This window comes from Schistocerca gregaria, chromosome 8 (assembly GCF_023897955.1).
Source record: "Schistocerca gregaria isolate iqSchGreg1 chromosome 8, iqSchGreg1.2, whole genome shotgun sequence".
In the NCBI taxonomy this organism is placed as follows: Eukaryota; Metazoa; Arthropoda; class Insecta; order Orthoptera; family Acrididae; genus Schistocerca; species Schistocerca gregaria.
This window is the reverse complement of record NC_064927.1, coordinates 17,105,207-17,177,295: the sequence shown is the minus strand read 5'-3', so window position 1 is coordinate 17,177,295 and position 72,089 is coordinate 17,105,207. Positions and strand designations below refer to the sequence as shown.

At 44.8% G+C, this 72,089-nt stretch overlaps 4 non-coding genes across 4 annotated transcripts; all 4 read left to right on the top strand.

Annotated features, from left to right (window-relative positions):
* The first annotated feature begins 52,360 nt into the window (after positions 1 to 52,360).
* On the top strand, positions 52,361 to 52,433 carry Trnak-cuu (transfer RNA lysine (anticodon CUU)). The gene has a single exon. It is a non-coding gene; the product is annotated as a tRNA-Lys (tRNA).
* Positions 52,434 to 59,097: 6,664 nt separating this feature from the next.
* Trnak-cuu (transfer RNA lysine (anticodon CUU)) lies at positions 59,098 to 59,170 on the top strand. The gene has a single exon. It is a non-coding gene; the product is annotated as a tRNA-Lys (tRNA).
* Positions 59,171 to 66,181: 7,011 nt separating this feature from the next.
* Positions 66,182 to 66,254, top strand: Trnak-cuu (transfer RNA lysine (anticodon CUU)). The gene has a single exon. It is a non-coding gene; the product is annotated as a tRNA-Lys (tRNA).
* Positions 66,255 to 67,952: 1,698 nt separating this feature from the next.
* Trnam-cau (transfer RNA methionine (anticodon CAU)) lies at positions 67,953 to 68,025 on the top strand. Its single transcript has one exon. It is a non-coding gene; the product is annotated as a tRNA-Met (tRNA).
* The last annotated feature ends 4,064 nt before the right edge of the window (positions 68,026 to 72,089 follow it).

Here is a 72,089-nt window from a genome sequence, read left to right as displayed (position 1 = left end):
CAAACAGTTTACGCTTTTATCGTTCCCTGGAAGACCAGTATAGTTTCCGATGCACATATGGGAGCATTCTGTTATCTGTGGACTATCAGAGTGTTGATGAAACTCATAAATTGCATCGAGATTGAATACAACAGTCACCATGCGCACTTTCCTCCATGGGAGTAATGTCTCAAACAGTCTACGCTTTGATCGTTCCCTGCAAGACCAGTAGTAGTTTCCGATGCACATCTGGAGGCATTCTGTAATCTGTGGACCTTTAAAGTGTTGATGAAACACAGAAATTGCATCGGGATTGAATACAACAGTCACCATGCGCACTTTCCGCCATGGGAGTAATGTCTCAAACCGTTTACGTTTTGATCGTTCCCTGGAAGACATGTAGTAGTTTCCGATGCACATCTGGTGTCATTCTGTAATCTGTGGACCTTGAAAGTGTTGATGAAACACAGAAATTGAATCGGGATTGAATACAACAGTCACTATGCGCACTTTAATCCATGGGAGTAATGTCTCAAACAGTCTACGCTTTGATCGTTCCCTGGAAGACAAGTAGTAGTTCAGACTCACATCTGGTGTCATTCAGTAATCTGTGGACTATCAGAGTGTTGATGAAACACAGAAATTGCATCGGGATTGAATACAACAGTCACCATTCGCACTTTCCTCCATGGGAGTAATGTCTCAAACAGTCTACGATGTGATCTTTCAATCCAAGACCAGTAGTAGTTTCCGATGCACATCTGGAGGCATTCTGCAAACTGTTTACCTTCAAAGTGTTGATGAAACACAGAAATTGCCTCGGGATTGAATACAACAGTTACCATGCGCACTTTCCTCCATGGGAGTAATGTCTTAAACAGTTTACACTGTGATCGTTCCCTGGAAAACCAGTTATAGTTTCCGATGCACATCTGGGGGCATTCTGTAATGTGTGGACTATCAGAGTGTTGACGAAACACAGAAATTGCATTGGGATAGAATACAACAGACCCCATGCGCACTTTCCTCCATGGGACTAACGTCTCAAACAGTCTACGCTTTGATCGTTCGCTGCAAGACCAGTAGTAGTTTCCGATGCACATCTGGATGCATTCTGTAATCTGTAGACCTTCAAAGTGTTGATGAAACACAGAGATTGCATCGGGATTGAATACAACAGTCATCATGCGCATTTTCATCCATGGGAGTAATGTCTCAAACAGTCTACGCTTTGATCGTTCCCTTTAAGACCAGTGGTAGTTTCCGATGCACATCTGGGTGCATTCTGTAATGTGTGGACTATCAGAGTGTTGATAAAAAAAAAAGTGCATCGGGATTGAATACAACAGTCACCATGCGCACTTTCCTCCATGGGAGTAATGTCTCAAACAGTTTACGCTTTGATCGTACCCTGGAAGACCAGTATAGTTTCCGATGCACATATGGGGGCTTTCTGTAATCTGGGGACTATCAGAGTGTTGATGAAACACAGAAATTGCATCGGGATTGAATACAACAGTCACCATGTTCACTTTCCTCCATGGGAGTAATGTCTCAAACAGTCTACGCTTTGATCGTTCCCTGCAAGACCAGTTGTAGTTTCCGATGCACATCTGGAGGCATTCTGTAATCTGTGGACCATTAAAGTGTTGAAGAAACACATAAATTGTCTCGGGATTGAATACAACAGTCACCATGCGCACTTTCCTCCAAGGGAGTAATGTCTCAAACCGTCTACGATTTGATCGTTTCCTGGAAGACCAGTGGTAGTTTCCGATGCACATCTGGAGGCATTCTGTAATCTGTGGTCCTTCAAAGTGTTGATGAAACACAGAAATTGCATCGGGAGTGAATACAACAGTCACCATGCGCACTTTACTCCATATGATTAATGTCTCAAACAGTTTACGCTTTTTTCGTTCCCTGGAAGACCAGTGTAGTTTCCGATGCACATCTGGGGGCATTCTGTAATCTGTGGACTATCAGAATGTTGATGAAACATAGATATTGCAACGGGATTGAATACAACAGTCACCATGCGCACTTTCCTCAATGGGAGTAATGTCTCATACAGTATACGCTTTGACAGTTCAATGCAAGACCAATAGTAGTTCCCGATGCACATCTGGAGGCATTCTGTAATCTGTTTACCTTCAAAGTGTTGATGAAACACAGAAATTGCCTCGGGATTGAATACAACAGTCATCATGCGCATTTTCCTCCATATGAGTAATGTCTCAATCAGTCTACGCTTTGGTCGTGCCCTGGAAGACCAGTAGTCGTTTCCGATGCACATCTGGAGACATTCTGTAATCTGTAAACTATCAGAGTGTCGTTCAAACACAGAAATTGCATCGGGATTGAATACAACAGTCACCATGCGCACTTTCCTCCATGGGAGTAATGTCTCAAACAGTCTACGATTTGATCGTTCCCTGGAAGACCAGTAGTAGTTTCTGATGCACATCTGGAGGCATTCTGTAATCTGTGGACCTTCAAAGTGTTGATGAAACACGGAAAATGCATCGGGAGTGAATACAACAGTCACCATGCGCACTTTCCTCCATGGGAGTAATGTCTCAAACAGTCTACGCTTTTATCGTTCCCTGGAAGACCAGTGTATTTTCCGATGCACATCTGGGGACATTCTGTAATCTGTGGACTATCAGAGTGTTGATGAAACACAGAAATTGCATTGGGATTGAAATCAACAGTCACCATGCGCACTTTCCTCCATGGGAGTAATGTCTGAAAGAGTCTACGCTTTGGTCGTTCCCTGGAAGACCAGTAGTAGTTTCTGATGCACATCTGGTATCATTCTGTAATCTGTGGACTATCAGAGTGTTGATGAAACACAGAAATTGCATCGGGATTGAATACAACAGTCTCCAAGTGCACTTTCCTCCATGGGAGTAATGTTCCAAACAGTTTACGCTTCGATCGTTCCCCGGAAGACCAATTGTTGTTTCCGATGAACATCTGGGGGCATTCAGTAATCTGTGGACTATCAGAGTGTTGATAAAACACAGAAATTGCATTGAGGTTGAAATCAACAGTTACCATGCGCACTTTCCTTCATGGGAATAATGTCTCAAAGAGTCTACGCTTTGACATTCTCTTTAAGACCAGTAGTAGTTTCTGATGCACATCAGGAGGCATTCTGATATCTGTAAACTATTAGAGTGTTGTTCAAACACAGAAATTGCATCGGGATTGAATACAACAGTCACCATGTGCACTTTCCTCCATGGGAGTAATGCCTCAAACAGTTTACGCTTTGATTGTTCCCTGGAGAAAAAGTAGTAGTTTCCGATGCACATCTGGGTGCATTCTGTAATGTGTGGACTATCAGAGTGTTGGTGAAACACAGAAAGTGCATCGGGAATGAATACAACAGTCACCATGCGCACTTTCCTCCATGGGAGTAATGTCTCAAACAGTTTACATTTTTATCGTTCCCTGGAGGACCAGTATAGTTTCCGATGCACATATGGGGGCATTCTGTAATCTGTGGACTATCAGAGTGTTGATGAATCACAGAAATAGCATCGGGATTGAATACAACAGTCCCCATGCCCAGTTTCCTCAATGGGAGTAAGGTCTCAAACAGTCTACGATTTGATCGTTCCCTGCAAGACCAGTAGTAGTTTCCGATGCACATCTGGAGTCATTCTGGAAACTTTAAACTGTCAGAGTGTTGTTCAAACACAGAAATTGCCTCGGCATTAAATACAATAGTCACCATGCGCACTTTCCTCCATGGGAGTAATGTCTCTAACAGTCTACGCTTTGATCGTTCCCTGCAAGACCAGTAGTAGTTTCCGATGCACATCTGGAGGCATTCTGTAATCTGTGGATTTTTAAAGTGTTGATGAACACAGAAATTGCCTCGGGATTGAATACAACATTCACCAACCGCACCTCCTCCATGGGAGAAATGTCCCAAACAGTTTACGCTTTTATCGTTCCCTGGAAGACCAGTAGTAGTTTCCGATGCACATCTGGTGTCATTCAGTAATCTGTGGACTATCAGAGTGTTGATCAAATACAGAAATTGCATCAGTATTGAATACAACGGTCACCATGCGCACTTCCCTCCATGGGAGTAATGTCTCATACAGTCTACGCTTTGATCGTTCCCTGCAAGACCAGTAGTAGTTTCCGATGCACATCTGGAGGCATTCTGGAATCTGTAAACTATCAGAGTGTTATTCAAACACAGAAATTGCCTCGGGATTGAATACAACATTCACCATACGCACTTTCCTCCATGGGAGTAATGTCTCATACAGTCTACGCTTTGATCGTTCCCTGGAAGACCAGTGAATTTTCCGATGCACATCTGGGGACATTCTGTAATCTGTGGACTATCAGAGTGTTGATGAAACACAGAAATTGAATTGGGATTGAAATCAACAGTCACCATGCGCACTTTCCTCCATGGGAGTAATGTCTGAAAGAGTCTACGCTTTGATCGTTCCCTGGAAGACCAGTGTATTTTCCGATGGACATCTGGGGACATTCTGTAATCTGTGGACTATCAGAGTGTTGATGAAACACAGAAATTGAATTGGGATTGTAATCAACAGTCACCATGCGCAATTTACTCCATGGGATTAATGTCTCAAACAGTTTACGCTTTTTTCGTTCCCTGGAAGACCAGTGTAGTTTCCGATGCAAATCTGGGGGCATTCTGTAATCTGTGGACTATCAGAATGTTGATGAAACATAGATATTGCATCGGGATTGAATACAACAGTCACCTTGCGCACTTTCCTCCATGGGAGTAATGTCTCATACAGTCTACGCTTTGACAGTTCAATGCAAGACCAGTAGTAGTTCCCGATGCACATCTGGAGGCATTCTGTAATCTGTTTACCTTCAAAGTGTTGATGAAACACAGAAATTGCCTCGGGATTGTATACAACAGTCATCATGCGCATTTTCCTCCATACGAGTAATGTCTCAATCAGTCTACGCTTTGATCGTGCCCTGGAAGACCAGTAGTCGTTTCCGATGCACATCTGGAGGCATTCGGTAATCTGTAAACTATCAGAGTGTCTTTCAAACACAGAAATTGCATCGGGATTGAATACAACAGTCACCATGCGCACTTTCCTCCATGGGAGTAATGTCTCAAACAGTCTACGATTTGATCGTTCCCTGGAAGACCAGTATTAGTTTCTGATGCACATCTGGAGGCATTCTGTAATCTGTGGACCTTCAAAGTGTTGATGAAACACGGAAATTGCATCGGGAGTGAATACAACAGTCATCATGCGCACTTTCCTCAATGGGAGTAATGTCTCAAACAGTTTACGCTTTTATTGTTCCCTGGAAGACCAGTGTATTTTCCGATGCACATCTATGGACATTCTGTAATCTGTGGACTATCAGAGTGTTGATGAAACACAGATATTGCATTGGGATTGAAATCAACAGTCACCATGCGCACTTTCCTCCATGGGAGTAATGTCTGAAAGAGTCTACGCTTTAATCGTTCCCTGGAAGACCAGTAGTAGTTTCTGATGCACATCTGGTGTCATTCTGTAATCTGTGGACTATCAGAGTGTTGATGAAACACAGAAATTGCATCGGGATTGAATACAACAGTCTCCAAGTGCACTTTCCTCCATGGGAGTAATGTCCCAAACAGTTTACGCTTCGATCGTTCCCTGGAAGACCAGTAGTTGTTTCCGATGAACATCTGGGGGCATTCAGTAATCTGTCGACTATCAGAGTGTTGATAAAACACAGAAATTGCATTGAGATAGAAATCAACAGTCACCATGCGCACTTTCCTTCATGGGAGTAATGTCTCAATCAGTCTACGTTTTGACATTCTCTTTAAGACCAGTAGTAGTTTCCGATGCACATCTGGAGGCATTCTGATATCTGTAAACTTTAGAGTGTTGTTCAAACACAGAAATTGCATCGGTATTGAATGCAACAGTCACCATGCGCACTTTCCTCCCTGGGAGTAATGCCTCAAACAGTTTACGCTTTGATTGTTCCCTGGAGGAAAAGTAGTAGTCTCCGATGCACATCTGGGTGCATTCTGTAATGTGTGGACTACCAGAGTGTTGATGGAACACAGAAATTGCATCGGGATTGAATACAACAGTCTCCAAGTGCACTTTCCTCCATGGGAGTAATGTCCCAAACAGTTTACGCTTCGATCGTTCCCTGGAAGACCAGTAGATGTTTCCGATGAACATCTGGGGGCATTCAGTAATCTGTGGACTATCAGAGTGTTGATAAAACACAGAAATTGCATTGAGATAGAAATCAACAGTCACCATGCGCACTTTCCTTCTTGGGAGTAATGTCTCAAAGAGTCTACGCTTTGACATTCTCTTTAAGACCAGTAGTCGTTTCCGATGCACATCTGGAGGCATTCTGTAATCTGTAAACTATCAGAGTGTCTTTCAAACACAGAAATTGCATCGGGATTGAATACAACAGTCACCATGCGCACTTTCCTCCATGGGAGTAATGTCTCTAACAGTCTACGCTTTGATCGTTGCCTGCAAGACCAGTAGTAGTTTCCGATGCACATCTGGAGGCATTCTGTAATCTGTGGACCTTTAAAGTGTTGATGAACACAGAAATTGCCTCGGGATTGAATACAACAGTCACCATGCGCACATCCTCCATGGGAGTAATGTCTCATACAGTCTACGCTTTGACAGTTCAATGCAAGACCAATAGTAGTTCCCGATGCACATCTGGAGGCATTCTGTAATCTGTTTACCTTCAAAGTGTTGATGAAACACAGAAATTGCCTCGGGATTGAATACAACAGTCATCATGCGCATTTTCCTCCATACGAGTAATGTCTCAATCAGTCTACGCTTTGATCGTGCCCTGGAAGACCAGTAGTCGTTTCCGATGCACATCTGGAGGCATTCTGTAATCTGTAAACTATCAGAGTGTCTTTAAAACACAGAAATTGCATCGGGATTGAATACAACAGTCACCATGCGCACTTTCCTCCATGGGAGTAATGTCTCAAACAGTCTACGATTTGATCGTTCCCTGGAAGACCAGTGTATTTTCCGATGCACATCTATGGACATTCTGTAATCTGTGGACTATCAGAGTGTTGATGAAACACAGAAATTGCATTGGGATTGAAATCAACAGTCACCATGCGCACTTTCCTATATGGGAGTAATGTCTGAAAGAGTCTACGCTTTGATCGTTCCCTGGAAGACCAGTAGTAGTTTCTGATGCACATCTGGTGTCATTCTGTAATCTGTGGACTATCAGAGTGTTGATGAAACACAGAAATTGCATCGGGATTGAATACAACAGTCTCCAAGTGCACTTTCCTCCATGGGAGTAATGTCCCAAACAGTTTACGCTTCGATCGTTCCCTGGAAGACCAGTAGTTGTTTCCGATGAACATCTGGGGGCATTCAGTAATCTGTGGACTATCAGAGTGTTGATAAAACACAGAAATTGCATTGAGATTGAAATCAACAGTCACCATGCGCACTTTCCTTCATGGGAGTAATGTCTCAAAGAGTCTACGTTTTGACATTCTCTTTAAGACCAGTAGTAGTTTCCGATGCACATCTGGAGGTATTCTGATATCTGTAAACTATTAGAGTGTTGTTCAAACACAGAAATTGCATCGGGATTGAATACAACAGTCACCATGCGCACTTTCCTCCATGGGAGTAATGCCTCAAACCGTTTACGCTTTGATTGTTCCCTGGGGGAAAAGTAGTAGTCTCCGATGCACATCTGGGTGCATTCTGTAATGTGTGGACTATCAGAGTGTTGATGAAACACAGAAATTGCATCGGGATTGAATACAACAGTCTCCAAGTGCACTTTCCTCCATGGGAGTAATGTCCCAAACAGTTTACGCTTCGATCGTTCCCTGGAAGACCAGTAATAGTTTCCGATGCACATCTGGTGTCATTCAGTAATCTGTGGACTATCAGAGTGTTGATCAAATACAGAAATTGCATCAGGATTGAATACAACGGTCACCATGCGCACTTTCCTCCATGGGAGTAATGTCTCATACAGTCTACGCTTTGATCGTTCCCTGCAAGACCAGTAGTAGTTTCCGATGCACATCTGAAGGCATTCTGGAATCTGTAAACTATCAGAGTGTTATTCAAACACAGAAATTGCCTCGGGATTGAATACAACATTCACCATGCGCACTTTCCTCCATGGGAGTAATGTCTCATACAGTCTACGCTTTGATCGTTCCCTGGAAGACCAGTGTATATTCCGATGCACATCTGGGGACATTATGTAATCTGTGGACTATCAGAGTGTCGATGAAACACAGAAATTGAATTGGGATTGAAATCAACAGTCACCATGGGCACTTTCCTCCATGGGAGTAATGTCTGAAAGAGTCTACGCTTTGATCGTTCCCTGGAAGACCAGTAGTAGTTTCCGATGCACATCTGGTGTCATTCTGTAATCTGTGGACTATCAGAGTGTTGATGAAACACAGAAATTGCATCGGGATTGAATACAACAGTCACCAAGTGCACTTTCCTCCATGGGAGTAATGTCCCAAACAGTTTACACTTCGATCAATCCCTGGAAGACCAGTAGTTGTTTCCGATGAACATCTGGGGCATTCAGTAATCTGTGGACTATCAGAGTGTTGATGAAACACAGAAATTGCATTCAGATTGAAATCAACAGTCACCATGCGCACTTTCCTCCATGGGAGTAATGTCTCAAAGAGTCTACGCTTTGACGTTCTCTTTAAGACCAGTAGTAGTTGCCGATGCACATCTGGAGGCATTCTGATATCTGTAAACTATTAGAGTGTTGTTCAAACACAGATATTGCATCGGGATTGAATACAACAGTCACCATGAACACTTTCCTCCATGGGAGTAATGCCTCAAACAGTTTACGCTTTGATTGTTTCCTGGAGGAAAAGTAGTAGTTTCCGATGCACATCTGGGTGCATTCTGTAATGTGTGGACTATCAGAGTGTTGATGAAACACAGAAAGTGCATTGGGAATGAATACAACAGTCACCATGCGCACTTTCCTCCATGGGAGTAATGTCTCAAACAGTTTACATTTTTATCGTTCCCTGGAGGACCAGTATAGTTTCCGATGCACATATGGGGGCATTCTGTAATCTGTGGACTATCAGAGTGTTGATGAAACACAGAAATAGCATCCGGATTGAATACAACAGTCATCATGCGCACTTTCCTCCATGGGAGTAATGTCTTAAACAGTCTACGCTTTGATCGTTCCCTTCAAGACCAGTAGTAGTTTCCGATGCACATCTGGAGGCATTCTGGAAACTGTAAACTACCAGAGTGTTGTTCAAACACAGAAATTGCCTAGGGATAAAATACAATAGTCACCATGCGCACTTTCCTCCATGGGAGTAATGTCTCTAACAGTCTACGATTTGATCGTTCCCTGCAAGACCAGAATAGTTTCCGATACACATCTGGAGGCATTCTGTAATCTGTGGACCTTTAAAGTGTTGATGAAACACAGAAATTGCATCGGGATTGAATACAACAGTCACCATGCGCACTTTCCTCCATGGGAGTAATGTCTCAAACAGTTTACGCTTTAATCGTTCCCTGGAAGACCAGTATAGTTTCCGATGCACATATGGGTGCATTCTGTTATCTGTGGACTATCAGAGTGTTGATGAAACTCAGAAATTGCATCGGGATTGAATACAACAGTCACCATGCGCACTTTCCTCCATGGGAGTAATGTCACAAACAGTGTAGGCTTTGATCGTTCCCTGCAAGACCAGTAGTAGTTTCCGATGCACATCTGGAGTCATTCTGTAATCTGTGGACCTTTAAAGTGTTGATGAAACACAGAAATTGCAACGGGATTGAATACAACAGTCACCATGTGCACTTTCATCCATGGGAGTAATGTCTCAATCAGTCTACGTTTTGACATTCTCTTTAAGACCAGTAGTAGTTTCCGATGCACATCTGGAGGCATTCTGTAATCTGTGGACCTTTAAAGTGTTGATGAACACAGAAATTGCCTCGGGATTGAATACAACAGTCACCATGCGCACATCCTCCATGGGAGTAATGTCTCATACAGTCTACGCTTTGACAGTTCAATGCAAGACCAATAGTAGTTCCCGATGCACATCTGGAGGCATTCTGTAATCTGTTTACCTTCAAAGTGTTGATGAAACACAGAAATTGCCTCGGGATTGAATACAACAGTCATCATGCGCATTTTCCTCCATTCGAGTAATGTTTCAATCAGTGTACGCTTTGATCGTGCCCTGGAAGACCAGTAGTCGTTTCCGATGCACATCTGGAGGCATTCTGTAATCTGTAAACTATCAGAGTGTCTTTCAAACACAGAAATTGCATCGGGATTGAATACAACAGTCACCATGCGCACTTTCCTCCATGGGAGTAATGTCTCAAACAGTCTACGATTTGATCGTTCCCTGGAAGACCAGTGTATTTTCCGATGCACATCTATGGACATTCTGTAATCTGTGGACTATCAGAGTGTTGATGAAACACAGAAATTGCATTGGGATTGAAATCAACAGTCACCATGCGCACTTTCCTCCATGGGAGTAATGTCTGAAAGAGTCTACGCTTTGATCGTTCCCTGGAAGACCAGTAGTAGTTTCTGATGCACATCTGGTGTCATTCTGTAATCTGTGGACTATCAGAGTGTTGATGAAACACAGAAATTGCATAGGGATTGAATACAACAGTCTCCAAGTGCACTTTCCTCCATGGGAGTAATGTCCCAAACAGTTTACGCTTCGATCGTTCCCTGGAAGACCAGTAGTTGTTTCCGATGAACATCTGGGGGCAATCAGTAATCTGTGGACTATCAGAGTGTTGATAAAACACAGAAATTGCATTGAGATTGAAATCAACAGTCACCATGCGCACTTTCCTTCATGGGAGTAATGTCTCAAAGAGTCTACGTTTTGACATTCTCTTTAAGACCAGTAGTAGTTTCCGATGCACATCTGGAGGCATTCTGATATCTGTAAACTATTAGAGTGTTGTTCAAACACAGAAATTGCATCGGGATTGAATACAACAGTCACCATGCGCACTTTCCTCCATTGGTGTAATGCCTCAAACCGTTTACGCTGATTGTTCCCTGGAGGAAAAGTAGTAGTCTCCGATGCACATCTGGGTGCATTCTGTAATGTGTGGACTATCAGAGTGTTGATGAAACACAGAAATTGCATCGGGATTGAATACAACAGTCTCCAAGTGCACTTTCCTCCATGGGAGTAATGTCCCAAATTGTTTACGCTTCGATCGTTCCCTGGAAGACCAGTAGTAGTTTCCGATGCACATCTGGTGTCATTCAGTAATCTGTGGACTATCAGAGTGTTGATCAAATACAGAAATTGCATCAGGATTGAATACAACGGTCACCATGCGCACTTTCCTCCATGGGAGTAATGTCTCATACAGTCTACGCTTTGATCGTTCCCTGCAAGACCAGTAGTAGTTTCCGATGCACATCTGAAGGCATTCTGGAATCTGTAACCTATCAGAGTGTTATTCAAACACAGAAATTGCCTCGGGATTGAATACAACATTCACCATGCGCACTTTCCTCCATGGGAGTAATGTCTCATACAGTCTACGCTTTGATCGTTCCCTGGAAGACCAGTTTATTTTCCGATGCACATCTGGGGACATTATGTAATCTGTGGACTATCAGAGTGTCGATGAAACACAGAAATTGTGTTGGGATTGAAATCAACAGTCACCAAGCGCACTTTCCTCCATGGGAGTAATGTCTGAAAGAGTCTACGCTTTGATCGTTCCCTGGAAGACCAGTAGTAGTTTCTGATGCACATCTGGAGGCATTCTGTAATCTGTGGACCTTCAAAGTGTTGATGAAACACGGAAATTGCATCGGGAGTGAATACAACAGTCATCATGCGCACTTTCCTCAATGGGAGTAATGTCTCAAACAGTTTACGCTTTTATCGTTCCCTGGAAGACCAGTGTATTTTCCGATGCACATCTATGGACATTCTGTAATCTGTGGACTATCAGAGTGTTGATGAAACACAGAAATTGCATTGGGATTGAAATCAACAGTCTCCAAGTGCACTTTCCTCCATGGGAGTAATGTCCCAAACAGTGTACGCTTCGATCGTTCCCTGGAAGACCAGTAGTTGTTTCCGATGAACATCTGGGGGCATTCAGTAATCTGTGGACTGTCAGAGTGTTGATGAAACACAGAAATTGCATCGGGATTGAATACAACAGTCTCCAAGTGCACTTTCCTCCATGGGAGTAATGTCCCAAACAGTGTACGCTTCGATCGTTCCCTGGAAGACCAGTAGTTGTTTCCGATGAACATCTGGGGGCATTCAGTAATCTGTGGACTATCAGAGTGTTGATAAAGCACAGAAATTGCATTGTGATTGAAATCAACAGTCACCATGCACAACTTTCCTTCATGGGAGTAATGTCTCAAAGAGTCTACGTTTTCACATTCTCTTTAAGACCAGTAGTAGTTTCCGATGCACATCTGGAGGCATTCTGATATCTGTAAACTATTAGAGTGTTGTTCAAACACAGAAATTGCATCGGGATTGAATACAACAGTCACCATGCGCACTTTCCTCAATGGGAGTAATGCCTCAAACAGTTTACGCTTTGATTGTTCCCTGGAGGAAAAGTAGTAGTCTCCGATGCACATCTGGGTGCATTCTGTAATGTGTGGACTATCAGAGTGTTGATGAAACACAGAAATTGCATCGGGATTGAATACAACAGTCTCCAAGTGCACTTTCCTCCATGGGAGTAATGTCCCAAACAGTTTACGCTTCGATCGTTCCCTGGAAGACCAGTAGTAGTTTCCGATGCACATCTGGTGTCATTCAGTAATCTGTGGACTATCAGAGTGTTGATCAAATACAGAAATTGCATCAGGATTAAATACAACGGTCACCATGCGCACTTTCCTCCATGGGAGTAATGTCTCATACAGTATACGCTTTGATCGTTCCCTGCAAGACCAGTAGTAGTTTCCGATGCACATCTGAAGGCATTCTGGAATCTGTAAACTATCAGAGTGTTATTCAAACACAGAAATTGTCTCGGGATTGAATACAACATTCACCATGCGCACTTTCCTCCATGGGAGTAATGTCTCAAACAGTCTACGCTTTGATCGTTCCCTGGAAGACCAGTGTATTTTCCGATGCACATCTGGGGACATTATGTAATCTGTGGACTATCAGAGTGTCGATGAAACACAGAAATTGAATTGGGATTGAAATCAACAGTCACCATGCGCACTTTCCTCCATGGGAGTAATGTCTGAAAGAGTCTACGCTTTGATCGTTCCCTGGAAGACCAGTAGTAGTTTCCGATGCACATCTGATGTCATTCTGTAATCTGTGGACTATCAGAGTGTTGATGAAACACAGAAATTGCATCGGGATTGAATACAACAGTCACCAAGTGCACTTTCCTCCATGGGAGTAATGTCCCAAACAGTTTACACTTCGATCAATCCCTGGAAGACCAGTAGTTGTTTCCGATGAACATCTGGGGCATTCAGTAATCTGTGGACTATCAGAGTGTTGATGAAACACAGAAATTGCATTGAGATTGAAATCAACAGTCACCATGCGCACTTTCCTCCATGGGAGTAATGTCTCAAAGAGTCTACGCTTTGACGATCTCTTTAAGACCAGTAGTAGTTGCCGATGCACATCTGGAGGCATTCTGATATCTGTAAACTATTAGAGTGTTGTTCAAACACAGAAATTGCATCGGGATTGAATACAACAGTCACCATGAACACTTTCCTCCATGGGAGTAATGCCTCAAACAGTTTACGCTTTGATTGTTCCCTGGAGGAAAAGTAGTAGTTTCCGATGCACATCTGGGTGCATTCTGTAATGTGTGGACTATCAGAGTGTTGATGAAACACAGAAAGTGCATTGGGAATGAATACAACAGTCACCATGCGCACTTTCCTCCATGGGAGTAATGTCTCAAACAGTTTACATTTTTATCGTTCCCTGGAGGACCAGTATAGTTTCCGATGCACATATGGGGGCATTCTGTAATCTGTGGACTATCAGAGTGTTGATGAAACACAGAAATAGCATCCGGATTGAATACAACAGTCATCATGCGCACTTTCCTCCATGGGAGTAATGTCTTAAACAGTCTACGCTTTGATCGTTCCCTTCAAGACCAGTAGTAGTTTCCGATGCACATCTGGAGGCATTCTGGAAACTGTAAACTATCAGAGTGTTGTTCAAACACAGAAATTGCCTCGGGATAAAATACAATAGTCACCATGCGCACTTTCCTCCATGGGAGTAATGTCTCTAACAGTCTACGATTTGATCGTTCCCTGCAAGACTAGTAGTAGTTTCCGAGGCACATCTGGAGGCATTCTGTAATCTGTGGACCTTTAAAGTGTTGATGAACACAGAAATTGCCTCGGGATTGAATACAACAGTCACCATGCGCACATCCTCCATGGGAGTAATGTCCCAAACAGTTTACGCTTTTATCGTTCCCTGGAAGACCAGTAGTAGTTTCCGATGCACATCTGGTGTCATTCAGTAATCTGTGGACTATCAGAGTGTTGATCAAATACAGAAATTGCATCAGGATTGAATACAACGGTCACCATGCGCACTCTCCTCCATGGGAGTAATGTCTCATACAGTCTACGCTTTGATCGTTCCCTGCAAGACCAGTAGTAGTTTCCGATGCACATCTGGAGGCATTCTGGAATCTGTAGACTATCAGAGTGTTATTCAAACACAGAAATTGCCTCGGGATTGAATACAACATTCACCATGCGCACTTTCCTCCATGGGAGTAATGTCTCATACAGTCTACGCTTCGATCGTTCCCTGGAAAACCAGTGTATTTTCCGATGCACATCTGGGGACATTCTGTAATCTGTGGACTATCAGAGTGTTGATGAAAAATAGAAATTGAATTGGGATTGAAATCAACAGTCACCATGCGCACTTTCCTCCATGGGAGTAATGTCTGAAAGAGTCTACGCTTTGATCGCTCCCTGGAAGGCCAGTAGTAGTTTCCGATGCACATCTGGTGTCATTCTGTAATCTGTGGACTATCAGAGTGTTGATGAAACACAGAAATTGCATCGGGATTGAATACAACACACCCCGTGCGCACTTTCCTCCATGGGAGTAATGTCTCAAACAGTCTACGCTTTGATCGTTCCCTGCAATACCAGTAGTAGTTTCCGATGCACATCTGGAGGCATTCTGTAATCTGTGGACCTTCAAACTGTTGATGAAACACACAATTGGCATCGGGATTCAATACAACAGTCACCATGCGCACTTTCCTCCATTGGAGTAATGTCCCAAACAGTTTACGCTTTTATCGTTCCCTGGAAGACCAGTAGTAGTTTCCGATGCACATCTGGTGTCATTCTGTAATCTGTGGACTATCAGAGTGTTGATCAAATACAGAAATTGCATCAGGATTGAATACAACGGTCACCATGCGCACTTTCCTCCATGGGAGTAATGTCTCATACAGTCTACGCTTTGATCGTTCCCTGCAAGACCAGTAGTAGTTTCCGATGCACATCTGAAGGCATTCTGGAATCTGTAAACTATCAGAGTGTTATTCAAACACAGAAATTGCCTCGGGATTGAATACAACATTCACCATGCGCACTTTCCTCCATGGGAGTAATGTCTCATACAGTCTACGCTTTGATCGTTCCCTGGAAGACCAGTTTATTTTCCGATGCACATCTGGGGACATTATGTAATCTGTGGACTATCAGAGTGTCGATGAAACACAGAAATTGTGTTGGGATTGAAATCAACAGTCACCAAGCGCACTTTCCTCCATGGGAGTAATGTCTGAAAGAGTCTACGCTTTGATCGTTCCCTGGAAGACCAGTAGTAGTTTCTGATGCACATCTGGAGGCATTCTGTAATATGTGGACCTTCAAAGTGTTGATGAAACACGGAAATTGCATCGGGAGTGAATACAACAGTCATCATGCGCACTTTCCTCAATGGGAGTAATGTCACAAACAGTTTACGCTTTTATCGTTCCCTGGAAGACCAGTGTATTTTCCGATGCACATCTATGGACATTCTGTAATCTGTGGACTATCAGAGTGTTGATGAAACACAGAAATTGCATTGGGATTGAAATCAACAGTCACCATGCGCACTTTCCTCCATGGGAGTAATGTCTGAAAGAGTCTACGCTTTGATCGTTCCCTGGAAGACCAGTAGTAGTTTCTGATGCACATCTGGTGTCATTCTGTAATCTGTGGACTGTCAGAGTGTTGATGAAACACAGAAATTGCATCGGGATTGAATACAACAGTCTCCAAGTGCACTTTCCTCCATGGGAGTAATGTCCCAAACAGTGTACGCTTCGATCGTTCCCTGGAAGACCAGTAGTTGTTTCCGATGAACATCTGGGGGCATTCAGTAATCTGTGGACTATCAGAGTGTTGATAAAGCACAGAAATTGCATTGTGATTGAAATCAACAGTCACCATGCACAACTTTCCTTCATGGGAGTAATGTCTCAAAGAGTCTACGTTTTCACATTCTCTTTAAGACCAGTAGTAGTTTCCGATGCACATCTGGAGGCATTCTGATATCTGTAAACTATTAGAGTGTTGTTCAAACACAGAAATTGCATCGGGATTGAATACAACAGTCACCATGCGCACTTTCCTCAATGGGAGTAATGCCTCAAACAGTTTACGCTTTGATTGTTCCCTGGAGGAAAAGTAGTAGTCTCCGATGCACATCTGGGTGCATTCTGTAATGTGTGGACTATCAGAGTGTTGATGAAACACAGAAATTGCATCGGGATTGAATACAACAGTCTCCAAGTGCACTTTCCTCCATGGGAGTAATGTCCCAAACAGTTTACGCTTCGATCGTTCCCTGGAAGACCAGTAGTAGTTTCCGATGCACATCTGGTGTCATTCAGTAATCTGTGGACTATCAGAGTGTTGATCAAATACAGAAATTGCATCAGGATTAAATACAACGGTCACCATGCGCACTTTCCTCCATGGGAGTAATGTCACATACAGTATACGCTTTGATCGTTCCCTGCAAGACCAGTAGTAGTTTCCGATGCACATCTGAAGGCATTCTGGAATCTGTAAACTATCAGAGTGTTATTCAAACACAGAAATTGTCTCGGGATTGAATACAACATTCACCATGCGCACTTTCCTCCATGGGAGTAATGTCTCATACAGTCTACGCTTTGATCGTTCCCTGGAAGACCAGTGTATTTTCCGATGCACATCTGGGGACATTATGTAATCTGTGGACTATCAGAGTGTCGATGAAACACAGAAATTGAATTGGGATTGAAATCAACAGTCACCATGCGCACTTTCCTCCATGGGAGTAATGTCTGAAAGAGTCTACGCTTTGATCGTTCCCTGGAAGACCAGTAGTAGTTTCCGATGCACATCTGATGTCATTCTGTAATCTGTGGACTATCAGAGTGTTGATGAAACACAGAAATTGCATCGGGATTGAATACAACAGTCACCAAGTGCACTTTCCTCCATGGGAGTAATGTCCCAAACAGTTTACACTTCGATCAATCCCTGGAAGACCAGTTGTTGTTTCCGATGAACATCTGGGGCATTCAGTAATCTGTGGACTATCAGAGTGTTGATGAAACACAGAAATTGCATTGAGATTGAAATCAACAGTCACCATGCGCACTTTCCTCCATGGGAGTAATGTCTCAAAGACTCTACGCTTTGACGATCTCTTTAAGACCAGTAGTAGTTGCCGATGCACATCTGGAGGCATTCTGATATCTGTAAACTATTAGAGTGTTGTTCAAACACAGAAATTGCATCGGGATTGAATACAACAGTCACCATGAACACTTTCCTCCATGGGAGTAATGCCTCAAACAGTTTACGCTTTGATTGTTCCCTGGAGGAAAAGTAGTAGTTTCCGATGCACATCTGGGTGCACTCTGTAATGTGTGGACTATCAGAGTGTTGATGAAACACAGAAAGTGCATTGGGAATGAATACAACAGTCACCATGCGCACTTTCCTCCATGGGAGTAATGTCTCAAACAGTTTACATTTTTATCGTTCCCTGGAGGACCAGTATAGTTTCCGATGCACATATGGGGGCATTCTGTAATGTGTGGACTATCAGAGTGTTGATGAAACACAGAAATAGCATCCGGATTGAATACAACAGTCATCATGCGCACTTTCCTCCATGGGAGTAATGTCTTAAACAGTCTACGCTTTGATCGTTCCCTTCAAGACCAGTAGTAGTTTCCGATGCACATCTGGAGGCATTCTGGAAACTGTAAACTATCAGAGTGTTGTTCAAACACAGAAATTGCCTCGGGATAAAATACAATAGTCACCATGCGCACTTTCCTCCATGGGAGTAATGTCTCTAACAGTCTACGATTTGATCGTTCCCTGCAAGACCAGTAGTAGTTTCCGAGGCACATCTGGAGGCATTCTGTAATCTGTGGACCTTTAAAGTGTTGATGAACACAGAAATTGCCTCGGGATTGAATACAACAGTCACCATGCGCACATCCTCCATGGGAGTAATGTCCCAAACAGTTTACGCTTTTATCGTTCCCTGGAAGACCAGTAGTAGTTTCCGATGCACATCTGGTGTCATTCAGTAATCTGTGGACTATCAGAGTGTTGATCAAATACAGAAATTGCATCAGGATTGAATACAACGGTCACCATGCGCACTCTCCTCCATGGGAGTAATGTCTCATACAGTCTACGCTTTGATCGTTCCCTGCAAGACCAGTAGTAGTTTCCGATGCACATCTGGAGGCATTCTGGAATCTGTAGACTATCAGAGTGTTATTCAAACACAGAAATTGCCTCGGGATTGAATACAACATTCACCATGCGCACTTTCCTCCATGGGAGTAATGTCTCATACAGTCTACGCTTCGATCGTTCCCTGGAAAACCAGTGTATTTTCCGATGCACATCTGGGGACATTCTGTAATCTGTGGACTATCAGAGTGTTGATGAAAAATAGAAATTGAATTGGGATTGAAATCAACAGTCACCATGCGCACTTTCCTCCATGGGAGTAATGTCTGAAAGAGTCTACGCTTTGATCGCTCCCTGGAAGGCCAGTAGTAGTTTCCGATGCACATCTGGTGTCATTCTGTAATCTGTGGACTATCAGAGTGTTGATGAAACACAGAAATTGCATCGGGATTGAATACAACACACCCCGTGCGCACTTTCCTCCATGGGAGTAATGTCTCAAACAGCCTACGCTTTGATCGTTCAATGCAAGACCAGTAGTAGTTTCCGATGCACATCTGGAGGCATTCTGTAATCTGTAGACCTTCAAGGTCTTGACGAAACACAGATATTGCATCGGGATTGAATACAACAGTCACCATGTGCACTTTCCTCCATGGGAGTAATGTCTCAAACAGTCTACGCTTTGATCGTATCCTGGAAGACCAGTAGGAGTTTCCGATGCACATCTGAAGGCATTATGTAATCTGTGGACCTTCAAAGTTTTGATTAAACACAGAAATTGCATCGGGAGTGAATACAACAGTCACTATGCGCACTTTCATACATGGGATTAATGTCTCAAACAGTCTACGCTTTGATCGCTCCCTTTAAGACCAGTAGTAGTTTCCGATGCACATCTGGAGGCATTCTGTAATCTGTAAAGTATCAGAGTGTTGTTAAATCACAGAAATTGCTTCGGGATTGAATTCAACAGTCACCATGTGCACTTTCCTCCATGGGAGTAATGTCTCAAACGGTCTACGCTTTCATCGTTCCCTGCAAAACAAGTAGTAGTTTCCGATGCACATCTGGAGGCATTCTGTAATCTGTGGACCTTCAAAGTGTTGATGAAACACAGAAATTGCCGTGGGATTGAATACAACAATCACCTTGCGCACTTTCCTCCATGGGAGTAATGTCTCAAACAGTCTACGTTTTGATCGTTCCCTGGAAGACATGTAGTAGTTTCCGATGCACATCTGGTGTCATTCTGTAATCTGTGGACCTTCAAAGTGTAGATGAAACACAGAAATTGAATCGGGATTAATTACAACAATCACCATGCGCACTTTCCTCCATGGGAGTAATGTCTCAAACAGTCTACGTTTTGATCGTTCCCTGGAAGACATGTAGTAGTTTCCGATGCACATCTGGTGTCATTCTGTAATCTGTGGACCTTCAAAGTGTTGATGAAACACAGAAATTGAATCATGATTAATTACAACAATCACCATGCGCACTTTCCTCCATGGGAGTAATGTCTCAAACAGTCTACGTTTTGATCGTTCCCTGGAAGACATGTAGTAGTTTCCGATGCACATCTGGTGTCATTCTGTAATCTGTGGACCTTCAAAGTGTTGATGAAACACAGAAATAGAATCATGATTAATTACAACAATCACCATGCGCACTTTCCTCCATGGGAGTAATGTCTCAAACAGTCTACGCTTTGATCGTTCCCTGGAAGACAAGTAGTAGTTTCCGACTCACATCTGGTGTCATTCTGTAATCTGTGGACTATCAGAGTGTTGATGAAACACAGAAATTGCATCGGGATTGAATACAACAGTCACCATTCGCACTTTCCTCCATGGGAGTAATGTCTCAAACGGTCTACGCTTTCATCGTTCCCTGCAAAACAAGTAGTAGTTTCCGATGCACATCTGGGGTCATTCTGTAATGTGTGGACTATCAGAGTGTTGACGAAACACAGAAATTGCATCGGGATTGAATACAACAGACCCCATGCGCACTTTCCTCCATGGGAGTAACGTCTCAAACAATCTACGCTTTGATCGCTCCCTGCAAGACCAGTAGTAGTTTCCGATGCACATCTGGAGGCATTCTGTAATCTGTAGACCTTCAAAGTGTTGATGAAACACAGAAATTGCATCGGGATTGAATACAACAGTCATCATGAGCATTTTCATCCATGGGAGTAATGTCTCAAATAGTCTACGCTTTGATCGTGCCCTGGAAGACCAGTAGTCGTTTCCGATGCACATCTGGAGGCATTCTGTAATCTGTAAACTATCAGAGTGTTGTTCAAACACAGAAATTGTATCGGGATTGAACACAACAGTCACCATGCGCACTTTCCTCCATGGGAGTAATGTCTCAAACAGTCTACGCTTTGATCGTTTCCTGGAAGACCAGTAGTAGCTTCTGATGCACATCTGGAGGCATTCTGTAATCTGTGGACCTTCAAAGTGTTGATGAAAAACGGAAGTTGCATCGGGAGTGAATACAAATGTCACCATGCGCACTTTCCTCAATGGGAGTAATGTCTCAAACAGTTTACGCTTTTTTCGTTCCCTGGAAGACTAGTGTATTTTCCGATGCACATCTGGGGACATTCTGTAGTCTGTGGACTATCAGAGTGTTGATGAAACACAGAAATTGCATTGGGATTGAAATCAACAGTCACCATGCGCACTTTCCTCCATGGGAGTAATGTCTGAAAGAGTCTACGCTTTGATCGTTCTCTGGAAGACCAGTAGTAGTTTCCGATGCACATCTGGTGTCATTCTGTAATCTGTGGTCTATCAGAGTGTTGATGAAACACAGAAATTGCATCGGGATTGAATACAACAGTCACCAAGTGCACTTTCCTCCATGGGAGTAAAGTCCCAAACAGTTTACGCTTCGATCGTTCCCTGGAAGACCAGTAGTTGTTTCCGATGAACATCTGGGGGCATTCAGTAATCTGTGGACTATCAGAGTGTTGATGAAACACAGAAATTGCATTGAGATTGAAATCAACAGTCGCCACGCGCACTTTCCTCCATGGGAGTAATGTCTCAAACAGTCTACGCTTTGATCGTTTCCTGGAATACCAGTAGTAGTTTCCGATGCACATCTGGAGGAATTCTGTAATCTGTGGACCTTCAAAGTGTTGATGAAACACAGGAATTGCCGCGGGATTGAATGCAACTGTCACCATGCTCACTTTCCTCCATGGGAGTAATGTCTCAATCAGTCTACGCTTTGATCGTTTCCTGGAAGACCAGTATAGTTTCCGATACACATCTGGAGGCATTCTGTTTGTGTGGACTATCAGAGTGTTGATGAAACACAGAAATTGCATCGGGATTGAATACAACAGACCCCATGCGCACTTTCCTCCATGGGAGTAATGTCTCACACAGTTTACGATTTGATTGTTCCCTGGAAGACCAGTAGTATTTTCGATGCACATCTGGGGGCATTCTGTTTGTGTGGACTATCAGAGTGTTGATGAAACACAGAAATTGCATCGGGATTGAATACAACAGACCCCATGCGCACTTTCCTCCATGGGAGTAATGTCTCAAACAGTCTACGCTTTGATAGATCCCTGCAATACCAGTAGTAGTGTCCGATGCTCATCTGGAGGCATTCTGTAATCTGTAGACCTTCCAAGTGTTGATGAAACACAGAAATTGCATCGGGATTCAATACAACAGTCACCATGCGCACTTTCCTCCATGCGAGTAATGTCTCTAACAGTCTACGCTTGGATCGTTCCCTGGAAGACCACTAGTAGTTTCCGATGCACATCTGGAGCCATTCAGTAATCTGTAAACTATCAGAGTGTTGTTCAAACGCAGAAATTGCATCGGGACTGAATACAACAGTCACCATGCGCACTTTCCTCCATGGGAGTAATGCCTCAAACAGTTTACGCTTTGATTGTTCCCTGGAGGAAAAGTAGTAGTTTCCGATGCAGATCTGGGTGCATTCTGTAATGTGTGGACTATCAGAGTGTTGATGAAACACAGATATTGCATCGGGATTGAATACAACAGTCACCATGTTCACTTTCCTCCATGGGAGTAATGTCTCAAACAGTCTACGCTTTGATCGTTCCCTGCAAGACCAGTAGTAGTTTCCGATGCACATCTGGAGGCATTCTGTAATCTGTGGACCTTCAAAGTGTTGATGAAACACAGAAATTGCATCGGGAGTGAATACAACAGTCACCATGCGCACTTTACTCCATGGGATTAATGTCTCAAACAGTTTACGCCTTTTTCGTTCCCTGGAAGGCCAGTGTAGTTTCCGATGGCCATCTGGGGGCATTCTGTAATCTGTGGACTATCAGAATGTTGATGAAACATAGATATTGCATCGGGATTGAATACAACAGTCACCATGCGCACTTTCCTCAATGGGAGTAATGTCTCATACAGTCTACGCTTTGACAGTTCAATGAAAGACCAATAGTAGTTTCCGATGCACATTTGGAGGCATTCTGTAATCTGTTTACCTTCAAAGTGTTTAAGAAACACAGAAATTGACTCGGGATTGAATACAACAGTCATCACGCGCAATTTCCTCCATGGGAGCAATGTCTCAATCAGTCTACGCTTTGATCGTGCCCTGCAAGACCAGTAGTCGTTTCCGATGCACATCTGGAGGCATTCTGTAATCTGTGGACCTTCAAAGTGTTGATGAAAAACGGAAGTTGCATCGGGAGTGAATACAAATGTCACCATGCGCACTTTCCTCAATGGGAGTAATGTCTCTAACAGTTTACGCTTTTATCGTTCCCTGGAAGACCAGTGTATTTTCCGATGCACATCTGGGGACATTCTGTAATCTGTGGACTATCAGAGTGTTGATGAAACACAGAAATTGCATTGGGATTGAAATCAACAGTCACCATGCGCACTTTCCTCCATGGGAGTAATGTCTAAAAGAGTCTACGCTTTGATCGTTCCCTGGAAGACCAGTAGTAGTTTCCGATGCACATCTGGTGTCATTCTGTAATCTGTGGTCTATCAGAGTGTTGATGAAACACAGAAATTGCATCGGGATTGAATACAACAGTCACCAAGTGCACTTTCCTCCATGGGAGTAATGTCCCAAACAGTTTACGCTTCGATCGTTCCCTGGAAGACAGGAGTTGTTTCCGATGAACATCTGGGGGCATTCAGTAATCTGTGGACTATCAGAGTGTTGATGAAACACAGAAATTGCATTGAGATTGAAATCAACAGTCACCATGCGCACTTTCCTCCATAGGAGTAATGTCTCAAACAGTCTACGCTTTGATCGTTTCCTGGAAGACCAGTAGTAGTTTCTGATGCACATCTGGAGGCATTCTGTATTCTGTGGACCTTCAAAGTGTTGATGAAAAACGGAAGTTGCATCGGGAGAGAATACAACAGTCTCCATGCGCACTTTCCTCAATGGGAGTAATGTCTCAAACAGTCTACGCTTTGATCGTTCCCTGCAAGACCAGTAGTAGTTTCCGATGCACATATGGAGGAATTCTGTAATCTGTGGACCTTCAAAGTGTTGATGAAAAACGGAAGTTGCATCGGGATTGAATACAACAGTCACCATGCGCACTTTCCTCCATGGGAGTAATGTCTCAAACAGTTTACGATTTGATTGTTCCCTGGAAGACCAGTAGTATTTTTCGATTCACATCTGGGGGCATTCTGTAATGTGTGGACTATCAGAGTGTTGATGAAACACAGAAATTGCATCGGGATTGAATACAACAGACCCCATGCGCACTCTCCTCCATGGGAGTAATGTCTCAAACAGTCTACGCTTTGATCGTTCCCGGCAATACCAGTAGTAGTGTCCGATGCTCATCTGGAGGCATTCTGTAATCTGTGGACCTTCAAAGTGTGGATGAAACACAGAAATTGCATCGGGATTCAATACAACAGTCACCATGCACACTTTCCTCCATGCGAGTAATGTCTCTAACAGTCTACCATTTGATCGTTCCCTGGAAGACCACTAATAGTTTCCGATGCACATCTGGAGCCATTCTGTAATCTGTAAACTATCAGAGTGTTGTTCAAACACAGAAATTGCATCGGGATTGAATACAACAGTCACCATGCGCACTTTCCTCCATGGGAGTAATGCCTCAAACTGTTATGCTTTGATTGTTCCCTGGAGGAAAAGTAGTAGTTTCCGATGCACATCTGGGTGCATTCTGTAATGTGTGGACTATCAGAGTGTTGATGAAACACAGAAAGTGCATCGGGAATGAATACAACAGTCACCATGCGCACTTTCCTCCGTGGGAGTAATGTCTCAAACAGTTTACATTTTTATCGTTCCCTGGATGACCAGTATAGTTTCCGATGCACATAAGGGGGCATTGTGTAATCTGTGCACTATCAGAGTGTTGATGTAACACAGAAATAGCATCGGGATTGAATACAACAGTCACCATGCGCACATTCCTCAATGGGAGTAATGTCTCAATCAGTCTACGCTTTGATCGTTCCCTGCAAGACCAGTAGTAGTTTCCGATGCACATCTGGAGGCATTCTGGAATCTGTAAACTATCAGAGTGTTGTTCAAACACAGTAATTGCTTCGGGATTGAATACAATAGTCACCATGCGCACTTTCCTCCATGTGAGTAATGTCTCAAACAGTCTACGTCTTTATCGTCCCCTGGAAGACCAGTAGGATTTTTCGATGCACATCTGGGGGCATTCTGTATTGTGTGGACTATCAGAGTGTTGATGAAACACAGAAATTGCATCGGGATTGAATACAACAGATCCCACGCGCACTTTCCTCCATGGGAGTAATGTCTCAAACAGTCTACGCTTTGATCTTTCCCTGCAATACCAGTAGTAGTTTCCGATGCACATCTGGAGGCATTCTGTAATCTGTGGACCTTCAAACTGTTCATGAAACACAGAAATGGCATCGGGATTCAATACAACAGTCACCATGCGCACTTTCATCCATGGGAGTAATGTCTCTAACAGTCTACGTTTGATCGTTCCCTGCAAGACCAGTAGTAGTTTCCGATGCACATCTGGAGGCATTCTGTAATCTGTGGACCTTTAAAGTGTCATGAAACACAGAAATTGCCTCGGGATTGAATACAAAAGTCACCATGCGCACATCCTCCATGGGAGTAATGTCCCAAACAGTTTACGCTTTTATCGTTCCCTAGAAGACCAGTAGTAGTTTCCGATGCACATCTGGTGTCATTCTGTAATCTGTGGACTATCAGAGTGTTGATCAAATACAGAAATTGCATCAGGATTGAATACAACGGTCACCATGCGCACTTTCCTCCATGCGTGTAATGTCTCTAACAGTCTACGCTTGGATCGTTCCCTGGAAGACCACTAGTAGTTTCCGATGCACATCTGGAGCCATTCTGTAATCTCTGGACCTTCAAAGTGTTGATGAAACACAGAAATTGCCTCGGGATGTAAGACAACATTCATCATGCGCATTTTCCTCCATGGGAGTAATGTCGCAAACAGTTTACGCTTTTATCGTTCCCTGAAAGACCAGTATAGTTTCCGATGCACATCTGGGGGTATTCTGTAATCTGTGGACTATCAGAGTGTTGATGAAACACAGAAATTGCATCAGGATTGAATACAACAGTCACCATGCGCACTTTCCTCCTTGGGAGTAATGTCTGAGACAGTCTACGCTTTCATCGTTCCCTGCAAGACCATTAGTAGATTCCGATGCACATCTGGTGGCATTCTGTAATCTGTGGACCTTTAAAGTGCTGATGAAACACAGAAATTGCCTCGGGATTGAATATAAAAGTCACCATGCGCGCTTTCCTCCATGGGAGTAATGTCTCAAACAGTCTACGCTTTGATCGTCTCCTGGAAGACCAGTACTAGTTTCTGATGCACATCTGGAGGCATTGTGTAATCTGTGGACCTTCAAAGTGTTGATGAAACACGGAAATTGCATCGGGAGTGAATACAAAAGTCACCATGCGCACTTTCCTCAATGGGAGTAATGTCTCAAACAGTTTACGCTTTTATCGTTCCCTGGAAGACCAGTAGATGTTTCCGATGAACATCTGGGGGCATTCAGTAATCTGTGGACTATCAGAGTGTTGATGAAACACAGAAATTGCATCGGGATTGAATACAACAGTCACCATGTGCACTTTCCTCCATGGGAAAATGCCTCAAACAGTTTACGCTTTGATCGTTCCCTGGAAGACCAGTAGTTGTTTCCGATGAATATCTGGGGGCATTCTGTAACGTGTGGTCTATCAGAGTGTTGATGAAACACAGAAATTGCATCGGAATTGAATACAACAGTCACCATGTGCACTTTCCTCCATGGGAGTAATGTCTCAAACAGTCTGCGCTTTGACGTTCCCTTTAAGACCAGTAGTAGTTTCCGATGCACATCTGGAGGCATTCTGGAATCTGTAAACTATCAGAGTGTTGTTCAAACACAGAAATTGCCTCGGGATTGAATACAACAGTCACCATGCGCACTTTCCTCCATGGGAGTAATGTCTCTATCAGTCTACGCTTTGATCGTTTCCTGGAAGACCAGTAGTAGTTTCTGATGCATCTGGAGGCATTCTGTAATCTGTGGACCTTCAAAGTGTTGATGAAACACAGGAAATGCCACGGGATTGAATACAACAGTCACAATGCGCACTTTCCTCCATGGGAGTAATGTCTCAAACAGTTTACGCTTTTATCGTTCCCTGGAAGACCAGTGTAGTTTCCGATGCACATCTGGGTACATTCTGTAATCTGTGACAATCAGAGTGTTGATGAAACATAGAAATTGCATCGGGATTGAATACAACACTCACGATGCTCACTTTCCTCCATGGGAGTAATGTCTCAAAGAGTGTACGCTTTGATCGTTCCCTGGAAGACCAGTAGTAGTTTCCGATGCACATCTGGTGTTATTCTGTAATCTGTGGACTATCAGAGTGTTGATGACACACAGAAATTGCATTAGGTTTGAATACAACAGTCACCATGTACACTTTCCTCCTTGGGAGTAATGTCTCAAACAGTTTACGCATTGATCGTTCCCTGGAAGACCAGTAGTTGTTTCCCCATGAACATCTGGGAGCATTCTGTAATGTGTGGTCTAGCGGAGTGTTGATGAAACACAGATATAGCATCGGGATTGAATGCAACAGTCACCATGCGCACTTTCCTCCATGGGAGTAATGTCTCAAACAGTTTACGCTTTGATCGTTCCCAGGAAGACCAGTAGTACTTTCCGATGCACATCTGGTGTCATTCTATAATCTGTGGACTATCAGAGTGTTGATGAAACACAGAAATTGCCTCGGGATTGAATACAACATTCATCATGCGCATTTTCCTCCATGGGAGTAATGTCCCAATCAGTTTACGCTTTTATCGTTCGCTGGAAGACCAGTGTATTTTCCGATGCACATCTGGGGACATTCTGCAATCTGTGGACTATCGGAGTGTTGATGAATCACAGAAATTGCATTGGGATTGAAATCAACAGTCACCATGCGCACTTTCCTCCATGGGAGTAATGTCTCTAAGAGTCTACGCTTTGATCGTTCCCTGGAAGACCAGTAGTAGTTTCCGATGCACATCTGGTGTCATTCTGTAATCTGTGGACTTTCAAAGTGTTGATGAAAAACGGAAATTGCATCGTGATTGAATACAACAGTCACCAAGTGCACTTTCCTCCATAAGAGTAATGTCTCAAACAGTTTACGCTTTGATCGTTCCCTGGAAGACCAGTAGATGTTTCCGATGAACATCTGGGGGCATTCAGTAATCTGTGGACTATCAGAGTGTTGATGAAACACAGAAATTGCATCGGGATTGAATACAACAGTCACCATGTGCACTTTCCTCCATGGGAGCAATGCCTCAAACAGTTTACGTTTTGATCGTTCCCTGGAAGACCAGTAGTAGTTTCCGATGCACATCTGGAGGCATTCTGTAATATGTGGAGTATCTGAGTGTTGATGAAACACAGAAATTGCATCGGGATTGAATACAACAGTCACCATGCGCACTTTCCTCCACGAGAGTAATGTCTCAAACAGTCTACGCTTTGATCGTTCCCTGGAAGAGCAGTAGTAGTTTCCGATGCACATGTGGAGGCATTCTGTAATCTGTGGACTATCAGAGTGTTGATGAAACACAGAAATTGCATCGGGATTGAATACAACAGTCACCATGCGCACTTTCCTCCATGGGAGTAATTCTCAAACAGTCTACGTTTGGTCGTTCCCTGGAAGACCAGTAGTAGCTTCCGATGCACATGTGGTGGTATTCTGTAGTCTGTGGACTATCAGAGTGTTGATGAAACACAGAAATTGCATCCTGATTGAATACAAAAGTCACCATGCGCACTTTCTTAAACGGGAGTATGTCTCAAACAGTCTACGCTTTGATCGTCCCCTGGAAGACCGCTAGTAGTTTCCGATGGACATCTGGTGGCATTCTGTAATCTGTGGACTATCAGAGTGTTGACGAAACACAGAAATTGCATCGGGATTGAATACAACAGTCACCATGCGCACTTTCCTCCATGGGAGTAATGTCTCAAACAGTCTACGCTTTGATCGTTCCCTGGAAGACCAGTAGTAGTTTCCGATTAACATCTGGAGGCATTCTGTAATCTGTGGACTATCAGAGTGTTGATGAAACACAGAAATTGCATCGGGATTGAATACAAGAGTCACCATGCGCATTTTCCTCCATGGGAGTAATGTCCCAAACAGTCTACGCTTTGATCGTTCCCTGGAAGGCCAGTAGTAGTTTCCGATCAACATCTGGAGGCTTTCTGTAATCTGTGGACAATGAGAATGTTGATGAAACATAGAAATTGCATCGGGATTGAATTCAACAGTCACATTGCGCACTTTCCTCCATGGGAGTAATGTCTCAAAGGGTTTACGCTTTGATCGTTCCCTGGAAGACCAGTGGTAGTTTCCGATGAACATCTGGAGGCATTTTGTAATCTGTGGACTATCAGAGAGTTGATTGTGCTGATGAAACACAGAATTTGCATCGAGATTGAATACAACAGTGACCATGCCCACATTCCTCCATAAAAGTAATGTCTCAAACAGTCTACGCTTTGATCGTTCCCTGGAAGACCAGTAGTAGTTTCCGACGCACATCTGGAGGCATACTGTAATCTGTGGAGTATCAGAGTGTTGATGAAACACAGAAATTGCATCGGGATTGAATACAACAGTCACCATGCGCACTTTCCTCCATTGGAGTAATGTCTCAAACAGTCTACGCTTTGATCGTTTCCTGGATGACCAGTAGTAGTTTCCGATGCACATCTGGTGGCATTCTGTAATCAGTAGACTATCAGAGTGTTGATGAAATACAGAAATTGCATCGGGATTGAATACAAGAGTTACCATGCCACTTTCCTCCATGGGAGTAATGTCTCTAACAGTCTACGCTTTGATCGCTCCCTGGAAGACAATAGTAGTTTCCGATGCACATCTGGAGGCATTCTGTAATCTGTGGAATATCAGAGTGTTGATGAAACACAGAAATTGCATCGGGATTGAATACAACAGTCACCATGCGCACATTCCTCTATAAAAGTAATGTCTCGAACAGTCTACGCTTTGATCGTTCCCTGGAAGACTAGTAAGAGTTTCCGATGCACATCTGGAGGCATTCTGTAATCTGTGGACTATCAGAGTGTTGATGAAACACAGAAATTGCATCGGGATTGAATGCAACAGTCACCATGCGCACATTCCTCCATAAAAGTAACGTCTCAAAGAGGCTACGCTTTGATCGTTCACTGGAAGAACTGTAGTAGTTTCCGATGAACATCTGGAGGCATTCTGTAATCTGTGGACTATCAGAGTGTTGATAAAACACAGATATTGCGTCGCGATTGAATACAACAGTCACCATGAGCACTTTCCTCCATGGGAGTAATGTCTCAAACAGTCTACGCTTCGATCGTTCCCTGGAAGACCAGTAGTAGTTTCCGAAGCACATCTGGAGGCATTCTTTAATCTGTGGACTATCAGAGTGTTGATGAAACATAGAAATTGCATCGCGATGAACACAACAGTCACCATGAGCACTTTCCTAAATGGGAGTAATGTCTCAAACAGTCTACGCTTTGATCGTTCTCTGGAAGACCAGTAGTAGTTTCCGATTAACATCTGGAGGCATTCTGTAATCTGTGGACTATCAGAGTGTTGATGAAACACAGAAATTGCATCGGGATTGAATACAACAGTCACCATGCACGCTTTCCTCCATGGGAGTAATGTCTCAAACAGTCTACGCTTTTTGATCGTTCCCTGCAATTCCAGTAGTAGTTTCCGATGCACATCTGGAGGCATTCTGTAATCTGTAAACCTTCAAAGTGTTGATGAAACACAGAAATTGCATCGGGATTCAATACAACAGTCACCATGCGCACTTTCCTCCATGCGAGTAATGTCTCTAACAGTCTACGCTTGGATCGTTCCCTGGAAGACCATTAGTAGTTTCCGATGCACATCTGGAGCCATTCTGTAATCTGTGGACCTTCAAAGTGTTGATGAAACACAGAAATTGCCTCGGGATTGAATACAACATTCATCATGCGCATTTTCCTCCATGGGAGTAATGTCCCAAACAGTTTACGCTTTTATCGTTCCCTGAATGACCAGTATAGTTTCCGTTGCACATCTGGGGGTATTCTGTAATCTGTGGACTATCAGAGTGTTGATGAAACACAGAAATTGCATCAGGATTGAATACAACAGTCACCATGCGCACTTTCCTCCTTGGGAGCATTGTCTGAAACAGTCTACGCTTAAATCGTTCCCTGCAAGACCAGTAGTAGATTCCGATGCACATCTGGTGGCATTCTGTAATCTGTGGACCTTTAAAGTGTTGATGAAACACAGAAATTGCCTCGGGATTGAATATAAAAGTCACCATGCGCACTTTCCTCCATGGGAGTAATGTCTCAAACAGTCTACGCTTTGATCGTTTCCTGGAAGACCAGTAGTAGTATCTGATGCATATCTGGAGGCATTCTGTAGTCTGTGGACCTTCAAAGTGTTGATGAAACACGGAAATTGCATCGGGAGTGAATACAACAGTCACCATGCGCACTTTCCTCAATGGGAGAAATGTCTCAAACAGTTTACGCTTTTATCGTTCCCTGGAAGACCAGTGTATTTTCCGATGCACATCTGGGGACATTCTGTAATCTGTGGACTATCAGAGTGTTGATGAAACACAGAAATTGCATTGGGATTGAATACAACAGTCACCATGCGCACATTCCTCTATAAAAGTAATGTCTCGAACAGTCTACGCTTTGATCGTTCCCTGGAAGACTAGTAAGAGTTTCCGATGCACATCTGGAGGCATTCTGTAATCTGTGGACTATCAGAGTGTTGATGAAACACAGAAATTGCATCGGGATTGAATGCAACAGTCACCATGCGCACATTCCTCCATAAAAGTAACGTCTCAAAGAGGCTACGCTTTGATCGTTCACTGGAAGAACTGTAGTAGTTTCCGATGAACATCTGGAGGCATTCTGTAATCTGTGGACTATCAGAGTGTTGATAAAACACAGATATTGCGTCGCGATTGAATACAACAGTCACCATGAGCACTTTCCTCCATGGGAGTAATGTCTCAAACAGTCTACGCTTCGATCGTTCCCTGGAAGACCAGTAGTAGTTTCCGAAGCACATCTGGAGGCATTCTTTAATCTGTGGACTATCAGAGTGTTGATGAAACACAGAAATTGCATCGCGATGAACACAACAGTCACCAAGAGCACTTTCCTAAATGGGAGTAATGTCTCAAACAGTCTACGCTTTGATCGTTCTCTGGAAGACCAGTAGTAGTGTCCGATTAACATCTGGACGCATTCTGTAATCTGTGGACTATCAGAGTGTTGATGAAACACAGAAATTGCATCGGGATTGAATACAACAGTCACCATGCGCACTTTCCTCCATGGGAGTAATTCTCAAACAGTCTACGTTTGGTCGTTCCCTGGAAGACCAGTAGTAGCTTCCGATGCACATGTGGTGGTATTCTGTAGTCTGTGGACTATCAGAGTGTTGATGAAACACAGAAATTGCATCCTGATTGAATACAACAGGCACCATGCGCACTTTCTTAAACGGGAGTATGTCTCAAACAGTCTACGCTTTGATCGTCCCCTGGAAGACCACTAGTAGTTTCCGATGGACATCTGGTGGCATTCTGTAATCTGTGGACTATCAGAGTGTTGACGAAACACAGAAATTGCATCGGGATTGAATACAACAGTCACCATGCGCACTTTCCTCCATGGGAGTAATGTCTCAAACAGTCTACGCTTTGATCGTTCCCTGGAAGACCAGTAGTAGTTTCCGATTAACAACTGGAGGCATTCTGTAATCTGTGGACTATCAGAGTGTTGATGAAACACAGAAATTGCATCGGGATTGAATACAAGAGTCACCATGCGCATTTTCCTCCATGGGAGTAATGTCCCAAACAGTCTACGCTTTGATCGTTCCCTGGAAGGCCAGTAGTAGTTTCCGATCAACATCTGGAGGCTTTCTGTAATCTGTGGACAATGAGAATGTTGATGAAACACAGAAATTGCATCGGGATTGAATACAACAGTCACATTGCGCACTTTCCTCCATGGGAATAATGTCTCAAAGGGTTTACGCTTTGATCGTTCCCTGGAAGACCAGTGGTAGTTTCCGATGAACAGCTGGAGGCATTCTGTAATCTGTGGACTATCAGAGAGTTGATTGTGCTGATGAAACACAGAATTTGCATCGAGATTGAATACAACAGTGACCATGCCCACATTCCTCCATAAAAGCAATGTCTCAAACAGTCTACGCTTTGATCGTTCCCTGGAAGACCAGTAGTAGTTTCCGACGCACATCTGGAGGCATACTGTAATCTGTGGAGTATCAGAGTGTTGATGAAACACAGAAATTGCATCGGGATTGAATACAAGAGTTACCATGCCACTTTCCTCCATGGGAGTAATGTCTCTAACAGTCTACGCTTTGATCGTTCACTGGAAGACAATAGTAGTTTCCGATGCACATCTGGAGGCATTCTGTAATCTGTGGAATATCAGAGTGTTGATGAAACACAGAAATTGCATCGGGATTGAATACAACAGTCACCATGCGCACATTCCTCTATAAAAGTAATGTCTCGAACAGTCTACGCTTTGATCGTTCCCTCTAAGACTAGTAAGAGTTTCCGATGCACATCTGGAGGCATTCTGTAATCTGTGGACTATCAGAGTGTTGATGAAACACAGAAATTGCATCGGGATTGAATGCAACAGTCACCATGCGCACATTCCTCCATAAAAGTAACGTCTCAAAGAGGCTACGCTTTGATCGTTCACTGGAAGAACTGTAGTAGTTTCCGATGAACATCTGGAGGCATTCTGTAATCTGTGGACTATCAGAGTGTTTATAAAACACAGATATTGCGTCGCGATTGAATACAACAGTCACCATGAGCACTTTCCTCCATGGGAGTAATGTCTCAAACAGTCTACGCTTCGATCGTTCCCTGGAAGACCAGTAGTAGTTTCCGAAGCACGTCTGGAGGCATTCTTTAATCTGTGGACTTTCAGAGTGTTGATGAAACACAGAAATTGCATCGCGATGAACACAACAGTCACCATGAGCACTTTCCTAAATGGGAGTAATGTCTCAAACAGTCTACGCTTTGATCGTTCTCTGGAAGACCAGCAGTAGTATCCGATTAACATCTGGAGGCATTCTGTAATCTGTGGACTATCAGAGTGTTGATGAAACACAGAAATTGCATCGGGATTGAATACAACAGTCACCATGCACGCTTTCCTCCATGGGAGTAATGTCTCAAACAGTCTACGCTTTTTGATCGTTCCCTGCAATACCAGTAGTAGTTTCCGATGCACATCTGGAGGCATTCTGTAATCTGTAGACCTTCAAAGTGTTGATGAAACACAGAAATTGCATCGGGATTCAATACAACAGTCACCATGCGCACTTTCCTCCATGCGAGTAATGTCTCTAACAGTCTACGCTTGGATCGTTCCCTGGAAGACCATTAGTAGTTTCCGATGCACATCTGGAGCCATTCTGTAATCTGTGGACCTTCAAAGTGTTGATGAAACACAGAAATTGCCTCGGGATTGAATACAACATTCATCATGCGCATTTTCCTCCATGGGGGTAATGTCCCAAACAGTTTACGCTTTTATCGTTCCCTGAATGACCAGTATAGTTTCCGTTGCACATCTGGGGGTATTCTGTAATCTGTGGACTATCAGTGTGTTGATGAAACACAGAAATTGCATCAGGATTGAATACAACAGTCACCATGCGCACTTTCCTCCTTGGGAGCAATGTCTGAAACAGTCTACGCTTAAATCGTTCCCTGCAAGACAAGTAGTAGATTCCGATACACATCTGGTGGCATTCTGTAATCTGTGGACCTTTAAAGTGTTGATGAAACACAGAAATTGCATCGGGATTGAATATAAAAGTCACCATTCGCACTTTCCTCCATGGGAGTAATGTCTCAAACAGTCTACGCTTTGATCGTTTCCTGGAAGACCAGTAGTAGTTTCTGATGCACATCTGGAGGCATTCTGTAATCTGAGGACCTTCAAAGTGTTGATTAAACACGGAAATTGCATCGGGAGTGAATAGAACAGTCACCGTGCGCACTTTCCTCAATGGGAGTAATGTCTCAAACAGTTTACGCTTTTATCGTTCCCTGGAAGACCAGTGTATTTTCCGATGCACATCTGGGGACATTCTGTAATCTGTGGACTATCAGAGTGTTGATGAAACACAGAAATTGCATTGGGATTGAAATCAACAGTAACCATGCGCACTTTCCTCCATGGGAGTAATGTCCCAAAGAGTCTACGCTTTGATCGTTCCCTGGAAGACCAGTAGTAGTTTCCGATGCACATCTGGTGTCATTCTGTAATCTGTGGACTATCAGAGTGTTAATGAAACACAGAAATTGCATCGTGATTGAATACAACAGTCACCAAGTGCACTTTCCTCCATAAGAGTAATGTCTTAAACAGTTTACGCTTTGATCGATCCCTGGAAGACCAGTAGATGTTTCCGATGTACATCTGGGGGCATTCAGTAATCTGTGGACTATCAGAGTGTTGATGAAACACAGAAATTGCATCGGGATTGAATACAACAGTCACCATGTGCATCTTCCTCCATGGGCGTAATGCCTCAAACAGTTTACGCTTAGATCGTTCCCTGGAAGACCAGTAGTAGTTTCCGATGCACATCTGGAGGCATTCTGTAATATGTGGAGTATCAGAGTGTTGATGAAACACAGAAATTGCATCGGAATTGAATACAACGGTCACCACGCTCACTTTCCTCCATGGGAGTAATGTCCCAAACAGTCTACGCTTTGATCGTTCCCTGGAAGACCAGTAGTAGTTTCCGATGCACATCTGGAGGCATTCTATAATCTGTGGACTATGAGAGTGTTGATGAAACACAGAAATTGCATCGGGATTGAATACAACAGTCACCATGCGCACTTTCCTCCATGGGAGTAATTCTCAAACAGTCTACGCTTTGATCGTTCCCTGGAAGACCAGTAGTTGTTTCCGATGCACATGTGGTGGCATACTGTAGTCTGAGGACTATCAGAGTGTTGATGAAACACAGAAAATGCATCGGGATTGAATACAACAGGCACCATGCGCACTTTCTTAAACGGGAGTATGTCTCAAACAGTCTACGCTTTGTTTGTTCCTTGGAAGACCACTAGTAGTTTCCGATGCACATCTGGTGGCATTCTGTAATCTGTGGACTATTAGAGTGTTGATGAAACACAGAAATTGCATCGGGATTGAATACAAGTCACCATGCGCACTTTCCTCCATGGGAGTAATGTCTCAAAGAGTCTACGCTTTGATCGTTACCTGGAAGACCTGTAGTAGTTTCCGATGCACATCTGGAAGCATTCTGTAATCTGTGGAGTATCAGAGTGTTAATGAAACACAGAAATTGCATCGGGATTGAATACAACAGTTACCATGCCACTTTCCTCCATGGGAGTAATGTCTCTAACAGTCGACGCTTTGATCGTTCCCTGGAAGACAATAGTAGTTTCCGATGCACATCTGGAGGCATTCTGTAATCTGTGGAATATCAGAGTGTTGATGAAACACGGAAATTGCATCGGGATTGAATACAACAGTCACCATGCGCACATTCCTCTATAAAAGTAATGTCTCAAACAGTCTACGCTTTGATCGTTCCCTGGAAGACTAGTAAGAGTTTCCGATGCACATCTGGAGGCATTCTGTAATCTGTGGACTATCAGAGTGTTGATGAAACACAGAAATTGCATCGGGATTGAATGCAACAGTCACCATGCGCACATTCCTCCATAAAAGTAATGTCTCAAAGAGTCTACGCTTTGATCGTTCCCTGGAAGACCAGTAGTAGTTTCCGATGAACATCTGGAGGCATTCTGTAATCTGTGGACTATCAGAGTGTTGATGAAACACAGATATTGCGTCGCGATTGAATACAACAGTCACCATGAGCACTTTCCTCCATGGGAGTAATGTCTCAAACAGTCTACGCTTTGATCGTTCCCTGGAAGACCAGTAGTAGTTTCCAAAGCACATCTGGAGGCATTCTTTAATCTGTGGACTATCAGAGTGTTGATGAAACACAGAAATTGCATCGCGATGAACACAACAGTCACCATGAGCACTTTCCTAAATGGGAGTAATGTCTCAAACAGTCTACGCTTTAATCGTTCTCTGGAAGACCAGTAGTAGTTTCCGATTAACATCTGGAGGCATTGTGTAATCTGTGGAGTATCTGAGTGTTGATGAAAGACAGAAATTGCATCGGGATTGAATACAACAGTCACCATGCGCACTTTCCTCTATGGGAGTAATGTCTCAAACAGTCTAATCTTTGATCGTTCCCTGGAAGACAAGTAGTATATTCCGATGCACGTCTGGTGCCATACTGTAATCTGTGGACTATCAGAGTGTTGATGAAACACAGAAATTGCATCGGGATTGAATACAGCAGTCGCCATGCGCACTTTCCTCCGTGGGAATAATATCTCAAACAGTCTACCCTTTGATCGTTCCCAGGAAGACCAGTAGTAGTTTCCGATTAACATCTGGAGGCATTCTGTAATCTGTGGACTATCAGAGTGTTGATAAAACACAGAAATTGCATCAGGATTGAATACAACAGTCACCATGCGCACTTTCCTCCATGGGAGTAATGTCTCAAACAGTCTAATCTTTGAACGTTCCCTGGGAGACCAGTAGTAGTTCCCGATTCACGTCTATTGGCATTCTGTAATCTGTGGACTATCAGAATGTTGATGAAACACAGAATTTGCATCGAGATTGAATACAACAGTGACCATGCCCACATTCCTCCATAAAAGTAATGTCTCAAACAGTCTACGCTTTGATCGTTCCCTGGAAGACCAGTAGTAGTTTCCGAAGCACATCTGGAGGCATACTGTAATCTGTGGAGTATCAGAGTGTTGATGAAACACAGAAATTGCATCGGGATTGAATACAACAGTCACCATGCGCACTTTCCTCCATTGGAGTAATGTCTCAAACAGTCTACGCTTTGATCGTTCCCTGGAAGACCAGTAGTAGTTTCCGATGCACATCTGGTGGCATTCTGTAATCTGTAGACTATCAGAGTGTTGATGAAACACAGAAATTGCATCGGGATTGAATACAAGAGTTACCATGCCACTTTCCTCCATGGGAGTAATGTCTCTAACAGTCTACGCTTTGATCGTTCCCTGGAAGACAATAGTAGTTTCCGATGCATATCTGGAGGCATTCTGTAATCTGTGGAATATCAGAGTGTTGATGAAACACAGAAATTGCATCGGGATTGAATACAACAGTCACCATGCGCACATTCCTCTATAAAAGTAATGTCTCAAACAGTCTACGCTTTGATCGTTCCCTGGAAGACCAGTAGTAGTTTCCGAAGCACATCTGGAGGCATTCTTTAATCTGTGGACTATCAGAGTGTTGATGAAACACAGAAATTGCATCGCGATGAACACAACAGTCACCATGAGCACTTTCCTAAATGGGAGTTATGTCTCAAACAGTCTACGCTTTGATCGTTCTCTGGAAGACCAGTAGTAGTTTCCGATTAACATCTGGAGGCATTCTGTAATCTGTGGACTATCAGAGTGTTGATGAAACTCAGAAATTGCATCGGGATTGAATACAACAGTCACCATGCACGCTTTCCTCCATGGGAGCAATGTCTCAAACAGTCTACGCTTTTTGATCGTTCCCTGCAATACCAGTATTGGTTTCCGATGCACATCTGGGGGCATTCTGTAATCTGTGGACCTTCAAAGTGTTGATGAAACACAGAAATTGCATCGGGATTCAATACAACAGTCAATATGCGCACTTTCCTCCATGCGAGTAATATCTCTAACAGTCTACGCTTGGATCGTTCCCTGGAAGACCATTAGTAGTTTCCGATGCACATCTGGAGCCATTCTGTAATCTGTGGATCTTCAAAGTGTTGATTAAACACAGAAATTGCCTCGGGATTGAATGCAACATTCATCATGCGCATTTTCCTCCATGGGAGTAATGTCCCAAACAGATTACGCTTTTATCGTTCCCTGAATGACCAGTATAGTTTCCGTTGCACATCTGGGGGTATTCTGTAATCTGTGGACTATCAGAGTGTTGATGAAACACAGAAATTGCATCAGGATTGAATACAACAGTCACCATGCGCACTTTCCTTCTTTGTTAGCAATGTCTGAAACAGTCTACGCTTAAATCGTTCCCTGCAAGACCAGTAGTAGATTCCGATGCACATCTGGTGGCATTCTGTAATCTGTGGACTCTTAAAGTGTTGATGAAACACAGAAATTGCCTCGGGATTGAATATAAAAGTCACCATGCGAACTTTCCTCAATGGGAGTAATGTCTCAAACAGTTTACGCTTTTATCGTTCCCTGGAAGACCACTGTATTTTCCGATGCACATCTGGGGACATTCTGTAATCTGTGGACTATCAGAGTGTTGATGAAACACAGAAATTGCATTGGGATTGAAATCAACAGTCACCATGCGCACTTTCCTCCATGGGAGTAATGTCCCAAAGAGTCTACGCTTTGATCGCTCCCTGGATGATCAGTAGTAGTTTCCGATGCACATCTGGTGTCATTCTGTAATCTGTGGACTATCAGAGTGTTGATGAAACACAGAAATTGCATCGGGATTGAATACAACAGTCACCATGTGCACTTTCGTCCATGGGAGTAATGCCTCAAACAGTTTACGCTTTGATCGTTCCCTGGAAGACCAGTAGTAGTTTCCGATGCACATCTGGAAGCATTCTGTAATATGTGGAGTATCAGAGTGTTGATGAAACACAGAAATTGCATCGGGATTGAATACAACGGTCACCACGCGCACTTTCCTCCATGGGAGTAATGTCCCAAACAGTCTACGCTTTGATCGTTCCCTGGAAGACCAGTAGTTGTTTCCGATGCACATGTGGTGGCATTCAATAATCTGTGGACTATGAGAGTGTTGATGAAACACAGAAAATGCATCGGGATTGAATACAACAGGCACCATGCGCACTTTCTTTAACGGGAGTATGTCTCAAACAGTCTACGCTTTGTTTGTTCCTTGGAAGACCTATAGTAGTTTCCGATGCACATCTGTAGGCATTCTGTAATCTGTGGAGTATCAGAGTGTTGATGAAACACAGAAATTGCATCGGGATTGAATACAACAGTCACCATGCGCACTTTCCTACATGGGATTAATGTCTCAAAGAGTCTACGCACTGATCGTTCCCTGGAAGACCTGTAGTAGTTTCCGATGCACATCTGGAGGCATTCTGTAATCTGTGGACTATCAGAGTGTTGATGAAACACAGAAATAGCATCGGGATTGAATACAACAGTCACCATGAGCCCTTTCCTCCATGGGAGTAATGTCTCAAACCGTCTACGCTTTGATCGTTTCCTGGAAGAACAGTAGTAGTTTCCGATGCACATCTGGAGGCATTGTGTAATCTGTGGAGTATCAGACTGTTGATGAAAGACAGAAATTGCATCGGGATTGAATACAACAGTCACCATGCGCACATTCCTCCATGGGAGTAATGTCTCAAACAGTCTAATCTTCGATCGTTCCCTGGAAGACAAGTAGTAGATTCCGATGCACGTCTGGTGGCATACTGTAATCTGTGGACTATCAGAGTGTTGATGAAACACAGAAATTGCATCGGGATTGAATACAGCAGTCACCATGCGCCCTTTCCTCCGTGGGAATAATGTCTCAAACAGTCTACCCTTCGATCGTTCCCAGGAAGACCAGTAGTAGTTTCCGATTAACATCTGGAGGCATTCTGTAATCTGTGGACTATCAGAGTGTTGATGAAACACAGAAATTGCATCGGGATTCAATACAACAGTCAATATGCGCACTTTCCTCCATGCGAGTAATGTCTCTAACAGTCTACGCTTGGATCGTTCCCTGGAAGACCATTAGTAGTTTCCGATGCACATCTGGAGCCATTCTGTAATCTGTGGACCTTCAAAGTGTTAATGAAACACAGAAATTGCCTCGGGATTGAATACAACATTCATCATGCGCATTTTCCTCCATGGGAGTAATGTCCCAAACAGTTTACGCTTTTATCGTTACCTGAATGACCAGTATAGTTTCCGTTGCACATCTGGGGGTATTCTGTAATCTGTGGACTATCAGAGTGTTGATGAAACACAGAAATTGCATCACGATTGAACACAACAGTCACCATGCGCACTTTCCTCCATGGGAGTAATGTCCCAAAGAGTCTACGCTTTGATCGTTCCCTGGAAGACCAGTAGTAGTTTCCGATGCACATCTGGTGTCATTCTGTAATCTGTGGACTATCAGAGTGTTGATGAAACACAGAAATTGCATCGGGATTGAATACAACAGTCACCATGTGCACTTTCGTCCATGGGAGTAATGCCTCAAACAGTTTACGCTTTGATCGTTCCCTGGAAGACCAGTAGTAGTTTCCGATGCACATCTGGAGGCATTCTGTAATATGTGGAGTATCAGAGTGTTGATGAAACACAGAAATTGCATCGGGATTGAATACAACGGTCACCACGCGCACTTTCCTCCATGGGAGTAATGTCCCAAACAGTCTACGCTTTGATCGTTCCCTGGAAGACCAGTAGTAGTTTCCGATGCACATCTAGAGGCATTCTATAATCTGTGGACTATGAGAGTGTTGATGAAACACAGAAATTGCATCGGGATTGAATACAACAGTCACCATGCGCACTTTCCTCCATGGGAGTAATTCTCAAACAGTCTACGCTTTGATCGTTCCCTGGAAGACCGGTAGTTGTTTCCGATGCACATGTGGTGGCATTCTGTAGTCTGAGGACTATCAGAGTGTTGATGAAACACAGAAAATGCATCGGGATTGAATACAACAGGCACCATGCGCACTTTCTTAAACAGGAGTATGTCTCAAACAGTCTACGCTTTGTTTGTTCCTTGGAAGACCTGTAGTAGTTTCCGATGCACATCTGGAGGCATTCTGTAATCTGTGGAGTATCAGAGTGTTGATGAAACACAGAAATTGCATCGGGATTGAATACAACAGTCACCATGCGCACTTACCTCCGTGGGAGTAATGTCTCAAACAGTCTACGGTTTGATCGTTCCCTGGAAGTCCAGTAGTAGTTTCCGATGCACATCTGGAGGCATTCTGCAAACTGTGGACTCTCAGAGTGTTGATGAAACACAGAAATTGCATCGGGATTGAATACAACAGTCACCATGCGCACTTTCCTCCATGGGAGTAATGTCTCGAAGAGTCTACGCATTGATCGTTCCCTGGAAGACCTGTAGTAGTTTCCGATGCACATCTGGAGGCATTCTGTAATCTGTGGACTATCAGAGTGTTGATGAAACACAGAAATAGCATCGGGATTGAATACAACAGTCACCATGAGCCCTTTCCTCCATGGGAGTAATGTCTCAAACCGTCTACGCTTTGATCGTTTCCTGGAAGAACAGTAGTAGTTTCCGATGCACATCTGGAGGCATTCTGTAATCTGTGGACTATCAGAGTGTTGATAAAACACAGAAATTGCGTCAGGATTGAATACAACAGTCACCATGCGCACTTTCCTCCATGGGAGTAATGTCTCAAACAGTCTAATCTTTGAACGTTCCCTGGAAGATCAGTAGTAGTTCCCGATTCACGTCTATTGGCATTCTGTAATCGTGGACTATCAGAATGTTAATGAAACACAGAAATTGCATCGGGATAGAATACAACAGTCAAAATGCGCACTTTCCTCCATGGGAGTAATGTCTCAAAGAGTTTACGTTTTGATCATTCCTTGGAATACCAGTAGTAGTTTCCGATGAACATCAGGAGGCATTCTGTAATCTGTGGACTATCAAAGTGTTGATGAAACACAGAAATTGCATCGGGATTGAATACAACAGTCACCATGCGCACATTCCTCCATAAAAGTAATGTCTAAACAGTCTACGCTTTGATCGTTCCCTGGAAGACCAGTAGTAGTTTCCGAAGCACATCTGGAGGCATTCTGTAATCTGTGGACTATCAGAGTTTTGGTGAAACACAGAAATTGCATCGGGATTCAATACAACAGTCACCATGCGCACTTTCCTCCATGGGAGTAATATCCCAAAAAGTGTACGCTTTGATCGTTCCCTGGATGACCAGTAGTAGTTTCCGATGCACATGTGGTGTCATTCTGTAATCTGTGGACTATCAGAGTGTTGATAGTGTTGATGAAACACAGAATTTGCATCGGGATTGAATACAACTGTCACCATGCGCACTTTCCTCCATGGGAGTAATGCTCAAACAGTCTACGCTTTGATCGTTCCCTGGAAGACAAGTAGTAGTTTCCGATTAACATCTGGAGGCATTCTGTAATCTGTGGACTATCAGAGTGTTGATGAAACACAGAAATTGCATCGGGATTGAATACAAGAGTCACCATGCGCATTTTCCTCCATGGGAGTAATGTCCCAAACAGTCTACGATTTGATCGTTCCCTGGAAGGCCAGTAGTAGTTTCCGATGAACATCTGGAGGGTTTTCGGTAATCTGTGGACTATCAGAATGTTGATGAAACACAGAAATTGCATCGGGATTGAATACAACAGTCACCATGCGCACTTTCCTTCGTGGGAGTAATGTCTCAATGGGTTTACGCTTTGATCGTTCCCTGGAAGACCAGTGGTAGTTTCCGATGAACATCTGGAGGCATTCTGTAATCTGTGGACTATCAGAGAGTTGATAGTGTTGATGAAACACTGAATTTGCATCGAGATTGAATACAACAGTCACCATGCCCACATTCTTCCATAAAAGTAATGTCTCAAACAGTCTACGCATTGATCGTTCCCTGGAAGACCAGTAGTAGTTTCCGACGCACATCTGGAGGCATACTGTAATCTATGGAGTATCAGAGTGTTGATGAAACACAGAAATTGCATCGGGATTGAATACAACAGTCACCATGCGCACTTTCCTCCATTGTAGTAATGTCTCAAACAGTCTACGCTTTGATCGTTCCCTGGAAGACCAGTAGTAGTTTCCGATGCACATCTGGTGGCATTCTGTAATCTGTAAACTATCAGAGTGTTGATGAAACACAGAAGTTGCATCGGGTTTGAATACAAGAGTTACCATGCCACTTTCCTCCATGGGAGTAATGTGTCTAACAGTCTACGCTTTGATCGTTCCAAGGAAGACAATAGTAGTTTCCGATGCACATCTGGAGGCATTCTGTAATCTGTTGAATATCAGAGTGTTGATGAAACACAGAAATTACTTGGGGGTTGAATACAACAGTCACCATGCGCACATTCCTCTATAAAAGTAATGTCTCAAACAGTCTACGCATTGATCGTTCCCTGGAAGACTAGTAAGAGTTTCCGATGCACATCTGGAGGCATTCTGGAATCTGTGGACAATCAGAGTGTTGATGAAACACAGAAATTGCATCGGGATTGAATGCAACAGTCACCATGCGCACATTTCTCCATAAAAGTAATGTCTCAAAGAGTCTACGCTTTGATCGTTCCCTGGAAGACCAGTAGTAGTTTCCGATGAACATTTGGAGGCATTCTGTAATCTGTGGACTATCAGAGTGTTGATGAAACACAGATATTGCGTCGCGATTGAATACAACAGTCACCATAAGCACTTTCCTCCATGGGAGTAATGTCTCAAACAGCCTACGCTTTGATCGTTCCCTGGAAGACCAGTAGTAGTTTGCGAAGCACATCTGGAGGCATTCTTTAATCTGTGGACTATCAGAGTGTTGATGAAACACAGAAATTGCATCGCGATTAACACAACAGTCACCATGAGCACTTTCCTAAATGGGAGTAATGTCTAAAACAGTCTACGCTTTGATCGTTCTCTGGAAGACCAGTAGTAGTTTCCGATTAACATCTCTAGGCATTCTGTAATCTGTGCACAATCAGAGTGTTGATGAAACACAGAAATTGCATCGGGATTGAATACAACAGTCACCATGCACGCTTTCCTCCATGGGAGTAATGTCTCAAACAATCTACGCTTTTCGATCGTTCCCTGCAATACCAGTAGTTGTTTCCGATGCACATCTGGTGGCATTCTGTAATCTGTGGACCTTCAAAGTGTTGATGAAACACAGAAATTGCCTCGGGATTGAATACAACATTCATCATGCGCATTTTCCTCCATGGGAGTAATGTCCCAAACAGTTTACGCTTTAATCGCTCCCTGAAAGACCAGTATAGTTTCCGTTGCACATCTGGGGGTATTCTGTAATCTGTGGACTATCAGAGTGTTGATGAAACACAGAAATTGCATCAGGATTGAATACAACAGTCACCATGCGCACTTTCCTCCTTGGGAGCAATGTCTGAAACAGTCTACGCTTTCATCGTTCCCTGCAAGACCAGTAGTAGATTCCGATGCACATCTGGTGGCATTCTGTAATCTGTGGACCTTTAAAGTGTTGATGAAACACAGAATTTGCCTCGGGATTGAATATAAAAGTCACCATGCGCACTTTCCTCCATGGTAGTAATGTCTCAAACAGTCTACGCTTTGATCGTTTCCTGGAAGACCAGTAGTAGTTTCTGATGCACATCTGGAGGCATTGTGTAATCTGTGGACCTTCAAAGTGTTGATGAAACACGGAAATTGCATCGGGAGTGAATACAACAGTCACTATGCGCACTTTCCTCAATGGGAGTAATGTCTCAAAGAGTCTACGCTTTGATCGTTCCCTGGAAGACCAGTAGTAGTTTCCGATGCACATCTGGTGTCATTCTGTAATCTGTGGACTATCAGAGTGTTGATGAAACACAGAAATTGCATCGTGATTGAATACAACAGTCACCAAGTGCACTTTCCTCCATAAGAGTAATGTCTTAAACAGTTTACGCTTTGATCGTTCCCTGGAAGACCAGTAGATGTTTCCGATGAACATCTGGGGGCATTCAGTAATCTGTGGACTACCAGAGTGTTGATGAAACACAGAAATTGCATCGGGATTGAATACAACAGTCACCATGTGCACTTTCCTCCATCGGAATAATGCCTCAAACAGTTGACGCTTTGATCGTTCCCTGGAAGACCAGTAGTTGTTTCCGATGAACATCTGGGGGCATTCAGTAATCTGTGGACTACCAGAGTGTTGATGAAACACAGAAATTGCATCGGGATTGAATACAACAGTCACCATGTGCACTTTCCTCCATCGGAGTAATGCCTCAAACAGTTGACGCTTTGATCGTTCTCTGGAAGACCAGTAGTAGTTTCCGATGCACATCTGGAGGCATTCTGTAATATGTGGAGTATCAGAGTGTTGATGAAACACAGAAATTGCATCGGGATTGAATACAACGGTCACCACGCGCACTTTCCTCCATGGGAGTAATGTCCCAAACAGTCTACGCTTTGATCGTTCCCTGGAAGACCAGTAGTAGTTTCCGATGCACATCTGGAGGCATTCTATAATCTGTGGACTATCAGAGTGTTGATGAAACACAGAAATTGCATCGGGATTGAATACAACAGTCACCATGCGCACTTTCCTCCATGGGAGTAATGTCTCAAAGAGTCTACGCATTGATCGTTCCCTGGAAGACCTGTAGTAGTTTCCGATGCACATCTGGAGGCATTCTGTAATCTGTGGACTATCAGAGTGTTGATGAAACACAGAAATAGCATCGGGATTGAATACAACAGTCACCATGAGCACATTCCTCAATAAAAGTAATGTCTAAACAGTCTACGCTTTGATCGTTCCCTGGAAGACCAGTAGTAGTTTCCGAAGCACATCTGGAGGCATTCTGTAATCTGTGGACTATCAGAGTGTTGATGAAACACAGAAATTGCAACGGGATTGAATACAACAGTCACCATGCGCACTTTCCTCCACGGGAGTAATGTCTCAAACAGTCTAATCTTTCATCGTTCACTGGAAGACCAATAGTAGTTTCCGATGAACGTCTAGTGGCATTCTGTAATTTGTGGACTATCAGAGTGTTGATGAAACACAGAAATTGCCTCCGGTTTGAATACAGCAGTCACCGTGAGCACTTTCCTCCATGGCAATAAAGTCTCAAACAGTCTACGAAACGACCGTTCCCAGGAAGACCAGTAGTAGGTTCCGATGCACATCTGGTGGCATTCTGTAATCTGTGGACTATCAGAGTGTTGATGAGAGACAGAAAATGCATCAGGATTGAATACAACAGTCACGATGCGCACTTTCCTCCATGGGAGTAATGTCTCAAAGAGTTTATGTTTTAATCGTTCCCTGGAAGACCAGTAGTAGTTTCCGATTAACATCTGTAGGCATTCTGTAATCTGTGGACTATCAGAGTGTTGATGAAACACAGAAATTGCATCGGGATTGAATACAACAGTCACCATGCGCACTTTCCTCCATGGGAGTAATGTCTCAAAGAGTCTACGCTTTGATCGTTCCCTGGAAGACCAGTAGTAGTTTCCGATGCACATCTGGAGGCATTCTGTAATCTGTGGAGTATCAGAGTGCTGATCAAACACAGAAATTGCATCGGAATTGAATACAGCAGTCACCATGTGCACTTTCCTCCATAGGAGTAATTCTCAAAGAGTCTACGATTTGATCGTTCCCTTTAAGACCAGTAGTAGTTTCCGATACACATGTGGTGGCATTCTGTAATCTGTGGACTATCAGAGTGTTGATGAAACAGAAATTGCATCGGGATTGAATACAACAGTCACATTCGCGCACTTTCTTAAACTGGAGTATGTCTCAAACAGTATACGCTTTGATCGTTCCCTGGAAGACCACTACTAGTTTCCGATGCACATCTGGTGGCATTCTGTAATCTGTGGACTATCAGAGTGTTGATGAAACACAGAAATTGCATCGGGATTGAATACAACAGTCACCATGCGCACTTTCCTCCACGGGAGTAATGTCTCAAACAGTCTACGCTTTGATCGTTCCCTGGAAGACCAGTAGTAGTTTCCGATGCACATCTGGTGGCATTCTGTAATCTGTAGACTATCAGAGTGTTGATGAAACACAGAAAGTGCATCGGGATTGAATACAACAGTTAGCATGCGCACTTTCCTCCATGGGAGTAACGTCTCTAACAGTCTACGCTTTTATCGTTCCCTAGAAGACCAGTAGTAGTTTCCGATGCACATCTGGAGGCTTTCTGTAATCTGTGGACTATCAGAATGTTGATGAAACACAGAAATTGCATCGGGACTGAATACAACAGTTACCATGCACACTTTCCTCCATGGGAGTAATGTCTCAAAGAGTTTACGATTTGATCATTCCCAGGAAGACCAGTAGTAGTTTTCGATGCACATCTGGATGCATTCTGTAATCTGTGGACTATCAGAGTGTTGATGAAACACAGAAATTGCATCGGGATTGAATACAACAGTCACCATGCGCACTTTCCTCCATGGGAGTAGTGTCTCAAACAGTCTAATCTTTGATCGTTCCCTGGAAGACCAGTAGTAGTTTCCGATGCACGTCTGGTGGCATTCTGTAATCTGTGGACTAATAGAATGTTGATGAAACACAGAAATTGCCTCGGGATTGAATACAGCAGTCACCATGCGCCCTTTCCTCCATGGCAATAATATCTCAAACAGTCTACGATTCGATCGTTCCCAGGAAGACCAGTAGTAGGTTCCGATGCACATCTGTAGGCATTCTGTAATCTGTGGACTATCAGAGTGTTGATGAAACACAGAAATTGCATCGGGATTAAATACAACAGGCACCATGCGCACTTTCCTCGATGGGAGTAATTCTCAAACAGTCTACGCTTTGATCGTTCCCTGGAAGACCAGTAGTAGTTTCCGATGCACATCTGGTGGAAGTTGTAATCTGTGGACTATCAGAGTGTTGATGAACCGATTGCGCTTGCCAGGACTCCGTAAAGATTTTGCAAATATGCTTAGCCTGACATTTGAAAGGGAAGGTGTTGGCTAAGGTCGCCTGTGTGAGCCGATTTCTTTTATACTGTAGCTGGTTTTGCTGCCTTTATGTAAAATTATTCTCTACACCTGGACTGAAGTTTACGTGGACCTTTAGAGCGAACAAGAAAAACAAAAGACCAAGAACCGAGACAAAACAAAAGTTGGGATAGAAAAAGAAAAGAGTCGGTAGAGTATGAGACTCTTAGTCTCAGGGTCGTGGGTTCGAGCACCACGCTGGGCGGAACGGAATTTTGTTCCGCTGCAGATGTAAATTACCGTTTTTCTGATTAACGTGATGTAATGGAAATAGCATCTTTAAACTTTGGCTACGTCTCTGTCAGTCGCAAGGAAACTTTATTTGAAGGTGAAGGTGATTTTGTAGACATGTGTGGAAGACATGTTCGGAAATGCAAGTGTTGTTGTTTGGAGAGCACATCGGTTACGTGTCAGATGTGTAGCCAAGCAGTAATGGGTCGCCATAGCTGCAAATATTAGTCGGTAATATGAAGTGTTGTCAGCTGAAGTCTGATGATCCAGACGACTGTGAGGACGAAGTACGCAAAAGTACCGCTAGGCCGCGCCTCTTTAGCTCAGTGGTAGAGCACTGGTCTACTAAACCAAGGGTCGTGAGTTTCATCCTCAAAGAAGGAAGTCGAATTTTGGAAATCAGTTGCGCGTCGTGGCCGTATAGCAATTATTAAGAATTACTCTCAGATGTGATTAAGGTGAATGGTGCAGATAAAGCCTTTGCCAAAGCAGTGCAGCATAAAGTGGGACGAGGCAGTCTGAATTATATTTTATACACTCCTGGAAATTGAAATAAGAACACCGTGATTTCATTGTCCCAGGAAGGGGAAACTTTATTGACACATTCCTGGGGTCAGATACATCACATGATCACACTGACAGAACAACAGGCACATAGACACAGGCAACTGAGTATGCACATTGTCGGCACTAGTACAGTGTATATCCACCTTTCGCAGCAATGCAGGCTGCTATTCTCCCATGGAGACGATCGTAGAGATGCTGGATGTAGTCCTGTGGAACGGCTTTCCGTGCCATTTCCACCTGGCGCCTCAGTTGGACCAGCGTTCGTGCTGGACGTGCAGACCGCGTGAGACAACGCCACATCCAGTCCCAAACATGCTCAATGGGGGACAGATCCGGAGATTTTGCTGGCCAGGGTAGTTGACTTACACCTTCTAGAGCACGTTGGGTGGCACGGGATACATGCGGACGTGCATTGTCCTGTTGGAACATCAAGTTCCCTTGCCGGTCTAGGAATGGTTGAACGATGGGTTCGATGAAGGTTTGGATGTACCGTGCACTGTTCAGTGTCCCCTCGACGATCACCAGAGGTGTACGGCCAGTGTCGGAGATCGCTCCCCACACCATGATGCCGGGTGTTGGCCCTGTGTGCCTCGGTCGTATGCAGTCCTGAATGTGGCGCTCACCTGCACGGCGCCAAACACGCATTCGACCATCATTGGCACCGAGGCAGAAACGACTCTCATCGCTGAAGACGACACGTCTCTATTCGTCCCTCCATTCACGCCTGACGCGACTCCACTGTCGGCGGTTTGCATGATTTTGGGGCGTGAGTGGAAGACGGCCTAACGGTGTGCGGGACCGTAGCCCAGCTTCATGGAGACGGTTGCGAATGGTCCTCGCCGATACCCCAGGAGCAACAGTGTCCCTAATTTGCTGGGAAGTGGCGGTGCGGTCCCCTACGGCCCTGCATAGGATCCTAAGGTCTTGGCGTGCATCCGTAGGTCGCTGCGGTCCGGTCACAGGTCGACGGGCACGTGCACCTTCCGCCGACCACTGGCGACAACATCGATGTACTGTGAAGACCTCACGCCCCACGTGTTGAGCAATTCGGCGGGACGTCCACCCGCCCTCCCGCATGCCCACTATACGCCCTCGCTCAAAGTCCGTCAACTGCACATACGGTTCACGTCCACGCTGTCGCGGCATGCTACCAGTGTTAAAGAGTCCGATGGAGCTCCGTATGCCACGGCAAACTGGCTGACACTGACGGCGGCGGTGCACAAATGCTGCGCAGCTAGCGCCATTCGACGGCCAACACCGCGGTTACTGGTGTGTCCGCTGTGCCATGCGTGTGATCATTGCTTGTACAGCCCTCTCGCAGTGTCCGGAGCAAGTATGGTGGGTCTGACACACCGGTGTCAATATGTTCTTTTTTCCATTTCCAAGACTGTAGATGTATTTCTCACATATGTCAGAGCCTCTCGTCGTCGTCGTCGTCGCCGCTTCTGCAGAAGTAGGATATGGCCATCGTAGCAAATGCGGCGAGGGCCGCCCTGCCTTCGATTCCGTATGCACAAAGTGTGTGGTCTTGTTTCCCATTCTATATTTGGTCGGTCACGTACGAGGTTGAATGTAACGAATGGGTGGGAAAGAGCAAGGGGCAGCGGCTGTGTAGAACGAAAACACAAATTATCAGGGGTGTGAGCGTTTCGAGATGAGTCATATACAAGTTGCACTTGGTCGTCAGTAACCGTGTGGCCTAATGGATAAGGCGTCGGACTTCGGATCTGATCATTACAGGTTCGAATGTTGTCACGCTCGTGTTTTATCAGTTCTGAAAAAGAAACATACCGTTTTAATGTAGCAATTGAGCAGTACGAAACGGTCTGAATGTTGCTGTTGACCATTTTCTGCTTGGAGATGCTCTCGAGCTTGAAACACACACAACAAGACCGGAGTTAACTAGCGAAATGGTCGGCAGAGTGTTGTCACCGCGAGTTTTCACTGGCACTTGCACATCTAAAACAACGTCGGAAAGTAACTCGTTAGCCTTTTGAGTCACTAGCTCTGCAGGTTGTCATGCAATTCCTTTACCTCTCAGAAATGATTATGAAATAAAAGTGAAGTACGTGACGAGTTTGGCGTTAGGAAAACATTAGCCAGCATGGAGAGGTTCTGTATGGGACCACCCAACCCAAACGAGTACTGTGTGACGTGCTACCCAGCAAGTATTCACCGAAGCAGACTGGCTAGCTCAGTCGGTCGAGCATGAGACTCTTAATCTCAGGGTCGTGGGTTCGAGTCCCACGCTGGCCGGAACTGAATTTTGTTCCGCTGCAGATGTAAATTACCGTTTTTCTGATTAACGTGATGTAATGGAAATAGCAACTTTAAACTTTGCCTACGTCTCTATCAGTCGCAAGGAAACTGTATTTGAAAGTGAAGGTGATTTTGTAGACATGTGTGAAAGACATGTTCTGAAATGCAAGTGTTGTTGTTTGGAGAGCACATCGGTTACGTGTCAGATGTGTAGCCAAGCAGTAGTGCGTCGCCATAGCTGCAAATATTAGTCGGTAATATTAAGTGTTGTCAGCTGAAGTCTGATGTTCCAGACGACCGTAAGGACGAAGTACGCAAAAGTACCGGTAGGCCGCGCCTCTTTACCTCAGTGGTAGAGCACTGGTATAGTTAACCAAGGGTCGTGAGTTCCATCCTCAAAGGAGGAAGTCGAATTTTGGAAATCAGTTGCGCGTCGTGGCCGTATAGCAAACAGTATCTGTGATGACGAACAATTAGCGACATGCCTTTTATTAAGAATTACTCTCAGATGTGATTAAGGCGAATGGCGCAGATAAAGCCTTTGCCAAAGCGGTACAGCATAAGGTGGGACGAGGCAGTCTGAATTACGTTTTATAGATGTGTTTCTCACATATGTCAGAGCCTCTCGTCGTCGTCGTCGTCGCCGCTTCTGCAGAAGTAGGATATGGCCATCGTAACAAATGCGGCGAGGGACGCCCTGCCTTCGATTCCGAATGCACAAAGTGTGTGGTCTTGTTTCCCAGTCTATACTTGGTCGTCACGTAAGAGGTTGAATGTAACGAATGGGTGGGAAAGAGCAAGGGGCAGCGGCTGTGTAGAACGAAAACACAAATCATCAGGGGTGTGAGCGTTTCGAGATGAGTCATATACAAGTTGCACTTGGTCGTCAGTGACCGTGTGGCCTAATGGATCCGGGAGTCGGCCTTTGGCTGTGGAGCGGTGCTGTACGTCCCGGCCGCTCCATGTCGCGTTTCCGGATGTGTTGTTGTTTACCTCGCCGGCGCGCTAGTGTTTCGTATTGCCGTCACGTTCCTGACACACGATGGCTCTTTCGTATCGGTAAGCCACGATCAAGCTGCAGTTCGACACTACGTACTCTAGACCCAAGGCCCACGAAGTAGAGCGTTTTTTACGCGATGTGGTACATGTTGATCCTAACGAGCTGATCGGTATCCACTTATCTATTGTCTCCAGCGTCGTATATCTTAAGTTCACTGACGACGAAGCATGTGACAAACTTCTCAGACGCTGGACGGCAGATTATCGGTTCTGCCACTCAGACGGGAACGTGGGTGTGGTGACGCTTGAACGTGCTGGATTGGGAATCCAAAATGTGCGCGTGTTTGAGCTCCCTTTTGAAGTTCCAGCGGATTTGGTCACCCTTGCTCTTCGACCCTATGGAACAGTTCTCGGCCACACGGCCGAAAAATGGAAGACCTTCGACACCTACCCTGTCCTTAACGGGGTGCGACAAGTCCGTATTGACCTGCATCGCCATATTCCTTCGTATCTCACGATCGCTGGTTGCAGGGCAATAATTATTTACGACGGTCAGCCGAGAACCTGCTCCGGTTGTGGCCAGACGGGACACATGTGTACCGAATGCCTGCAACGCCGTCTCGTGCAGACACCCTCGACCGACCAGATTCGTCCGTCGACACCGACCTCTCTGCCGATTACGTATGTTGCGGCGGCGAGACGGGAGACGCCAGCTGTATATGACGACCCCACTGTATTGGTGCGAGCTTTGGAGGACCCTGCAGTAGCTTCCACGGAGCCCCAAGCGTCTTTCAGTGCTGATGCTACTGATGTCCTTTCGTCGGACCCCGGCGCACCGTCACAACGGCTCGCCGACGGTGAGATGGAAGTTGAAGCACAGGATGCAGCGTCCTCCCCTTGCCCTACGTCGGAAACAGAGGCGCGGCAGCGTAAGCAGAAATCACCCAAGCGTCATAAGAAGCGGCGCAAGACAACCGACGACGTAGAACACCCCGAGGCGACACCGCTGGATGACGAGGTGCCGCAACCGCTCCACCGCGCCAACACAGGCGACCCTACCGTCTCACACGGTTCGACGTCTTCTCCCACTACCGCTGGGTCTGGACCACATCGGGATACGGGAGATCACCGCAGCTCCGACACCGGGGATGCACCCTTGCCTCCGTCTGCCTCTCGAGATCCAGTGGTGTCAACGTCCCTGGGCGACTGGGCGCAGGAGATGGAGTTTCAGGATGCGTTTCAGGACCAAGACGATGCACCGATGCCGATGGCAGCGTCTACGCGGCCGGCGACAGACGCCTAGGGCGGCATGAGCACCTCTCGTCGCTGCCTAGCACTTCGCAAGACCGGCGCTCCACGTCACGACTACTGCCCTCCTGTCATACCATGGTCACCTCCCGAGACTTGATGGACCAGGCATACCGCCTCGCCACGATCCACGTCAATGGCATTACATCTGATGTCAAGACCCGTATGCTGAAGGATACGTTAATCGCTGCGGATCTGGACGTTGTTTTCCTTCAAGAAGTCCGATCAGGACTCTGTCTCGATGCCTACGGTTATGACGCCTACACTATGCCTGCAGATGTGGGCGGCGGAGGTACGGCGATTCTACTGCGGGAACGGATAATGGCCACTGATGTCTCCTATTTACCGTCGGCCCGGGGGGTCGCACTCACGATTGGTACAGTACGTCTGGTGAACTTATATGCTCCTTCAGGCACCGGCAAAAGGAGATAACGGCGCACCTTTTTCGCCGAAGATATAGTCCAGCTCTTCCAGGGCAATACCGACCACTTGGTAGTAGGCGGCGATTTTAATTGTGTGCTCCGCCCATCCGACCAGGAGCCACACTATACCACCTGCCCGGCACTCCAGGCACTTGTACAGGACTTGGCCTTGTTGGACACCTGGATCATCAAACACGGCGACCGTCGAGCACACACCTACTTTACTAGTCACTCCGCGAGCCGTTTGGATCGAGTCTACGTCACCCGCGGCCTACGATCGGTCGTTGTCGACGCTGAGATGTGGTCGGCAGCGTTCACGGATCACCTCGCATATGTGTGTACTCTCACCCTTCCCCGCCAGCGCGTCCGCCGAAGTAGGGGTCCGTGGCGCCTCAATGTGGCCCTTCTTGATGAGATAAATTGCAGACGCGCAGTCGAGTCCACATGGAGCAATTGCCACCGGCATTTACCCGCCTACCGTTCTGTACTTCAATGGTGGTTACGGTGTGCAAAACCCGCACTGTGCCGAACATTAGTCAGCTATGGACGCGACCGAGCGCGCTGGTATACTGCGACTACTGATTTTTACTATACTGTGCCCCGCGAACCGGCTGTACAACCGCCGTCGCCAGAGCGACAATCAGCAGTACAACGCGTCAAGGCACAATTGCTTCGTATCAATGCCGTACGTCTTGCGGGTGTGCGGGTGCGAGCGAGGACGACTGATGATGTTCGTGGTGAACGACCTTCCCTCCACCATATCATTCAAGAACGCCGAAGACGCAAGAGGCAGCTCATTACCGAGGTTGAGACGGAGGATGGGCGACGCGTTGACGCACAAATGGATATCGTCCGAGCGTTCACACAGTCATATAAACTTCTTTACGAGAGGGAGTCCCACATGAATGTAGGGGTCAGGGAAGTCCTATCTGACCTACCAGTCTCTCGGAACCTACAAGATGATGCTACGCTCTTGTCGGCGGTGACTTTGGAAGAACTGCGAGAGGCTCTGTTGCGTGGCTCTCCCAACAAAACGCCTGGCCCTCACGGCCTCCCTCTTGAATTTTACAAGCGGTTCTTTGATCTCATGGGCCCAATGTGGGTCAGGATATACAGTGAACTCCTGGACGCCGATTTTCAGGTACCATCTGACTTTACTGAGGGTCTCTTGATCCCTGTGCCCAAACCCGGCGGAGGCCGTCGCCCTCTTGATTTCCGCCCGTTGACAATGCTAAACACTGACTATAAGCTGTTGACACGCATGCTCCGTGAGAGGCTCAAACCTACGGTAATGGCGGCCATTCACACTGATCAAACCTGCCTCAGGGGCGACACTAATGTGTTTACGACTTTAAGCACCTATAGAGACGTGGTGGCGCTCATGCAAACTTGCCGCCTCCAAGGCGCTCTTGTTGCACTGGACTTCGACCATGCTTTCAACCGCGTTAACCATGGTTTCCTGCGTGCTGTTATGGAACACATCGGTGTCCCGCGTCTGACGACGTCTGTTGTGCTTCGATTGATCCATGGGGCTGTCACGAGGATTATGATCAACGGCTGTCGGTCCGCCCCCGTCCGTGTCAACAGGTCCGTCCGGCAGGGTTGTCCTGTTTCTGCCATGCTCTTCGCCGTTTCCCTCGAACCAGCTCTTCACGGACTACGGCGACGCTTAGAAGGACTTACCCTCCGTTCCGTAACCTTTCGATGTGGTGCATACGCCGACGATGTGATGTTCTTAGCACGGTCTGGTGACGAAATACACACGGCGTTTTCCTGGCTCCACCAGTATGGGGCGGTGGCAGGCAGTGTGCTCAACCTTCGGAAATCACGCTACATGGAGGTAGGACGAGGAATGCCTGCAGGTCTGGCCGTACCTCTGACAAAGGTCCCGATGCTCAAGTGTTTAGGGATATCACTCCATCGACAAATACAACGCACGGCGGCCTTTACGTATCGTATGGTCTTACGGCGACTCCGTTTAGAGGCTCGTCTCAATAAATTCAGATCATTGAACATTTTGCAACGCGCCCAATACGTCAATGTGTACATGGCTTCTCACCTTAACCATTACGCCCATGTACTGCCGATAACGGACACGATGGCTTCCAGGATACAGGCAGTGTTTGGACACGTGGTGAACGATGGTGCTATTTTCAAGATCCGTTTTGTTATGCTTACTTTACCCTTCGACAAAGGCGGTGTTGGACTCACTCACGTCAAGCACAGAGCGCTGGCACTGTATCTCTGTTCCATGAGGCGACTCTGCCTTTCACCAACAGCCAGTCTCCCTGGCCTACTGATTGAAGAAGTGGCCCCACGTACGCTGTACCCACCGGTACCTGTTGGACATTTATCGCCCTCGCTGTCTCATATTAGAACGTTTTTCGTAGAGCATAGCTATGTGTTGCGGGTTATATCGGAGACACGGAATCCGACAGCGAAGACTTATTATAGTGCTCTCCAACACTGGACTCCGGATAACGACATTGTACGGCGCCACCCTACGGTCAACTGGCCACGGGTATGGCGAGCCATCCACGCGCCGTTCCTGTCTACTTTCGTGCGGTCGACGTGGTATGTGGTCGTTAACGAGATACTTCCAACCAGACAACGGCTGCATGCCATTCACCTAATTGACGACCCTGTGTGCCCCCGTTGCACGACGTTAGACACGGACGAACATAGACTGAAATGTGGCCCCGCGCGTGAGTGCTGGAAACTGATCCGCCAGATCCTGGCTTTCCTGCTCCGCCGCCCCTACGTTTCGATTTTACCCCAAGAACTCTTTCATCCCGACGCTGTCTATTTCCCTATGACCCGGATGAATGCGGTTAATTGGGTATGAGGAATGGCGATACACTACATATACCGAGATGGAGACAAAGACGTCCTCGATTTATGGTACTATATGATCGACGAGTTTCTGGTCTTAACGAACAGACAGGATTACCGGAACCTTTTTGGGAACTATTTGGGTTCGTCATTCATGGACCCACCACCCAGCTGGGGTGTGCCGGGTGTGAGAAGACATTAACTTGTAGATGTGATCTTTCCACGATTCCCCTATGGTAACAGAAACAGTCTCTGACTGTGTGCAGCGGCCCCGGGCGCTCCAACGATTGGTGGCTGGTGATGTCCAATGTAATGACGACCACCCGTTCCTGGCCGCCCGCCTAGCAATGTGACCGCGGCGAGCAAGATGGCCCTTTTTAGTTCACTTTATTGGCAACTTTTTGCGCAAGGCTGCCTTGCTTTTTTTATGCATTCTCAAAAAAAAAAGGCGCGCAGTCCGGAGCCGTGCGACTGTAGAAAAAAAAAAGTAGCTGAGTGGTCAGAGTGACGAATTGCCCTCCTACGGACCCGGGTTCGATTCGCGGCTAGGTCTGAGATTTTCTACAAAAAAAAAAAAAAAATAAAAAAAATGGATAAGGCGTCGGACTTAGGATCTGAAGATTACAGGTTCGAATGTTGTCACGCTCATGTTTTATCAGTTCTGAAAAAGAAACATAGCGTTTTAATGTAGCAATTGAGCAGTACGAAACCGTCTGAATGTTGCTGTTGACCATTTTCTGCTTGGAGATGTTCTTGAGCTTGAAACACACACAACAAGACCGGTGTTAACTAACGAAATGGTCGGCAGAGTGCCGTCACCGCGAGTTTTCACTGGCACTTGCACATCTAAAACAACGTCGGAAAGTAACTCGTTCGCCTTTTGAGTCACATCAAGTACGAGTGTTAATTTTGACGCCACTAGCTCTGCAGGTTGTCATGCAGTTCCTTTACCTCTCAGAAATGATTATGAAATAAAAGTGAAGTACGTGACGTGTGTGACGTTAGGAAAACATTAGGCAGCATGGAGAGATTCTGTATGGGACCACCCAACCCAAACGAGTACTGTGTGACGTGCTACCCGGCAGGTATTCACCGAAGCAGCCTTGCTAGCTCAGTCGGTAGAGCGTGAGACTCTTAATCTCAGGGTCGTGTGTTCGAGCCCCACGCTGGGCGGAACGGAATTTTGTTCCACTGCAGATGTAAATTACCGTTTTTATGATTAACGTGATGTAATGGAAATAGCAACTTTAAACTTTGCCTACGTCTCTGTCAGGCGCAAGGAATCTGTATTTGAAGGTGAAGGTGATTTTGTAGACATGTGTGAAAGACATGTTCTGAAATGGAAGTGTTGTTGTTTGGAGAGCACATTGGTTACGTGTCAGATGTGTAGCCAAGCAGTAATGGGTCGCCATAGCTGCAAATATTAGTTGGTAATATGAAGTGTTGTCAGCTGAATTCTGATGATCCAGACGACCGTAAGGACGAAGTACGAAAAGTACCGCTAGGCCTCGCCTCTTTAGCTCAGTGGTAGAGCACTGGTCTAGTAAACTAAGGGTCGGGAGTTCCATCCTCAAAGGAGGAAGTCGAATTTTGAAAATCAGTTGCGCGTCGTGGCCGTATAGCAAACAGTATCTGTGACGACGAACAATTAGCGACATGCCTTTCATTAAGAAGAGGTTGAATGTAACGAATGGGTGGGAAAGAGCAAGGGGCAGCGGCTGTGTAGAACGAAAACACAAATCATGAGGGTGTGAGCGTTTCGAGATGAGTCATATACAAGTTGCACTTGGTCGTCAGTGACCGAGTGGCCTCACGGATCAGTTCCGCTTGAGACGCGACAGCGTTCGGACGTGCCTTCACTTCCGTGCCGTCGTAGCGCCGCAAGCCGTGTTTACATCGTTTCTTGTGACTGTGATTGTGTTTTTTTCTCGTGTTATTTTCCGTTTTTGTGTACTCTTATTCTTTTTTTTCTCTTACTAGCGGTTTCGGCCGCTTATCGTTACAGTTATGGCTAAATCGGTTCCCCGTAAGAATACATTATGTTTTGAGTTTGACAAGGCATCGCGTCGTGTGCAACCATGCTCTCTGGAAATTCATTATTGGATTTTCGATGTAATTGGGATAAGTTCTGACCAGGTTCACACAGCGTACTATGATATGGCGGATTACTGTTTCTTTGTCAAGTTTCTCACTCCGTTACAACTGGAGAAGATATTGCAGAAAACTGGAGGAAAGGCGGAATTCCATCATCGCGACCAATCGGTGAGTACCGTGTTAATCACCAATGCCGATGTAGAATATAAACAGGTTCGAGTATTCAATTTGCCACCAGAAGTTGAGCATTACCTATTGAAAGATGTTCTTGCTAAATACGGTGATATTCGGCAAATCAGAATGGAAAAATGGTATAGCCAACACAAATTGCAATGCTACAGTAGGGTTCGTTCTGTTGATATGAGCATTAAAGTTAATATTCCTTCGAATATCGTGGTCTGTGGCTATAAAGCACATGTCGTTTATAGTGGGCAAGTAGAAACTTGTTATATTTGTAACGAGAGCGGGCATCTACGCAGTGATTGTCCTCGGCGTATTTTCGTCCTTAAAAACACCTTACAAAAACGCCAGAGGTTGACACTAGCTGATATTATGACCCAACGTCAGAATTTGGAGGAGACACCTTTGCCACCCGGTACATCAGAGGCCGTTGAACCTGATCTTAGCAACGAGTCCTTCCCGCTATTAGCGCAGAAGAGCGAGAAGCTTCCACATGCTGTCAGCACAACGTTATCAGTCGGTAACAAACGACGCCGTACCTGTGACGATAGTGGAACTGATGAAGAGTTGTCGGTCAACGACCCGATCTCGGTCACGGACGCAAACACTCCCTCCCAGGAAAACGTTGCCGTGGACTGCATAGATGAGGGCTCCGACGCCGCTGCTTCCACTGCGGCGTCGGTAAACAACAGTGCCGGCCAGTGTTTACAGCTGACTGTTGTGACGCCGCCGGCCGGCCCGCCACAACACGACTTGGACGCACAACAAGAGGACGACCGTCCGATGTCGGCTCTACAGACACACGACGAAGCAGTTGGTCTGGAGCCCGTTGTCAACACCAACCTGCCCCTTCATGAACTCAACCAACCTGGGACGCCGGACGGCTGTTTACCAACAGACAGTGTGGATACAAACAAACACACATTGCCTTCCGCCGCCGCGTCTTCGCACGAGTTAGCTCCAGTGGAGGAAGCCGGCACTCCGGCTACCGATTTCAGTCATGATCCGCCCACCCCGCCTTCTGCCATGGAACTCCCGGCTAGTGGACGACGGAAAACTAAACCCAAACCAAATGTCTCCGCGGCCCGAAGGAAGACTCCGATTAGAGGTGCCGCGGAATCAGGACGCGAACCTGGCACTGTCACTTCGCAGTCTGACAGTGCGATGGACTGGGCCGCTAATGCAATGCAGCTTTCTCCCTCCTCCGATGGGCACGACCCAGGCATATAAATTTCTTTCTCTTAATATTAACAAGTTCACGACAGCTTTGAAGACAGGGTGGTAGCGACAGTTTATCAACGGGTCTGCAGCCGATGTTGTACTTCAACAGGAAGTGTCTATATTAAGTCTCACCGTTCCTGCTTTTCATGAGATAGCAAATGTAACGAAAGACACGGGCACAGGTGCAGCCATTTAGTGAAAAAGCGGCGGACTTCAGGCTGACTTTTCTTCCCCTCAAATACATTGTGCACATTGGGCGAAGTGTACATCTCGAATTTTGTGTACCCCCTCCACTTTGCCATCCCTACATGACAATTAACCTTCTCAGATGATTCAAGCTTATAAAATATTAACTATTAACGTTAACAGGATAACGTCAGATTTGAAAAAAGTAGTGTTAAAACAATTTATCTATGAATCAGAGGCCGATGTTGTGTTGTTGCAAGAAGTGTTATTCACTGATTCCACCGTACCCGGTTTTCAAATATTTTATAATGTCCTACCGGACGCAAACACAGGAACCGCAATTTTAACTCGTGAAGGTTTACCGGTGATGTTGTTGGACAAACTGGTTACAGGAAGAGGCCTTAGTTGTAAAATATTTGATGTCACCGTTGTCAATGTTTATGCACCGTCCGGTAACACCAACAAAGCGGCGAGAGCTAATTTTTTCAAGGATGACTTTACTTGCTGAGGAAAAATCCTGCGTCTGTAATAATTGGTGGTGACTTCAATTGTGTAGTTAACAGGAAAGATCAGGTGCCGCACTTTAATTACAGCAAGGAGCTGCATGACTTAATTAGAAACATGAAGTACAAAGATGCATGGGAAATCAAATTCCCTACGCTAGTCAAGTTCACGCATTTCACTTCGACATCATGCAGTCGGATCGATAGGCAGTATGTGTCGGAGAATCTAATTCATAACGTGTTGCATGTGGAAGTAATCCCGACATACTGCTCGGATCACTGTGGGTTTTCTATGACTATCAATTTAGCAAGACAACCTACTAAATTTTACCGCAGTCAGTGGATGCTCAACATTGCCCATCTCAAAGATGACGAACTGGAAGACCGGATCAAAGCCACATGGACGGCATGTTTGAAATCAGTGCATAAATACGGATCTAAAATCGAATGGTGGGTCAAGTTTGCCAAACCTAAACTTCGGCAATCCTTAAAATTATACAGTTTTCAAAAAAACTAGAGATACCAAAAAGACAATCGAATTTTATTATACGGTATTGCGAGAACTACATGACAAACATAATGTAGCTGCTACTCACCTAGAGCAAATTCGAAAAATAAAAGCGAAGCTTCTAAGCATCACACGCCGGCAGTTGGAGGGATTAAAACTTAAATCAAAGGCGAAGTCTCTACTACAATAAGAAACTACTTCAATGTTTCACCTGATCAAACACCAACTTCATAGGCGACGCAGTTTTATTGAACACCTCAAACTCGAAGACGGGACTGTAATTACCGACCAACATGACATGGTGCGCGCCATACATCAGCATTTCTCTCACCTCTACTCTAAAGACCAGACTGCCGAGACTGCAACGTCCTGAAACTTTACACTTATTAACGGAACGGATCACTACTGATGAAAATAACTGTCTGCTTGCTGCCTTTGCAGAGGACGAAATATTACATCTCGTAAAGACGTCACCTTCCAACAAATCGGCGGGTCCAGATGGATTACCAAAAGAATTTTATTACAAGTTTTGGCATATTATTGGGTCAACATTCACGGATATAATAAACGAAACCATACAAGGAGGAGAATTACCAACTGAACTTAAGGAAGGAAAACTAGTCTTGATTCCGAAAAGTAAAGGACAAAAGAACATTGATCAGTTTCGCCCCTTAATGTTGATGAACTATGATTACAAGACCATTGCACGAGCACTTAAGGAGAGACTCACACCACTTCTCAGAACAGTAATAAAAGGCCATCAAGCCTGCTTCCCGGGCCGGACGATCATGTCGGTCATCTCCGAATACAGAGACCTCATTCCTATCGTGGCAGTCACTGACATCAGGTGTGCAATATACTTCGTCGATTTCTGCAAGGCATTTGACCATGTCAGCCACCGATACGTGGACCTCATATTTAAACATCTGGCTTTTGACGATCGAGCAGTTAGAGTAATCCATCAGATGATGACCGGAATAACTGCCAAGGCTTACGTCAACGGACAGCCGACGAAAACTATTTATATAGAGAGGGGAGTTCCACAAGGGAGCCCGTTATCAGTGCTTTTGTATGTTCTTGTACTTGAACCTTTGCTACGGCAACTCAGCGACAAATTAAGTGGTGTCACAATCTCCGGAGTCACGTTTACAGCAAAAGCATATGCCGATGACGTGGGCGTCGTCCTTCGAAACGGAGGAGAAATTACAATTCTGGAAGAGACGATACGTCAATATAGTCGCGCCTCTGGTGCAAAAGTGAACACCCATAAGAGTAAAATCTTAAACCTAAGAGGGTTTGACAGGGTACGCAGCCAATGGGCGTCACTAGTTGATTCCCACAAAACACTAGGCATTACTATGAACAATTGTCCAATGAAGATGGCTGCAGTAAATTGGCGGGACACGGCGAACAAAATACAGGGTGCGTTAAGGGAACTTCGTTGGCGATCCGCGAATTTATTGCAAAATGTTCAATTAATTAACCCCTACGTGTTTTCTAAAGCCTGTTTTGTAGCACAAATATTCCCAGCACCGACGTTACAGGTGAAAAAGGTAATGCGTCTTGCAAATAGCTACCTGTGGAAAGGCAACATATTTACAGTTAGACTGGACAGTGTGACCAAAGCAAGACTGATGGGCGGGTTAGGGCTAACTAATTTGGTTACAAAGGCAACTGCACTTTACATCAAAAGAACCCTGTTTATGATTAATAAGGACAGAAATAACATCACCTCCCGACTATTCACAATTGTCCAGCCAGGTTCCCTGCAACCCCCGGTGAATGTGGGCAAACTAAACAACACACTAACTCATCTCAAGAAATTTTATATTGAGGTCGGCTACTTAAAGCCACGTATTATGTACAAGTCAAGTATAACTACAAAGGAGATTCTAAATACATCGCACCAATGGGATACACAAAATGCCATAGAAATCAAATATCCGAACGTCATATGGCGTACTGTATGGAAAAACCTTAGTCTCAAAATCCATTCAACAAACGTGGCTTCCACTTGGTACAAGGTAGTCAGCGACACTGTACCAACCAATGCAAAACTTTATCAGATAGGACTGTGTGCTACAAATCACTGCACTAAGTGTGGATTCGTGGACACACTTCACCACAGATTCACGTGCAGAGGACAATTTCACAATTGGACATGGATAAGACAGAAGATTGCACTCCTCACCAGAAGTGATGGCCGCCATTATACACCACAAATGCTATTACAGCCTGAAGTGACATTTTTTACAGAAAGCAAAAATAACGCTGTCATGTGGCTCATGGGTCACTACACACATTACGTAATAAGAAGGAATGGATCAGACAATTCACTTGATTTCATCGTCTATATGGAATCCGCTTATTGGGAATCAAAAAAATACAGTGACCATAAAAAACACTACGGCAACATGTTGAATATAGTCTTCGAGAGGACAGGAATAGGATAAAAACGAACAACACGATAGAAACTATAAGGAAGTAACAAGCAAACAGTGGACTGAGTGAACTATTTTATTAATCTCTGAGAAGTGACTACAGCTTCTACACGGTATTATGTACGAAAAAAAAAAAACACAACAGAAAAAGGTACAAACAAATTACAACATTCAAGAACCAAAAAGAGCAAATAATAAAAAAAGACAAAAAACTAAAAAAACATAAAATAAAATAAGGGAAAAACCACAACGTTCTAAGTAAAAACTTTGTTCCATGATATAAATAAACTCAGAGGAGACAGACAAAAAGTATGTGTCCTCCCATGTCATGATAGGGAAGGGGTTCTGTGTCGTGACGCACTTGCAGTGCCCCGAAGAGGCCATACTGCTGTTGCTGCGCGTCCGGGATTCTGCCTTCATTGCAATCTACTTATTGAAAAGAGAAGTAAAAAAAAGGGGTTAAGGAAAAAAAGTGGTTGAAGACAAAAAAAAAGTTTGGATGAGCGTTAAACAAAAATAAAAAAAAAGTGGTTAAAAAAATGGATAAGGCGTCGGTATTCGGATCTGAAGATTACAGGTTCGAATGCTGTCACGCTCGTGTTTTATCAGTTCTGAAAAAGAAACATACCCTTTTAATGTAGCAATTGAGCAGTACGAAACCGTCTGAATGTTGCTGTTGACCATTTTCTGCTTGGAGATGCTCTTGAGCTTGAAACACACACAACAAGACCGGTGTTAACTAGCGAAATGGTCGGCAGAGTGCCGTCAACCCGAGTTTCCACTGGCACTTGCACATCTAAAACAACGTCGGAAAGTAACTCGTTCGCCTTTTGAGTCACATCAAGTATGAGTGTCTAATTTTGATGACACTAGCTCTGCATGTTGTCATGCAATTCCTTTACCTCTCAGAAATGATTATGCAATAAAAGGGAAGTACGTGCCAAGTGTGACGTTAGGAAAACATTAGGCAGCATGGAGAGATTATGTATGGGACCACCCAACCCAAACGAGTACTGTGTGACGTGCTACACGGCAAGTATTCTCCGAAGCAGCCTGGCTAGCTCAGTCGGTAGAGCTTGAGACTCTTAATTTCAGAGTCGTGGGTTTAAGCCCCACGCTGGGCGGAACGGAATTTTGTTCCGCTGCAGATGTAAATTACCGTTTTTCTGATTAACGTGATGTAATGGAAATAGCAACTTTAAACTTTGCCCACGTCTCTGTCAGTCGCAAAGAAACTGTATTTGAAGGTGAAGGTGGTTTTGTAGACATGTGTGAAAGACATGTTCTGAAATGCAAGTGTCGTTGTTTGCAGAGCACATCGGTTACATGTCAGATGTGTAGCCAAGCAGTAATGGGTCGCCATAGCTGCAAATATTAGTCGGTAATATGAAGTGTTGTCAGATGAAGTCTGATGATCCAGACGACCGTAAGGACAAAGTACGCAAAAGTACCGCTAGGCCGCGCCTCTTTAGCTCAGTGGTAGAGCACTGGTCTTGTAAACCAAGGGTCGTGAGTTCCATCCTCAAAGGAGGAAGTCCAAATTTGGAAATCAGTTGCGCGTCGTGGCCGTATAGCAAACAGTATCTGTGATGACGAACAATTAGCGACATGCCTTTTAATAAGAATTACTCTCAGATTTGATTAAGGCGAATGGCGCAGATAAAGCCTTTGCCAAAGCAGTACAGCATAAGTTGGGACAAAGTACGCAAAAGTACCGCTAAGCCGCACCTCTTTGGCTCAGTGTTAGAGCACTGGTCTTGTAAACCAAGGGTCGTGAGTTCCATTCTCAAAGGAGGAAGACGAATTTTGGAAATCAGTTGCGCGTCGTGGCCATATAGCAAACAGTATCTGTGATGACGAACAATTAGCGACATGCGTTTTATTAAGAATTACTCTCAGATTTGATTAAGGCGAATGGCGCAGATAAAGCAGTACGGCATAAGGTGGGACGAGGCAGTCTGATTTACATTTTATAGATGTATTTCTCACGTATGTCAGAGCCTCTCGCCGCCGTCGTCGTCGTCGTCGTCGCGGCTTCTGCAGAAGTAGCAAATGGCCATCGTAGCAACTGCGGCGAGGGCCGCCCTGCCTTCGATTCCGTATGCACAAAGTGTGTGGTCTTGTTTCCCAGTCTATATTTGGTCGGTCACGTAAGAGGTTGAATGTAACGAATGGGTGGGAAATAGCAAGGGGCAGCGGCTGTGTAGAACGAAAACACAATTCATCAGGGGTGTGAGCGTTTCCAGATGAGTCATATACAAGTTGCACTTGGTCGTCAGTGACCGTGTGCCTAATGCATAAAAAAAAAAAAAAAATTATAAGGCATCAGACTTCGGATATGAAGATTACAGGTTCGAACGCTGTCACGCTCGTCTTTTATCAGTTCTGAAAAAGAAACATTCCGTTTTAATGTAGCAATTGAGTAGTACGAAACCGTCTGAATGTTGCTGTTGACCATTTTCTGCTTGGAGATGCTCTTGAGCTTGAAACACACACAACAAGTCCGGTGTTAACTAGCGAAATAGTCGCAGAGTGCCGTCACCGCGAGTTTTCACTGGCACTTGCACATCTAAAACAACGTCGGAAAGTAACTCGTTCGCCTTTTGAGTCACATCAAGTATGAGTGATAATTTTGATGCCATTAGCTCCGCAGGTTGTCATGCAATTCCTTTACCTCTCAGAAATGATTATGCAATTAAAGTGAAGTACGTGACAAGTGTGACGTTAGGAAAACATTAGGCAGCATGGAGAGATTCTGTATGGGTCACCCAACCCAAACGATTACTGTGTGACGTGCTACCCGGCAGGTATTCACCGAAGCAGCCTGGCCAGCTCAGTCGGTAGAGCATTAGACTCATAATCTCAGGGTCGTGGGTTCGAGCCCCACGCTGGGCGGAAACGGAATTTTGTTTCGCTGCAGATATAAATTACCGTTTTTCTCATTAACGTGATGTAATGTAAATAGCAACTTTAAACTTTGCCTACGTCTCTGTCAGTCGCAAGGAAACTGTACTTGAAGGTGAAGGTGATTTTGTAGACATGTGTGAAAGACATGTTCTGAAATGCAAGTGTTGTTGTTTGCAGAGCACATCGGATACATGTCAGATGTGTAGCCAAGCAGTAATGGGTCGCCATAGCTGCAAATATTAGTCGGTAATATGAAGTGTTGTCAGATGAAGTCTGATGATCCAGTCTGCCGTAAGGACAAAGTTGGCAAAAGTACCGCTAAGCCGCGCCTCTTTACCTCAGTGGTAGAGCACTGGTCTTGTAAACCGAGGGTCGTGAGTTCCAACCTCAAAGAAGGAAGTCCCATTTTGGAAATCAGTTGCGCGTCGTGGCCGTATAGCAAACAGTATCTGTGATGACGAACAATGAGCGACATGCCTGTTATTAAGAATTACTCTCAGATTTGATTAAGGCGAATGGCGCAGATAAACCCTGTCCAAAGCAGTACAGCATAAGGTGGGACGAGGCAGTCTGAATTACATTTTATAGATGTATTTCTCACATATGTCAGAGCCTCTCGTCGTCGTCGTCGTCGTCGTCGTCGTCGCGCTGCTTCTGCAGAAGTAGCATATGGCCACCGAAGCAAATGCGGCGAGGGACGCCCTGCCCTCGATTCCCTATACACAAAGTGTGTGGTCTTGTTTCCCAGTCTATATTTGGTCGGTCACGTAAGAGGTTGAATGTAACGAATGGGTGGGAAAGAGCAAGGGGCAGCGGCTGTGAAGACGAAAACACAAATCATCAGGGGCGTGAGTGTTTCGAGATGAGTCATATACAAGTTGCACTTGGTCGTCAGTGAACCTGTGGCTTAATGGATAAAGCGTCGGACTTAGGACCTGAAGATTACAGGTTCGAATGTTGTCACGCTCGTGTTTTATCAGTTCTGAAAAAGAAACATACCCTTTTAATGTAGCAATTGAGCAGTACGAAACCGTCTGAATGTTGCTGTTGACCATTTTCTCCTTGGAGATGCTCTTGAGCTTGAAACACACACAACAAGACAGGTGTTAACTAGCGAAATGGTCGGCAGAGTGCCGTCAACCCGAGTTTCCACTGGCACTTGCACATCTAAAACAACGTCGGAAAGTAACTCGTTCGCCTTTTGAGTCACATCAAGTATGAGTGTTAATTTTGACGCCATTACCTCTGCAGGTTGTCATGCAATTCCTTTACCTCTCAGAAATGATTATGAAATAAAAGTGAAGTATGTGACGAGTGTGACGTTAGGAAAACATTAGGCAGCATGGAGAGATTCTGTATGGGACCACCCAACCCAAACGAGTACTGTGTGACGTGCTACCCGGCTGGTATTTATCGAAAAAGCCTGGCTAGCTCTGTCGGTGGAGCATGAGACCCTTAATCTCAGGGTCGTGGGTTCGAACCCGACGCTGGGCGGAACGGAATTTTGTTCCGCTGCAGATATAAACTACCGTTTTCCTGATTAAAGTGATGTAATGGAAATAGCAACTTTAAACTTTGCCTACGTCTCTATCAGTCGCAAGGAAACTGTATTTGAAGGTTAACGTGATTTTGTAGACATGTGTGAAAGACATGTTCTGAAATGCAAGTGTTGTTGTTTGGAGAGCACATCGGTTACGTGTCAGATGTGTAGCCAAGCAGTAATGGGTCGCCATAGCTGCAAATATTAGTCGGTAATATGAAGTGTTGTCAGCTGAAGTCCGATGATCCAGACGACCGTAAGGACGAAGATCGCAAAAGTACCGCTAGGCCGCGCCTCTTTAGCTCAGTGGTAGAGCACTGGTCTAGTAAACCAAGGGTCGTGAGTTCCATCCTCAAAGGAGGAAGTCGAGTTTTGGAAATCAGTTGTGCGTCGTGGCCGTATAGCAAACAGTATCTGTGATGACGAACAATTAGCGACGTGCCATTTATTAGGAATTACTCTCAGATGTTCTTAAGGCGAATGGCGCAGATAAAGCCTTTGCCAAAGCGGTACAGCATAAAGTGGGACGAGGCAGTCAGAATTACATTTTATAGATGTATTTCTCACATTTGTCGGAGCCTCTCGTCGTCGACGTCGTCGCCGTCGCTTCTGCAGAAGTAGCAATTGGCCATCGTAGCAAATGCGGCGAGGGACGCCCTGCCTTCGATTCCGTATGCACAAAGTGTGTGGTCTTGTTTCCCAGTCTATATTTGGTCGGTCACGTAAGAGGTTGAATGTAACGAATGGGTGGAAAGAGCAAGGGGCAGCGGCTGTGTAGAACGAAAACACAAATCATCAGGGGTGTGAGCGTTTCGAGATGAGTCTTATACAAGTTGCACTTGGTCGTCAGTGACCGTGTGGCCTAATGGATAAGGCGTCGGACTTCGGATCTGAATATTACAGGTTCGAATGCTGTCACGCTCGTGTTTTATCATTTCTGAAAAAGAAACACACCGTTTTAATGTAGCAATTGAGCAGTAGGAAACCGTCTGAATGTTGGTGTTGACTATTTTCTGCATGGAGACGCTCTTGAGCTTGAAACACACACAACAAGACCGGTGTTAACTAGCGAAATGGTCGCAGATTGCCGTCACCGCGAGTTTTCACTGGCACACGCACATCTAAAACAACGTCGGAAAGTAACTCGTTCGCCTTTTGAGTCACATCAAGTATGAGTGTCTAATTTTGATGACACTAGCTCTGCATGTTGTCATGCAATTCCTTTACCTCTCAGAAATGATTATGCAATAAAAGGGAAGTACGTGCCAAGTGTGACGTTAGGAAAACATTAGGCAGCATGGAGAGATTATGTATGGGACCACCCAACCCAAACGAGTACTCTGTGACGTACTACCCGGCAAGTATTCACCGAAGCAGTCCGGCTAGCTCAGTCGATAGAGCATGAGACTCTTAATCTCAGGGTGGTGTTTTCGAGCCCCATGCTGGGCGGAACGGAATTTAGTTCCGCTGCAGATGTAAATTACCGTTTTTCTGATTAACGTGATGTAATGGAAATAGCAACTTTAAACTTTGCCTACGTCTCTGTCAGTCGCAAGGAAACTGTATTTGAAGGTGAAGGTGATTTTGTAGACATGTGTGAAAGACATGTTCTGAAATGCAAGTGTTGTTGTTTGGAGAGGACATCGGTTACGTGTCAGATGTGTAGCCAAGCAGTAATGGGTCGCCATAGCTGCAAATATTAGTCGGTAATATGAAGTGTTGTCAGGTGAAGTCTGATGATCCAGACGACCGTAAGGACGAAGTACGCAAAAGTACCGCTAGGCCGCGCCTCTTTAGCTCAGTCACATTCAGCCAGCGGCTGCTCTGGAGGTCGGATGTGCCGTGCTGTGTGCTGTGCTGCGTTAGCTCCGCGTGGTAAGTCTCTGCTCTTGCTGCAATGCGTCGCTGTCTATAGTATTTTTGTAGACATGAAGAAGAATTAAGATATGTCGCAACCGCAACGAAAAGATACTTTGAAATTCACGTTTGATCGCAACTCTGTCCGACCGAGGTCATTTGATGTTGAACAGTGGTTAGAGGATGATGTTAAAATAGGACTTGATGATATTATCCTCATACATTTCTCGATTATGAACAGTGTGGTTTTCGTGAAACTTGCCAGTCCAGAATTGTGTGAAAGGATAGTTCGATCTTGTGGTGGCATTCTGAAATTTAAACATGCTGACGGAAATTTTGGGGAGGTTACCGTTGCCCATGCTGGTCTAGGTATTCGGACCGTGCGAGTCTTTGAACTTCCCTTTGAAATTACAAGTGACCAGATAAATGCAGTTATTGCTCCATACGGGAAAGTTTTGAGTAATATTGCCGAACGGTGGTCTGCTGCACACAAATTCCCTGTTTTGAATGGTGTGCGCCAATTAAAAGTTGAATTGCAGAAGCACATTCCGTCGTTTATAAACGTCTGCGGATATAGAGCGGTTGTGATGTATGATGAGCAACCGAAAACGTGTGCTGTCTGCAATTTACCAGGCCACGTTCGTGCAGAATGTGT